The sequence below is a fragment of the Vigna unguiculata genome, chromosome 10, assembly GCF_004118075.2.
Source record: "Vigna unguiculata cultivar IT97K-499-35 chromosome 10, ASM411807v1, whole genome shotgun sequence".
Lineage (NCBI taxonomy): Eukaryota > Viridiplantae > Streptophyta > Magnoliopsida > Fabales > Fabaceae > Vigna > Vigna unguiculata.
In genome coordinates, this window is record NC_040288.1 from 1,357,681 (window position 1) to 1,429,769 (window position 72,089).

General features: G+C 30.1%; 4 protein-coding genes across 5 annotated transcripts; 2 read left to right on the plus strand and 2 right to left on the minus strand.

Annotated features, from left to right (window-relative positions):
* Positions 1 to 12,364: 12,364 nt before the first annotated feature.
* LOC114166570 (patatin-17-like) lies at positions 12,365 to 17,209 on the plus strand. Its single transcript, XM_028051319.1, has 7 exons — positions 12,365 to 12,572; positions 12,668 to 12,852; positions 14,536 to 14,689; positions 14,766 to 14,912; positions 15,657 to 15,905; positions 16,364 to 16,533; positions 16,961 to 17,209. Exons 1-7 carry the CDS (start codon positions 12,393 to 12,395, stop codon positions 17,091 to 17,093), a joined length of 1,218 nt encoding a protein of 405 aa, XP_027907120.1. The 5' UTR covers positions 12,365 to 12,392; the 3' UTR covers positions 17,094 to 17,209.
* Positions 17,210 to 27,366: 10,157 nt separating this feature from the next.
* LOC114166571 (patatin-2-Kuras 1-like) lies at positions 27,367 to 30,577 on the plus strand. Its single transcript, XM_028051320.1, has 7 exons — positions 27,367 to 27,673; positions 27,896 to 28,080; positions 28,334 to 28,487; positions 28,566 to 28,712; positions 29,241 to 29,489; positions 30,038 to 30,207; positions 30,327 to 30,577. The coding sequence occupies exons 1-7, from the start codon at positions 27,386 to 27,388 to the stop codon at positions 30,457 to 30,459; spliced, it is 1,326 nt and encodes a 441-aa protein (XP_027907121.1). The 5' UTR covers positions 27,367 to 27,385; the 3' UTR covers positions 30,460 to 30,577.
* Positions 30,578 to 35,823: 5,246 nt separating this feature from the next.
* Positions 35,824 to 48,001, minus strand: LOC114166591 (helicase-like transcription factor CHR28). 2 transcript variants are annotated; one of them, XM_028051338.1, is made up of 11 exons: positions 47,716 to 48,001; positions 44,423 to 44,615; positions 43,699 to 44,345; positions 42,992 to 43,063; positions 42,838 to 42,915; positions 41,849 to 42,746; positions 40,827 to 40,957; positions 39,471 to 39,692; positions 36,841 to 37,437; positions 36,414 to 36,623; positions 35,824 to 36,167 (listed from the first exon to the last, which is right to left on the minus strand). In XM_028051338.1, exons 2-11 carry the CDS (start codon positions 44,538 to 44,540, stop codon positions 36,063 to 36,065), a joined length of 3,078 nt encoding a protein of 1,025 aa, XP_027907139.1. In that variant the 5' UTR covers positions 44,541 to 44,615; positions 47,716 to 48,001; the 3' UTR covers positions 35,824 to 36,062. The 2 variants fall into 2 exon arrangements, with proteins under 2 accessions (XP_027907139.1, XP_027907140.1); XM_028051339.1 differs by having other exon boundaries at positions 35,880 to 36,167; positions 42,838 to 42,888.
* Positions 48,002 to 54,580: 6,579 nt separating this feature from the next.
* LOC114166318 (patatin-like protein 1) lies at positions 54,581 to 58,850 on the minus strand. The gene is made up of 7 exons (XM_028051032.1): positions 58,648 to 58,850; positions 57,215 to 57,399; positions 56,731 to 56,896; positions 56,504 to 56,650; positions 56,006 to 56,296; positions 54,988 to 55,163; positions 54,581 to 54,800 (listed from the first exon to the last, which is right to left on the minus strand). The coding sequence occupies exons 1-7, from the start codon at positions 58,822 to 58,824 to the stop codon at positions 54,689 to 54,691; spliced, it is 1,254 nt and encodes a 417-aa protein (XP_027906833.1). The 5' UTR covers positions 58,825 to 58,850; the 3' UTR covers positions 54,581 to 54,688.
* Between the last annotated feature and the right edge of the window lie 13,239 nt (positions 58,851 to 72,089).

Consider the following 72,089-nt stretch of genomic DNA (forward strand, 5'->3'; position numbering starts at 1 on the left):
CAGACCGGGTTGGAATTTTCAACTCGCCAACCGTTGTGGCTCAGCCTGCCTAGCCCATCCAACTGGAGGGTCAAAGGTGGGCCAGCCCATCCTAGTCCGCCAATCCATTTTTTTTTATGTTTAAAAAATTAAAAAATAATTAAAAATAAATAATTTTTTTATATTATATAAACAAATATATATATATATAATTTATAAACAAATTTTTTTAAAAATTAAAAAATTAAAAAAAAAGTGACAAATAAGCCCATCAACTTGAATTGTCCAATCCGTTTCTTAAAGGTGGGTCAGCCTAACTGGTCCGTTTTAACAGATCAAAGGCGGGGCGAGTCAAAACGGGCCTGACTGAACTGTTTTGCCGTTCCTTAGAAATTATAGATCCAAAAAAGGTCAATACATGACTAATTAACATAATATTTCATCTCCTAAACACAATTTTAAGCAAATTAGTCTTTAGACCTTAGCTCAGTAATATTGGACACAAGTTATAGAAGAAAATGCATGGACAGGTAACCATTATTATTTGTGACATAGTTTCATAATTTGTAGCAACTCTCACTTAAAGAAATAAAGAAAGATAGCAAGAAAAGGTTAAAAGTTTCTTAATGAATAGATCGTAATGACATGAATGACTTTAGAGATTCCAATTAGTAAGGAACTCTAAAAAAAGTAAACTTCTAAACCCAGAATAATACAAAAATAAAGAAAGAAGAAAAGGAGAATGAGAAAGAAAAGAATAAGTGTGAGTTGTCTTTTTTAAAGACCCATAAGTAATTGTTAATATGAGGTGTACGCATGCAAACTGTGTCCATCCCACTGCGATTGCTCTATTTTTCTTTCTTTTTTTTCATATAAAAACAAAAACATTTGATTTTCGATTCAGGCTACAGGATGCGTGGATTTAATTCAAGTATGCAATTCACACAATTAGGTTGGGGTAAAATTGCTGTAAATTTTATATCATTATTAAGTTATAATTTATTATAAGCAATAAATATTTCTCAATACAAATTTTAATTATGCTTAATTTTTTTAGAAAAAATCTTCCTAAAAATATCAACTAAAAATTTCTCTAAAATAATAAATTAAAATTTATATTTATATCTTATGACGGAGTTAGGTAAAAGTGTGTATGCAACATTGAATTAATAGAGTGATACAATTAATTATGCCTCATGTTCCTTCCAGAGTGGCACCATTACAACCATAGCCATTTGATATTTTGTTGTTGTTTCGATTCGGACAACGTGTCGGCGTGGAGGTAGGTGTTTAGAACTGGCACATTTTAAACATGTAAACTCATGTTATAATATTATCAATAAACTTATTTTAAGATTAATTCAATCTTTCTTTAATTCACATTCTTAAAATGCTTTAATATTGACAATCAAATAAGAGAAGTTAAAAAATTATTTTATTTTTAGTTTTTAAACAACTTGTGAATAAAAAAACATATTCATTTGATATTATATGCGACAATGAAAAGTATGATAATTAATTTTTATTGAATGTGTGGTCGCATTCCTGTTCTTTTTATGAAAATATTTTTATGAATCATGCTATTTTTATGGAATTTAATCTCTATATATTTAATATTATTTTTGTTTAATTTAAAAGGAAAGGTAAATCAATTTTCTTATAACATTCTAAACTACAACTCCTAAAATAATATATAACAACGTATTTATGTGTATACATAATTTTAAATCAAATAATAATATAAATAATTATGGTACCTAATCCATTATTAATATTTTTCACCAACCATCTTCACCTTTATTCATTCCTATCTCTGCATACAGTTGCTCATTCAATTATACAGTCTGCACTAACTAATAATGGAAGGCTATGTGTGGAGATTTTTACCATCACAAATTATTCTATGGCATTCAAACACTTTTTAATGTAGTTTAACATGGTTATGGGATCTTTGACTGTGTTTTTTTTTTTATTTCCTTCATTGATTTTGGAAGGTTAAAACAAATGTCACAAAATTTAGGATGATCAATGCAAATTAAAATTCTGAGAGATGAAAAAAATAAAGTATAATGTTATATATATATATATATATATATATATATATATATATATATATATATATATATATATATATATATAAGGACCATTCTCTCGATATATGCTATTGGAATTGATATAGGATATGAATTTATTGATATAAAACTTAAAATAGGGAGGTAAATAGGCTAATATGAATATGTTTTGCTACATTTTTGTTGTGAAATATATATATATATATATATATATATATATATATATATATATATATATATATATATATATATATATATATATTATTCTTCCATTTTACTCATTGGCTTGAACTCTAAGTGAATGAAATACACACCTAATATAGATCAAATATAATAAGATATAAATGTAAGACGCATATATTATTATATTATTGTTCATATTGGTTAGTTGCGAAACTTCTTAGTATAGCAAATCTTTTATTTCAGAAAAGTATATGGTGTCTTGTAGAATGATGGTAAGGTCACTACTAAGTATTTATAGAATGGAGTGATTGAGAAGTTGAAATTGTCATGTTTAAATTAGGTTAAATAATATGATATGGATATAAGGGTGAGAAGAAATATGTATTCGACCAAATTTGATCCAATTCAAAGTAGATTAGATAAATAAAATTAAGCAAAATGGATAGTTGTATACATATTTGAATAATGAGTTACAATCTACATCATTCGAATTTATATTTTAATATTTGTAAATTTTATTTTTAATATGATAGTATTATGTTAAAACTTAATTGTAAATAATATAAAATTATAATCTATTATAATAATCATAGTATGTTCTTTTTAGTTAAAGATTTATTATATTTATGTCATTTATAATATGATATTTGTTATAGTATTGAGGGAAACCTTGTACGGAGGTTTTTGTCCTTTAGCATCATCTGTTAGCAATTCAACAAAGCATTACAACTATCATTCTATAGTCTCTGGTAATTTTGTAATTTTAGATGCCTTTTTCTATAACTTTATGCCAAACAAGTTTTTTAGTATAAATACAACATAATGTCCACTCATTCTCTTAGAACAGTGAATGATGCAGTGCCACATAATATATATTAATAAATAAATAAATGACATATTAAGGATTAAACAACAAACATACAAATTTTAAAACCTCAAATTAAAAACATTAAATAAAACATGTCTACATGTCTGTCTCTGTTGATAGTGCCTTCTACTACTGTTCAAGTTTCTTTGTTTTAATGTCAGTCTTTTGGTTGGAAACACATAAACATTAAATAAAGCTTGGTTATGTGTTAAGACATTGAATTAATTATTTTTATATGGTTGGAATTATGTAAGAACATATTTAATTATACGTTTTATCTTCATTGAAATTTATTTTTCTCAGTTTACTTTATTAAAAAGATAATAATACTTTATTATTCTATATAATTGGTTGCATTATTGTTTTCATAGGTTATATTCGCATGTCGTGCCTTTTGATCCAATAATTTAAGCCATGTTTAAATGTTTTTGCTAGAATTTTATTTTTCCTTTTTAAGTTTCTAGTTTTATTAACTTGTAAGATTTGTACATTATATTTTATTACTTTTTTATTAGATTGTCACTGTCAAACATGTTGCAATATAAATTTTACTTCATGGTTATGGTTATTATAAAGTAAAATAAAAAAATTTAAAATTTATATATTTAACTATTATCACTAATATAATATAAATTAATATAATTATATTTATAAAACTATAAGAAAAATTATACATTTTCAATATTTTATATTTAAAGATGTTTTTTAGAATTATCTTCCAAAAAATAAATACAAAAATTTTCACATATAATTATTTTTTGAACTTTGAGAAATAGTGATTCCTTTAATTAAATAGTTGGTCCACATCTTTCGGAAAAATAACGAAGCAAGCCAGTTCAATCTGTTTTGTCTACAAAATATAGGTCGGGTTGGCTCGTCATGCACTTTAAAGATGAGTTTACTTTTCTGGTGGCTGACTTGCAAACCATCGAGTTGGTCCGAATTTGTTATAAGCTAATTTTTTTTTCATAATAATTTATATTTATCTTTTATCAAAATATTTCTAATTAGTTTAATTAATTAAAAACAAAAACCAATAACAGTGAAGATTATAATTAAAGTACAATAACATGTCATCTTACAAAATAGGTAACAATATATTTTTTTCCTATACATGTCATGCGAAAATATATATATATATATATATATATATATATATATATATATATATATATATATTATGACATAATCAAAGTTCATGTACAACTAAATTTACATTATAATCTAAATCTTATAGCAATCCTAATAAAATATATGCAGAAAATGAATCTTACATATGTATGTTGGAATAAACCATGATTCTTTAATCTTTTTCATTTTTCAGAATTATAATTTACATCTAGACTTTATTATGACATTCGTTTAAGCTTCCAAAAGATAATGCATCAATTAAAAAAAGAAAAAAAACACAAGTCAGGAATCTCATAACCATGTTGAACTTGGTGAAAGAGTGTTTGGATACCATAGAATAATTTGTGATGGAAAAGTCTCCTCACATACCATTATTTATAACTGGTGCAGGCTGTATAATTGAATGAGCAACAGTATAGGAATGAATAAAGGGGAAGATGATGGTTGGTGGAAAATATTATAAATAAATTAGGTATTATTAGTAATATTATTTTATTTTAAATTATGTATACAAATTAATATGTAGTTTAAAATGTTATAAGAAAACTGGTTTATTACATTTCCTTTAAATTAAACAAAAATAGCACTAAATTATGTAGAGATCAAATTCCACAAAAATAACATGATTAATACAATTTTTTTTTCTATACTATTATATAAAGATAGAGAACATCCAGTCTCTACATTCTTATCTAATTTTATCTGACCGTTTGTTATAAATGTAATCATTTTTCATTTACTTGGTTTTCTAAATTTAACCATTTTTTAAAATTAAACACTAAAAATAATTTACAAAATAAAATAAAAATTGTCTAGAATTAAATTGTAAAAATGGTTTATATTTATAATTTTATTATTTGTTACTATAAAAAAAAGTGAACACATATTGTTGTAATCCAATTCAATAAAAAAAGTTATCATCTTTTTATTGTTATGTGTAATATCAAATGAATTTATTTATTTTATTCCCAATTTATTTAAAAAATAAATATAAAATGAATTTTAACTTTACTTTTTTCCGATTCTCAATATTAAATCATTTTAATGTGGTGAATTAAAGAAATATTGAATTAATCTTAAAAAGAAATTTATAAATAATACTATAATTTTAGTTGACATCTTTAAAATGTGCTGGTTCCAAACACCTACGTTCACGCTGACACATTGTCCCCAGCGAAACAACAAACAAAATATCAAGTGACTGTGGCTATGGTTGTAGTGGTGCCACTCTGTAACTGGGGACATGCGACATAACTAATTCAATGTTGCATACACACTTCTACCTAACTCATTCATCAGATTAAATATAAATTTGAATTTGCTATTTTAGGGAAATTTTTAATTGATTTCTTTAGGAAGATTTTTCTAAAAAAAGTAAGTATAATTAAAATTTGAATTTTGAGAAATATTAATTGATCTATCAACCAACCTAAAATATTACCTTTAATTAATAAGCTTATAAAACTTCAAAGTGTAGATGATAGCTTGGTGAATTTGTATAAAGAAAAATAATTCAATGCATAAAGATAGAAATGTGAATAAGGTAGGAAGATGTGATGCTAATTTATTTTTATAGAAGAGTAAAAAGAAAGATTTGCAAGTATTCATTGACAGACATAATACTCACAATATTTAAAATTAAAAGAAAAAAAATTCTTGCACTTGGATTGATTAAGTCTATACTAATATAAATAAATATAAATAGTAAGAAGAAATAAAAGTATTAACTTTAATAAATATTAAAAATAAATTAAATTTACGTAATTTAAATAATAAAAAATTAAAGGTTTAATTAGTCAAATAGTACCAAATTTCGTTCGGAAGTTTCAGTTTGGTACTCGTCTTTAAAAAAGTTTCAATTTTGTCTCAACTTTTGAAAAAATGTTTCAATTTCTTCTCAACTTTTGAAAAAAAATGTTTCAATTAGGCCCTTTCAGAAAAAAATAATTAACGCTCTTAACGACATGTCACGTATCAGCTTCTGGTTTTCTTAATTTTTTTATTTTTTTTTACTTTTTTTACTTTTTTAAATTTTTAATTTTTTTTTAATTTAAAAAAAATTACCATGTGTCAGATCCTTCGTGTAACATGTGGCATTGTCAGTGCCACGTGGCAAGTTACTGCCACATGTTAGTGTCTCTACCAGGTGTTATTGTCTTGATTTCAATTTACTCTCTACATATATCTATTTGTTTCAATTTAGTCTCCACATATGTTTATTTATTTCAATCTAATCCTCATTCGATTTGTTTCAATTTTGTCCAAATATTTTTTTTTATAAAATAAAGAAATATTGTTTTTTTTCTTAAGACCAAATTTATTATTGTTCCTGCAGAGAACAAATAAGATGAGTTAGACACAAGTATTACCTTACCCATGGTCCGCCATTTCCTCAGTAGACTTCTTCCCAATTGACATATGTCGCTCGTATCTGCGTGGACCCGGGAGGGGTTACTTACAGAAGGGACTCCGAAGCTCAAGTTAGCGAGATCTCTCAGAAAAGTCAAATCTGATGATTAGGGAAGTAATGAATGCGTACCTTTAATTCGTGGAGTCCATGTATATTTATAGATCATTAGTTATGTCTGACCATTCCATGGGTCGGGCCCTGGCTTGGGCCATAGGTGGGCCTGGGCCTTAGCCCAAGCCCTTAGTCTGATTATTATGGGCTTACTGAATTTTAGGAGTGCTTTGATTTCGTCAAGTTTATTAAAGTGGTCGATGTAGACCGACTACCTTTTTAGCGGCTTATGTCGCTATTGTTCGCATATTGTCCTAGGCTGGCTATTCTTTTAGCGGTTTAGGCCGATTAGGCTTAGGTCAGCTTAGGCCGACTACTTGATTTATTTTGCGTATAAATATGGTGATCGTTTATTATTATTATTTGGTTGGATCGACCAGGTGTAGTACAATTATTTATATAAATTATAGAATATAAACATTTACTAATCGATTTTATCTAAAGATTTTACTAAATAAATTATCATGCATAAAATTAAACATTTCACAAGACAATTAATAAATTTAAAAGAATGTTACGTTTAATTTTTTCCAAGATTATGATTCACACTTTCTCTAATTTTAAAATAAAAATTTAGATATTTTTTAGATTTTAATCAGTTACATTTATTTTATTTATTACAAGACGCTTAATAAATTTTATTTTATTTATTTAAAAATAATATATTAAATAAAAAGTATATATTATTAAAAAGATACAAAATTATTATGACTTAAATTTATTAATATCTATAAAATAAATTTTAATATTTATTATAATAAAGCATTTTATATATTAATATATAAAAGTAATAGTTAGAAATATTAGTTAATCAACTAAAGTTTACATAATTAAAATATGTATTAACATAAATAGTTATAATAGAAAACAACACTTTAAATATAAGTAATTGAAATCATACTCCAACCTAAACGATCAAAAATATCCAAGTAACCTACCTCTTTGACATTTTGTTGTTGAAAAAATTAAAACTAAACTCCATTACAGTGGAGTTCTTGTGAATTGTGATTTTTTTTTTTCTTTTTGTCAGTGAGTTCTCTGATGATGAGTGAGCTAGGTTTGGGTGTGACTAAGTGATGTTGTGAAGGTGGTGAAGAATGCATTTGGAGAGGAAGAGAATTGGGGGGGGAAGATAATGAATGTTAGGGATTTTTTTTGTTGTTTCTGATGATAAGGAAAAAATTGGAAGAAAAAAAACGAGTGGAGTGAGGTGGAATGTGAGTGTTTTTATGAGTAGATGAGTGATGTGATTTCTAATCTTAATTAGCGCGGATTAGGCCAACACAAAGATATTAATTTTATATAAATGAGACTGTGTGATGTGGTACTTTGTTTGTCACGTCAATTAAAAAACTAACGCCGCTTAAGAATGATGACCAATTCGACGAGTTTTGAGTTTTGAAAGGTGAAGGACCTAGATAAAACAAAGTTTGAGAGATGGACGAAAATAAAAAATGCATAATTTTTTTATGAGCAACAAAAATTAAATAAATATAATAGGACATTTGGGATGTCCTAACGCTTTTACAAATTACAGAAACACTACATATTGGTTATTATTATGTTGTAACTCCATAATAGTCCACAAGACTAAAGACAATAATTAAGTAGCTGATTACATTGACATGAGCACTATAAATAATACCACCACGATGATGTTCAAATACATTTTAATAAATCACCTCATATCTATATTTAAAGAGCTCATCCATGTAATGACTTAAAACAATAGTCTTCAACCTTCGTATTCTCTACATTTTTTTTTATCGACAAAGTATAAGTATTTATATGTATAGTGGAGTACTTGGGGTACTCCAACCCATATACAAAAAATATATATAAAGTGTTCCCGGTCATTCTACCTTTATATATCAAGGTTAATGACATGTACATTTGGTATCAAAGATCCATACCAACCAAACAAATGAAGGTGTTTCTATCACATCTATAACTCGTAAAGCGATATAGATTTATGTGTGCATTGCTAGGGAAGCATATTCAAGAGAGCATACAAGAATTGTGTTGCTATACTCCCTACATCTTTCCACACCTATAATTTTTGTGGTTGGTTTACCACTCATCACTTTCTCTTAGCTATGATTCCAGGACTTTGATCAAATTATTCAACTGTCTTTGTTTCCATATAGAGGTTTCACAGGGTGCTCTTGGAAACACATTGCATATTTATTCCATCGCATCAATATCCCTCGTTCATTGCTTGTTGTTTTTCTGATTATGCCTTCGACATGTGTTCATCCCAATTATGAGTGTTTTAGCAATCACCCTTTGGCATTGTAATAGCATGCCTTCTCCTTGTTATGGGTAGTTTTTGATTGCCCATTCTTCCAGTCCCTTCTGCCCTTTATATCCACACCTATATCCAAACAAACCTGGAATATATTTGTTAAAATTCAACCCCTCCCCCTCCCTCCCACCTTCCATCTAACCACCCACCCCACAAATGATCTTACCTTTGTAGTCCAATATTTATATGGTTTGCTATGTTATAGATCTGATGCAGTGTATAGGACACATGCACCAATCCGAAAAAGAGAAGCTTACCTTAGTGCTTTTATGTTTCATCCATGCCCACACTCTTAGTTGAGCCATACAAAATATTTCTTCTGCATCAGATATGGCGTTGCTAAACACAACATTATTCCTATGTTTCCATATACTCCACATGATAGCCACCCATACCCCCTTCCAAATATCATTCCCTTTATGGTTGAGTTCTAATACATGGAAATGTAGAAAGCTTTCGTAAGGCTGATTATAGTGGACATTCAAGATCTTTACCCAATTGTTGCACATGTTCCAGACTTTAGAGGCAACTTTACAATCAAAGAACAAATGACTTACGCTTTCTTCTTGCTCTCCACAAAGGGCACAACCATAATTATTCAATAAAACTCTTCTACGTCTAAGGTTTACCTTTGTAGGTACTCCCTTTAACATAACACGCCATGCAAAAAAAAATCGCTGATGGAATAACTTTAACCCTCCATATGCTTTGAAAGACTAGAAGTTGTTCTCCATTGCAAATGCCTTGCATCTTTTCATATGCTGATTTAACTGTATATTCCTTACCTTCCCCATCCATCCACTGTAAACTATTAACTCGTCTACTATCAATATTTATCCTCTCTAGGTCTACCATAAAAGATTGAAATAAATTCTTTTCCCATTCAAACCATTCTCTCCTCCATCCAAGATTCCATTCCCATTTGTCATTTTCCCACTTCCCACATTCGCTTATGGTTCTTTCTTTTCTATTTGAAATTAAATATAGTCTAGGGTAAGAATCTCTAAGTGCTTTCTCCCCTACCCATACATCTTCCCAAAACTTTATTATAGTCCCTGAACCAACTCTCCAAGTCACACTTTCCTCAAACCAAGTTCTTTCTTCACCTGATCCACAAACCTTTCGGAGATCGTTCCACCAACGAGATTCTTTTTGTCCAAACTTTCTATCATCCAAGCTTCTCCATGATCCGTATTTTGAATCTAAAACGTCCTTCCATAATCCCTTTTCTTCTGTACATAACCTCCACTTCCACTTAGCCAAAAGTGCTGTATTGAAAATATTTAAATCCTTAATGTTAAGACCTCCCTCCCCCTTTGATTTACATATAGTTTTCCAATTAACACATGCTATTTTCCTCCCCTCTGCCCCCCAACCCCACAAAATTTCCTCTGTAATCTCATAATGTGTTCACTAACACAGGTTGGTAATTTAAAGAAAGACATATAGTAGAGTGGTATAGCGGTAAGAACAGATTTAATTAAACACACTCTACCCGCAAATGATAGAAATCTTCCTTTCCACCGAGATAATTTATTCTTAATCTTGTTCACTATTGGTTCCCAAAATTGTTTCTTCCTTGGGTTTCCTCCTACACATATTCCTAAGTACTTGAACGGTACCTTCATCACACCACAATTTAGGATAATAGAGCTTCTTTTTCACTTGTCTTCCGCTATTCCTATGCCTCCTAGCTCACTCTTATGGAAATTCACCTTAAGACCTGAAGCAATTTCATAGCACCTCAAGATACTCTTTATGGCCACTATGTTTTTTACTCCTGGTTTACAAAAGAACAAAGTGTCATCCGCAAACTGTAACATATTCACTTTTATCTGTTTTGTCCCTACTGATATTCCTTCAAGCAGTTGCTTCTTGTTGGCTTGTCTAACTATTCCATTTAACCCTTCCGCCACTATTAGAAACAAAAAAGGCGCCAAAGGGTCACCTTGTTTAAGACCTTTTGTTGGTATGAATTCTTGAGTTGGACTACCATTGACAAGGATAGATCTATATGACATTTTAAGACAATACGTTGTATAAATAATATAAATGAATTCATACGTTGTATAAGTGAATAATATGAAAAAAAATAAATTTGTTGACTTACTACATGAAAAAATGGAAAACCTATTAAGGGGACGTATTAAATTCAATGAGTTTGTTGATGAGACATGGCATGAGAAAAATATTATTAGACATGTCAATTATGTCACAAACAAAAAATGTTGATGAAGAGGTAATGTTAAAGAAGAATGTTTTTTAAGTGTGCATTTGTATAATTACTTGAAGTATGATTTAGAGTAGTTATAATATATGAGATTGTTATTGTAAAATTAATTCTGAAGAATTTATGCAGGAATTATGGAATTCAAAAAAAACAAATATGAAATTTAAATAAAGAAACATGCACTTATAATAATGAATGTTTAAGATGTTGTGGTTTCTACTTTGAATTATGGTTGTTTATAATAATTGTCGTTGTTTTTCGACTAATTTTTCCTTTTATTTTTTCCCTACTTTAAACGATAGTTCTCATTGATTGATGTTATTTTATACTTTAACAGCAGTTATGACAACTTGTCGTTTTGTTTAAACTTTTAACAACAATTGAAAGATCATTGTTAGAGACTTTTTCGACCATCATTAAAAGTCTAAAGTTTTTTTTATTCCATATTTGTCATTAACACCAGACATTTTTCTTTAATTAAAATTAGTTCCTCTTCACATTTTACACTTTTATTAGAAAATTTTTAAATTCAAATTTACTACCATTTTTTTTTTACATTTTTTATATTTATATAAAAAAATTCCAACCCGATTATGAAATCATTATTTCATTACTTTATATATATATATATATATATATATATATATATATATATTACTTAAAAATTTACTTCAAAATTATTCACTATTCAAAGTTATTTTATATACACATTTAATAAAATACCATCAATAATATATTAGTAATGCATTATATAATATAATTATTGAATATAAATGCATATATTGTTTTATATTCAAATTCAGTCACTGTGTTTTCATCCAATAATCAAAGAACCTAACTTTCTACAATTGTTTTCCTTTTCCATCTTTCTTTTCCCTTTTCACTACTACCCCAGTTGAAACAAACCATTAATATGTGGGTCAGATGGCAATAATGTAACCCTAATATAGTATATGCACTGCCATTTCCATGCATAAAATAATCCCAAATATAGTATATGCATGTATCCTCCAAAATATATCTATAAATACCCTTAACATTTATGAACATAAACACACAACACTCTCTGTACTACTTCTGTACTAAACCTTGGGAAGCCATTAATGGCTCATTTGGTTTTGTTTGTTCTGCTGTTTGCTGGGCAAGTGATTGGTGGATTCAGTGCCCAGAAGCTTCCTCCATCCAACAATGGAGAATTGACAACTATTCTGAGCATTGATGGAGGTGGTATCAAGGCCATTGTTCCAGCAAAAGTTCTTCAGTACTTAGATAAGGCTCTTAAGGTTCATTCTTATTGTTCATATACTCTGCATATGTATTGAAATGGCATGAATGAATGAATGTTTATGAGGTTAACTTGAATTTTGTTGAGTTGCAGGCTAAGGATCCAAATGCAGATTTAGCACATTACTTTGATGTGATAGGAGGAACCAGCACTGGTGCAATCACAGTAGCCATGTTAGCCACCCCAAGCCTTGATGATCCTACTCGTGCTGCTTATACTCCTGCACAAATTGTTGAGTTCTACAAACAAAATGGCCCTCGTATATTCAACGCATCTAGGTATAATAATATTTAATATTAGAGGTGCTAATGTTGATTAACTTGATTTAGTTTGTCTTAATTCCAAGTTAACGTGTCAAAACTGAGTCCAAATACTCTACAAAAAGTTTTAGGTGTTAATGTGTTCAACATTCAAAATATACTATGTTAATATACTTTAAAATTTATCTTAACAAATTATAAAAAATTAAAATCGGTGGTTATAAAATTATTTTAAAGACACATAAAAGAAGAATAAAAAAAAAACAAATTCGTAGTAAAATGTAAATAATAAAAAGTAGAATAATAATATTTTGATCTATTTTTAATTTATTATTTTAATCACTTTTTAATATATATTTTTTATTATTTTTAATAATATGATATAATATAAGAACGATTGAAATAGTAAATTAAAAATATCAAAATCGAATAACAATATTAATTTATTTTGTTAAAAAGATTGGCCTCTGGACTCGGTACGGACTAATTGGTTTGTAGATTAGTTTGCAATTTGTTTTTTTAATTTCTTTTTATTTTTATATTTTTATAATTATATATATTAAATTTTTATTTAAATGTACATATATTATTTTGAATTGATTAATTAATGTTATTAATAAAATAAACTAAAATAGTTAATATAATTAAGAATTAAAATTTGATATTTAAAAATATAACAATTGTGGTTGTTTTTAATTTAGTATCTCTATTTACAATTTTGATTTAATTTAATTTTCTAATTTTTAAAACAATCCAATTTTGTGCTCTTCAATTTTTGAGATCAAATTAGTAATAAGCTTAATATCAACTTAAATATACATATTAATGATTTTTTAGAATTTATACATCAAATTATTTCACTTAAATATTCAAATTATTTTATTTTTTACAAGTGTACAAAATTTCAAGGGTAAAAAATTACAAGTGAAAAAATTTAGAAATAATATAATATGAGTATTTAGGAAGTGATTTGATGTAAAAATAATAAAAAATTATTTAACATTAATATATTAGTTGTAATTAAGCTCAATTACTAATTTGGTCTCAAATTGGAGATGACAAGATTGGATCATTTTAAGAAATAGAGGGACTAAATTAAATCAAAATTATAAATATAGAGACTAAATTTTAAATATCGACACTTGACACGGAGTAAATCTTTTTTTAAATAAAAAATTTTAAAAATAAAAAAATTTACAAATTGACACGTGGCACGATCATAACCTGATACGTGACAGTTTATATTTTTTTTTTAAATTAAAAAAATAAAAATTCTATTAAATGACACTTGACATGTATAGATCAACTTAATCGAAATGACCAAATTAAACATTTTTACAAAAATTAGAGGTTGAACCACTAAGTAATACAAAAATTAAAATGAACTAAACCAATCAATTAGATGACTAAATCACTAATTAAATCTTTTATTAAATATGTACCGCTTTCAAGTAATATAATATAATATATAAAATTTAATTTCTTAAATTATGTTTTAGCTTTAAAGAAAAGGTGAAATGTGAGTTCGTCCTACTCTATATGATATGCAAATTTGACAAATTAAAGAAAGATAAGATAATTTGATGAAAAATGCAACTCAATCCCTCAAATGAGGCTATTGTCCTATTTAATGTTTTCACAACATCATTATTATTACTATTAATTACCAACAATTATTCGATGAAACATCCAAACATGCAGACCTGGAAACGGTCCCCAATTCGATGGGGAGGGTTTACATGATTCAGCTCGTGAAGCGTTGAAGGAAACACGAGTTGATCAAGCAATGACCAATCTTGTAATTCCAGCTTTCGATATCAAGAAACAAAAGCCATTTGTATTCTCAAGCTACAAGGTTATACACCATATCCATTTATTTCTTCGTACTTTAAAATCCAAACATGAATTAATGTAATGTTTTTGTGATGCAGCTTGAGAAGGTTCCATACTTAAATGCCTTGTTGTCGGATATATGCATATCCACTTCAACTGCACCCAGACTGTTACCACCCTACTTTTTTGGGAATGATGGTGTTGAGTTCAATTTGGTTGATGGTGGTGAAGCAGCTGTGAATCCGGTTTGTTAATTTTGTTATTTGATTATAAATCTGTTGAAAGTCTGATCTTGAATTAAGTTTAAAATTTAATTTTTAATATAATATTAAAGTTATTGATTAAAGTCTTTCATAACAAAATTTGTCTTTTGTTTAATCTATTCTTCTTCTGTTATTGGATAACACATTAAATGTCTAGTTTCTGCTCAAAATGTATATATCTTAACGTAAGAGATATTACTAAAAAAACTCATATTTTCTGTTAATTTTTTTTTTAAATTTTTTCGTAAGAAACACAAATTTTGTTGAGAAAAATAAATTGCAAGAAATTGTTACCAATTTTCTTGCAAAATATTTCGCATAAAACACTTTTCGCAACAAATTTCGTAGGAAATATTTACAAATTTTATAATTTTGTAAAAAATGATTACCAATGAAGGAATGATCTGCCAATTAAAATTCTTATAAAAAAATTGACAGAAAAAGGTCTTTTTTTGGAATTTTTTTAACAAATTTATAAGAAAAAATCTCATATAATATAAAAATTTCTAATAGTGAGACATGTTGAAAGTATCACTTTTACTAGAAATAAGAGCAATTAACCGTATATAATAAATATGTTCAAGTCTCATCTTACAAGCCGATTTTATAAGATTAAGTTAGAATTAAAATCTCCTATCGTAACAAAATTAATGAAATTGCATGTAAGTTATATTGCATTTGATGTATATGTATGAAGTTTAACAATGTTATGTTGAATTTGAGCAGACACTAATAGCGGTGAGTGAAGTGCTACAACAAAATGAGTATCCTGAAATTCTAGTGTTGTCTTTGGGAACTGGAGCAACAAAAATTGAGGAGACTTTTGATGCTCGCCTTGCCGGCACATGGCAGACACAAACATGGGATGTTATTGATACCAATTTTCTAAGTCGTGCTTATACAGCAATCACCGAATACTATCTTTCTTCAATCTTTTCAGGCTTTCAAGCTCGCAATACCTACCTTCGAGTTCAGGTAAACATTTCTTTTCATTATGAGAAAATTTTCATTCAAATGATTTTAGAGTAATGTGAGTGACACAATTCTTGCGCTAATAACCCTCAACTTTTACTTATTAACAGATTTTTTATTAATTCTAATGATTAGAAATTCAAGTGTGAATCTAAGTCTTGATTAAAAATTAGAAAGTATAAATATAAGAATAAAAACTCATAAATTTATTGTCTTAAGATTTTGAGTTGAAAGTGATGTCAATATCTTATATGATTGAACTCAGGTCTCATTGATGTTATATCTCTCCACTAAAACCTTCTCCACTACAAACCTAACCTACATACATGTTTTCTCATAGTAATTTACGCGTATTGTTTTCTTGTATGTTAGTCATATTATTATTTCTACTTAATGTAGAACTATAAATTTACTTTTTATTCCATATTCATAATGTTGATGAATGATGTAATGAATGGTAGGAATACGACTTGAATCCTGATTTGTCGGACCCTGTTAATGTTACAAAAGCAAGCTTGGACGGTCTTGAAGAGAGTGGAAAACAACTGTTACAGAAAAAAGTTGTGACGTTTAATTTGGATACTTTTGATTTAGAAGAAGGTGTGGGAACATATGCAGAAGCTCTTGACAGGTGAAAAAAAAAATGAGCTAAATTATTAATTTACTTCAATTATGCTGTCTTTTTCGATTCAATTATCATTAAAAAATTCATATTTTCTGTTAATTTTATTTTAAATTTTTTTAAGAATACTTATAAATTTTGTTATGAAAAAAAATTTACAGAAAATTGCTGTTAATTTTTTTACAAAATATTTTTTATAAAACACTTTTCGCAACAAATTATGTAAAAATACTTGCAAATTTTATAATTTTATAGAAAATAATTACGTCATCTGCCAAACAAAATTCTTAGAAAAAATAACAGAAAAAAGTCTTTTTTTACAAATTTTCTTAACAAATTTGTAAGAAAAATTTAATGTAATATGAAAATTTTTAGTAGTGTATATATATAAAATGGAATTATATTTTGAGGGGAATGGATTTATATTTTTGTGAAGGATTGCTGATATTTTGCATGGAGAAAGACAACGTCGTCTTCTGAGAAGCAAATCCATGGAAAAAGGAAGAAGACCAATTCTTGAAACTCTTGCTCAAGCAAATTGGGCATTCCAAAAGAACATGCATATTTAATGTCATTTATATGACCTTGTTGTAATATCTATTTAATAATAATAAACTATAACCATGAATAGTGTACCTACCATTTTCCTATTTACAAATAAAAAGATTCACTCTTCATGTTAGTTTTAAGAAGTTCTTTATTTATTTTTTTAGCTTTTGAAAACACAAACACTCACATAAATCACATTCTCAATTAAGATGAAAATGTGCATGAGAATTTATCACTTCAATGATCTATAATTACATAATATATGAAGATTGATTTTTTTTTAGCCAAATATATATGTTTATATATATTGAAACACTTAGGTGCTTCAACCTGCATACAAAAGGGTATGTACAATGTTTATTTTACATTGGGTGTGTGATAAACCTATAGATTTACATAAAAAATCTTTCTCTAATCCTTTTACACATGAAGATTGATAATTATATGTATGTTTTATTTTGTATGAGTTGAGATAATTCAATTATTTTCTTTTACATATTTTTTTTTTATAAAAAGAAATATAAAAATCTCACATTGACTACGGTGTAAGTCATTTATAAACTAAAATTATTAGTATTTAATATAATCTTTATTATTAATAAAATTATATAATTGATTTGTTAATTATGGTCTAATTGGTGTCTAACATTAAGTATTAAGGTTTTAATTACTTAATATTATAAAATGATGTCTAACTTAGTCCATACAATGAATAATTATTTTTTGTCTCTAAATTTAATTATATTTAATAATTTTGTTACCATGATAGTATTATAAGCTTAATCCTTTTTGTAAAATACAAGTTTGATATTTATAAAATTAATTAATTATAAATTCTCAATAATTTCCAGTAACTTTTATTCCTAAAAAGCTAGATTTTTAATCTCCAAAATCTTCTATTATGAACCTCAATAAAAGAGTTATGTCAATATTCAACCACAATAGCTTGGGAGTTAACAAAATCATGTTGGATTTGTAATATCCACCACTAATTAATTATATTTTGTCTTAGATTCTTCAAAATTCTCTATTTTGAGCAGTTTTATCAACAAAAGACATTATTTCAATACTCAACAAAAATAGTTTCACTGATAACATATTTTTATATTAGAAAAATCAAATATATCAAATAAGTATAATTATGTTGTTACAATTCATACACAAAGTAATATAAAAAAAAATGGAGTAACATAACTTTTACCTTGCATATGTGTATTCAAATAAAACATTATTCTTTATTTTTTTTATATTTCAGAATTATAATTTGTATCAATCATCCTAAAATTTTGGTGACATTTGTTTAATCCTTGGATAAAAATAATATGTATCAATGAAAAAATAACAGTCAAATATCTCATAATTAAAGTTGTCAATTTGGCTCAATTCATATGACTTTGTTCGTCCTAACCCATGTGGGCTGTGTTCAAGAACGCCCAAGAGTCAAAAAGCTCTCCATTAAACAAATTCACACAACAAAAAAGCTCACAAAAGCCTTATGGACGAGGATCAGTCATGGACTTTCTTTTTAAACATGAAAAATATATTATTATTTTTAAATATATTATGAAACTTTCGATTTAGGTCGACCTATCTCGACCTTCATCCAAATCACCCAGGATTGACCTTCAACTTTGGCAAACCTATCTCCTCCTTCGGCCTAGACCGACCCGTCTCAAACTTCAGCACGAATTGGCCCGTCTTGATCGTTGATCTAGGACAGTTCATTTCAACCGTCGGCCTGGGTCAACTCGTCTCGACCGTTGGCTCGGGCCAACCTGTCTTGGTTGTCGGCTCAAGGCAGACTGTCTCGAGTGTCGACCTATACTTGCCCATCTCGACCATTAATTCAAACCGACTAGTCACGACCGTTGGCTCGAGCCTACCCGTCTTTGCCTTTCGCATGCACCAACCTTTCTCGATCTTAGGCACGACTAGTCTCGACTTTCAACCCAGGTCAACCCGTCTCAACCTTACCTCAGTCTGGCCCGTTTCGGCTATCGGCATGGGCCAACCCATCTCGAACTTCAACATGGGCAAACCTGTTACAGTCCTCGGCTTGTACTGACCCGTCTTGAATGTTGATACGTCCCGAGATGGTTTAGCTTGATCTTTGACTTAGACTTAAAATTATTTTTAACAATTAGTTAAAATATTTTAGTGGGGTCAAACCTACCTTTACTTTGGTCCTAACTAAGTTAAGAGGGGATTTTGAGGTTGAAGCTTTTTTTTTTTTGTCCCCTTGTTTGGAAGCCCCTAAAATGAGGCTTAATGAAGGGTGAGCAAGAACTGGTATATGGATCATTGCCAAATTAACACCTTTATCCATAATTACCTTAACCTAGGGTAAAGAGTGATTGAATGTCATAGAATAATTTGTGGTGGTAAAGTCTCCACACATAGTCTTCCATTATTGTACATGAGGACGACTGTATAATTGAATGAGCAACCGTATGCAGAGATAGGAATGAAAAAAGGGGAAGATGATGGTAGGTCGAAAATATTAATAATACATAAGGTACCTTATATTATTAATAATATTATTTTATATAAAATTATGTATACAATTTAATGCGCAGTTAAAAATGTTATAAGAAAATTTGTTTACATTTCCTTTGAATTGAAAACAATAATATTAAATTATGTAGAGATCAAATTCCAAAAAAATAGCATGATTCATAAAAATATTTTTATAAAATAAAAGAGATGAGATCGCACCTTCAACAAAAGACAATTATAGACTTCTTATTGTTGTATATAATATTAAATGAATCTATCTTTTTATTCGCAATTTACTTAATTTCTAAATATAAAATAACTTTTAACTTTTCTTATTTGATTCTCAATAATAAATCATTTTAAGGATGTGAATTAAAGAAAGATTGAATTAATCTTAAAAGAAATTTAGAAATAAATATTTTAATATTAGTTGGCATGTTTAAGATGTGCTAGTTTTAGACCAACACAGTATTCAAATTTACGAGCTACCGATATTTAAATTTGTATCATATAAGTGTTTGATATTTTAATAATATTTATCAATAAAATATCTAAACTATAAAATAATAATAATTTTTTATTTTTATTTTAGTAATATTTAATTTATATAATTTTAATTTAAATATATTCAATAATGATCATATATTTATTATATTTTTTCAAAAAAGTTGTATATTTTTTAACATACATATAAAATTTATCATATTATATTATTTTCAGAATAAAGCATATTAGATATATATTGTATTGATATATTTATCATATTTTTGTTCATCATATGTCCCTATCGAAACAACAATAAAATATCAAATGGCTATGATCGTAATGGTGCCACTCTTTAAACATGCGACCTAACTAATTGTACCACTATTAATTCCATGTTGCATCCACACTTTTACCTAACTCCTTCATCAGATATAAATATAAATTTTAATTTATTATTTTAGGAAATTTTTCATTGATTTCTTTTGGAAGATTTTTCTAAAAAGTTTAGTATAATTAAAATTAGAACTGAGAAATATTTATCGCATATAATAATTTATAATTTAACAATGATATAAAATCTACCGCAATTTTAACGGAGCTGATTTGTGAGGAGCCATGTTAATATATCAACCAACCTAAAATAGTAGGTTGTATTAAGCTTACAAAACTTCAACTGTAGATGATAAATCGGTGAATTTGTATAACATTTTTATTCATTATACATTATCTATTGCATTCAATATTTAAATTTAGGCATGTGGATACTTGTTTCAAGTAGAGGAGACAAATAAATTCATAATAGAATTAAAAAAAAAGTTAAATATATTTTTGGTCCCTTAATTTTCAGTGAATTTTGGAATTAGTCCATTTCAAAACTTTGGACCAATTTAGTCATTCATCTTTCAAAATACATGGATTTAGTCGTTTTAATTAAATTTTATTTAGTTTATTTGACATTTTAAGCACGTTTCATGATAGTATTTGACTTAACATTAAAACGAAAATGTGTAAACAATATAAACAACTCAAATACAATCCTGAAATACGTACGAAACATTAAATAAACCTTCCAAAATTTGATTAAAAGGACTAAATCCACGTATTTCGAAAGATGAATGACACCAATTTAGTCATTCATCTTTCAAAATACGTGGATTTAATCCTTTTAATCAAATTTTGTTTAGTTTATTTGACATTTTAAGCACGTTTCATAATAGTATTTGACTTAACATTAAAACGAAAATGTGTAAACAATATAAACAACTCAAATACAATCCTGAAATGCGTACGAAACATTAAATAAACCTTCCAAAATTTGATTAAAAGGACTAAATCCACGTATTTTGAAAGATGAATGACTAAATTGTTTCAAAGTTTCAAAATGAAATAATTTCAAAATTCACTGAAAGTTAGAGGACCAAAAACATATTTAACCCTTAATACTAGTATGTGATTATGTAGACTCGTTGGGCAAGCTTGTTAAGTGATTGTCGAAATTGAGTTTGATAGAGAGTCAGGAGAGGCTTGCTTGTTGAGCGACAGTCAAATTCGAGTGTCGCAGAGTTAAAAGATGAGGCCTTGTTGGGAGTGTCTTCTATCACAGGGCAAATAAATCTGTATTTTTGTTTCAATGTTTAGTTTGTTGATCGAGACTATTTGTCATTGATTCTCTAGAAGAACTTTCTGAGCTAGTAATTGGTCTTACTAAGCAAAACTTGTCAGTTTCATGGTAAATTTTGGTGATCTTTAAATGAGAGAATCTTGTGGGAAAGCGGATTCATTGCATATAGAGTGGGTTTATAAGCAGGAATGAGACATGATGGAATAGAAATTGTGTATGATTTAATTTTATGATTTGGGAGTCTTGGCTTCTAAAGAAAAAGTGCAAGTCCTCACTAGTTTAATGTTATGCATTGATTAGAGATATGTGTTGGTCAGAAATTATTAAGTGATAAGAGTTGGGTTGAATAAAATTCAAAAGGAATCCTAACGGTTATTCAGGCTTTTTTGGCTGTGAAATTTTTTATAGGTAGTACATATGAATATATTATTGGAAACTACATATATTTTTCTTAGTATTTAAAATGTTTTATGTGTAAAGATTATGAGAGTTATATTGATTATAGAGATATTGATGTGTGTAGCTTATATATGATTATGCTCTTTTGGATCAAATTTTTTCTTCTCCATTTATTGTTCTTTAATCTTTTAGAAAGAGATGAAAAATGTATGGAATTTACTTTCTCAGTTCATCTTTCTGGTTTAAGCGGCAAATTTTGAGACTTAGCACCAACTTCATAATTTCCTTCATTTTACCGCTAAAACAACAAAAAATGTATTAAATTCCATTTTTTATATTTTCTCATCACCACATCCTGTAATAATATAAAATTAGGGCATTCATAATTATTTTAACAATAATTCAATGCAAGATAAGTGTCAAAATGATATACAATTTAGCTAATAATATACACTTATCATAGTGTATAAAATAAATTGCAAGAAAAAAAAATCGTAAGTGAGTCATTCTATTAACTCGTGATGGGTCGGACCAGGTTGTAAAATTTCTAGTTTACCAAAAGGTGAATTGGGTTGAGCTGACTCTTTTTCAGCTCAATCCGTATTGAGTCAATCTATGTGAGTTAAGTTGGCTTATTTTGACACTCCTAATGAACTGGTTAAGATGAATTAAAAAAAATTGTCAAAAAGAATAAATAATTCAATGTATAAGTGAAAAAGGTACGATGGTGTGGTCCTAATTTATCTTTATAGAAAAGTAAGAGGAAAGATTTGTACGTTTTCATTCAAAGACAACGTACTCACAATACTCAAATTTAGGCATGTGGTGGATATTAAAACTTGTTTCAAAGGAGACACATAAATTCATAATAAAATTAAAAAAGAAAAACATTCTAACTCACTACTTAAAATAGAGGAAGGAGTAACCAGAAGGGTTGGAATCAAAGTTGAGAAAGATCAAAATTCAGGGAGAGAACACAAATAAAGGTCAAGAATGATATTACCAATCAATATAACACTTCAAGGAAGAAAAATAACAACACTAAGATTGTAAATACATTAAATTGTAGTTTATTTAGTTTTGTTAAAGAATATGACAACAGTAAATAAATCTACTTTATTTAGTTCTGTCAAAGAATTTGACAACGTTAAATTTGTGATTTGATGGGAGGATAATTCATATTTATTTCAAAATTTTAAAATTCTTTATAATAAAATATTTGTTTGGATAATGTAATTAAAAAGAAATTTAAATTTAAAAAAAATTAAAAGTAATTTAAATGAATAAAATAGAAGAATTTCAAATATATTAAAAATATAAAAAAAATGAAATTGTATTACTTTTCACTTCGCACTTGAGCTGAGTGAGCTTAGGCTGAAAGCTTAGTGAGTCAACTAAGGTTGAAAACTCAGTCTAGTCAATTAGCTCGGACTGAAATTAGAATAGATTTAGACCGGACCAAAGTTCAATAAGAATTGGTACGAGTCGAAGGTTGAGACATGTCAACACGAGCCAAAGGTCGAGTCAAGTTGGCGCAAGCAAAGGGTCGAGATGAGTCAATATGGCTAAAGGTTGAGTCGACTTAGTCTAGCCGAGTCAGTTAAGGTTAAAGGTTGAGTCAGCATGAGTCGAAGATCGAGTAGGCGCAGGCCAAAGGTCGAGCTGACCTTGACTGAATGTCAAACCAAGTCGGTCTGAGTTGGAGGATAAGTTGAGTCGGTCCTAGTTGAAGGTCGAGTTGAATTAGACTTGGACTGAAAATCGAGTTGAATCAGATCTAGACGAAGATCAAACTAACTCAAACTAGAGTCGAAAGTCGAACCAAATCGAACTGGAGTCAAGGATCGGATGGAACCGAGCCAGAGATCGAAGGTTGAGCGGATTCGGACTCGACCAACGTTAATTTAGATATAATTTTTTTACTTAAAAAATTTACTTCAAAATTATTCATTATTCAAATTTATTTTATGTAACAATTAATAAAATACCATCAAGAATATATTAGTAATTGATGGGGAAAACAACAACAAACAATATACCAGAGAATGCAGCGGATATAATTTCTCCTAACTTGCAAGAATCTATGAGGAGCAATAATCAAGGAGCAGCAATAATAAATCACCAAAAGCACAAATAAAGGCACCAAGATTTTTAACGTGGAAAACCCCTCAAATCAAGAGTAAAAATCACGAGTCGTCCAGACCAAAGAAATAGCTTCACTATGATCAACAAGAGTACAAAAGAGTCTCAACCAATAGCACAAATTAGTGCCAACACCCAACCAAATAACAAAGCAACAAAGCTTTCAAATAGAGAAGAACAAGAGAGGAAAACCTCTACAAATCACTGCTGCAGTGCGAAATTAATATCTCCCAACTCAGACCTCGTATCAAAGATCCGACCGGTCAGAATGAAGAGCAATGAGTTCCGAACCTGCTGTAAAAATTTCAGCCCGATCCAACGGTGAACGAATCTGCAGCGCCGAATTTACTGCGACAGCTCTATGAAAAACGTGAACAGAATTTTCCCTCTACCTCTCCCTCTATGTGTTAGGGCTTCTCCCTCTATGTGTTAGGGCTTTCAGTGTATTCTGACTCTATTGTTCTGCCTCTCTCTTTATTTTATAGCCTCCTCTCCACTAGGTTTAGGGATGGCAACGGGGCGGGGCGGGCACGGGTTTCGCTATCCCATACCCATCCCCGTAAAAGAAATTCATCCCCATTCCCATACCCAAACCCAACGGGTATTAAACTTTTGACCCATCCCCATCCCCACCGGGTAACGGGTATAATCTCGTACCCACACCCATACCCATTTTCTTACTACTTCAATATTAATTTTAATTAATTTTTATAAAATAATAAAATTTTTATGATAAAGGAAACATAATATTATCAAATATTCAATATTAGAATGATGATTGTTTCTTCCATATCAAATACTTTAAAATAAATTATAATTGTTTACATTTTATATAATAATACCAAATAAAATTTCATTAGAACTAAAACAATTATTAAATTTGCAAATATTAATGAAACATAATTGATAAAATTTAAAAATATTTTTTTAAAAATATAAAAGAAAAACAAATATTCAAATTAAAATATATTTTAAATGTTTGTTTACTTCAATCTTTTAAATTCTAATAAATCTTTTTTTTATACACTAATAAAAGTTATAATACATCATTTGATCAAAATGATACAAAGAACATAATTGATATTTTAAATGTTTGTTTACTTCAATCTTTTAAATTCTAATAAATATCTTTTTTATACACTAATAAAAGTTATAATACATCATTTGATCAAAATGATACAAAGAACAAATAATAATCATAATAAAAGTTTAAAATAAATTATAATTGTTTACATTTTAGATTATAATACCAAATAAAGTTTCATGAGAACCAACACATTTATTAAATTTACAAACATTAATGAAACCTAGTTGATAATATTTAAAAATATTTTTTTAAAAGTATAAGCAAAAAACAAATATTCAAATTAAAATATATTTTAAATGTTTGTTTATTTCAATCTTTTAAATTCTAATGAATATCTTTTTTATATACTAATAAAATTTATAATACATCATTTGATCAAAATGATACAAAGAACAAATAATAATCATAATAAAAGTTTAAAATAAATTATAATTATTTACATTTTAGATTATAATACCATAAAAAATTTTATGAGAACCAACACATTTATTAAATTTGCAAACATTAATGAAACCTAGTTGATGAAATTTAAAAATACTTTTAAAAAAATATAAAAGGAAACAAATATTAAAATTAAAATATATTTTAAATGTTTGTTTACTTCAATATTTTAAATTCTAATGAATCTCTTTTTTATACACTAATAAAAGTTATAATACATTACTTAATCAAAATGATACAAAGAACAAATAATAATCATAATAATAAAATTTTAACATAGATCTTGTATCTTTTGAACTTCAATTATGTTGGATGGTGATAAAAAAATATTAATGACAATTACATTAAATTTTTATATTGTAGTAAATAAAAGTTATTTATATAATTATAGTGAAAAAATTACAGTATGATTGATAATGAGTTAAAAAAAATAATTAAATAAAATATATCGAAATAGTATTATACATAATGAAAATAAACAAGAAATAAAATATTAAAAAATTAAAAAATGTTTACAAACAATTTGAGAGACTATTGAAAGAAATCGCACAAAAGAAAACAAATGTATAATTAAGGGTATGATAAGCTGAAAAATATCTTAGAGATCTAAGAAAACTTTTCAAATATCAACATATATACTCGGTATTTTAGAAATAACAAAAAATGTTTTAGTGAAATAAAAAAGTTATTCAAATGAAACAAAAACTAATAATAAGAATAATAAGTAAATGATTTTTTTTTTATATTACCTAGTAAACGAAATGTTTGTGCTATTAAATACTTAAATTGAGAGTATTAAACATTTTCATGTGAAAGAAAAATATACATTAAATAAAAATATTAAAAAATAATAGAAATATTCAAATGTGAGACATAAAATTTTTCAATTACCATACATATTTTTGAACATAATTACATAAAGATTATGATAAGATGAAAAATATAATTGAAATGCAAAATTAGTTTAATGACAAACCAAATAATTAGAATAAATAAAAAATAATATATATATATATATATATATATATATGTGGTTATTTAATTAATTAGGAATATTTTAATAATTTAAACGGGGACGGGTAATATAGCGGGGATATGTACATCGCCATACCCATCCCCATACCCAATTGAAAAAGTCGGGGATTCCCCATACCCATACCCATACCCAGTCAATGCGGGGATTCCCCGTCAAAACGGGGACGGGTTCGGGCAATACCCACGGAGACGGGTTTATTTGCCATGGGCTTCTCAAATTTTGGGCCTTTTCTCCACATAGAAAGGGAGCCTAATACCCAACAGTAATTTATTGTATAATGTAATTATTGAATATAAATTTTTCACTGACATTTAACTAAAATTCACTCACTTTCCTTTCATCCAACAATTCAAAAGAACCTAACTTTCTCGTATTGTTTTTTGTCTTTTTCCATCTTTTTTCACTACTACATACCCTGTATTAAACAAAACATTAATATGTAGGTCAGATGGCAATAATGTTACCCTCAGTTTGATAGCAAAACATCGATCATGTCACCCCTCCCACCACCTACCCTCAAGCTGGACCAGGAGCTCTACCCTTTGCAGCACCATTTTCATGCGTAAAATAATTCAACAAGGTTTTTCTCAAACATAGTATATGCATGTATCCTCCAATTATATCTATAAATCCCCTTAACATTTCTGCAAAAAAACACACAACTCTCTCTCTCTCTCTGCTATACTCTATATTATACCTTGGGAAGCCATCAATGGCTTATTTCGTTCTGTTTGTTTTGCTGTTTGCTGGGCAAGTGATTGGTGGATTCAGTGCCCAAAAGCTCCCTCCACCCAACAATGGAAATTTGATAACTATTCTTGCCATTGATGGTGGTGGTATCAAGGCCATTATTCCAGCAACAATTCTTGATTACTTGGACAAGGCTCTTAAGGTTCATTCTTACGGTTAATTCTATGCATGTATCGAAATGGAATGAATGAATGAATAGTGTTTATGAGGTGTTGGAAGTAAAATTTCATACTACAAGCTAATTTAGAGGGTTAAGTTCAAAGTACATTTTTATAATATGGTATCAGAATAATAAGTTTGAGTTTATCATAATAAATTTGTAGAGTTGAGTTACCCTTTTAAGTTAAATTTGATTGAGTTGCAGGCTAAGGATCCAAATGCAGATTTAGCACATTACTTTGATGTCTTCGGAGGAACCAGCACTGGTGCAATCACAACAGCTATGTTAGCCACCCCAAGCCTTCATGATCCTACTCGTGCTGCCTTTACTCCTGCACAAATTGTAGAGTTCTACAAACAAAATGGCCCTCGTATATTCAACGCATCTAGGTATAATAATATTAATATTAGTGATGAAGTCTCAGATCAACTAGAGATAAAGCAATTTCATAATATATAAATGAAGTCTAAACCTCACCTTACAAACCGATTTTGTGGGTTGAATTAGACTTAAAACTCACTTCTAACATGTATCAGAATCAAGTTAAAGTCTATCCTATTAAACTTTTTTGGATATTTTGTTCCAGCTGTTAATTTAATTAGTTTGTCTTAATACGTTCTTGATGTGTCAAAAATAATGCAGACCTGGAAACGGTCCCCTGTTCGTTGGGGAGGGTTTACATGGCTCAACTCGTGAAGCGTTGAAGGAAACACGAGTTAGTCAAGCATTGACCGATGTTGTATTCCCAGCTTTCGATATCAAGAAACAAAAGCCATTTGTTTTCTCAAGCTACAAGGTTACCACCATATCCATATATTTCCTCATACATTAAAATCCAAACATGAATTAATGTAATAATGTTTTTGTGATGCAGCTTGAGAAGGTTCCATACTTAAATGCCTTGTTGTCGGATATATGCATATCCACTTCAACTGCACCCAGACAGTTACCACCTTACTTTTTTGAGAACGATGGTGTTGAGTTCAATCTAGTTGATGGTGGTGAAGCAGCTGTGAATCCGGTTTGTTAATTTAGTTATTGATTACAAATATGTTGCAAGTCCACATTTATGACGGATAATGTCGGTTTCTAGTATATAAATAGGTATAAAATTTACTTTACAAATAAATTTGGTAGAATTAAGTTATTTTTAAAGTTCACTTCTTAACATTAATCTGATATCAAAATTATTGGTTAGAGTTTATCATAATAAAATTTATTGTTTGTTAAGTCTATTGTTCCACGAGTCATCGGACTGCTTTCAGATCACCCATTAATATTGTTAAGAATCCAAGTGAGTCTAAGTCCCACATTGACTAGAAATGAAAAAGTAGAACATTATATAATAATAAAGACCCATAAACCTATTGCCTTAAAATTTTGAGTTGAAAGTCGTGTCAATGTCTTATGTGGTTAGGCTCAGGTTTCGGTACTCCTGAAATCTATGTTGAAATGACATGTAAGTTATGATTTATCATCCAAACATGCATATGCATATACTTTATGATATATGTATGAAGTTTAACAATGTTAAGTTTAATTTGAGCAGACACAAATAGCAGTGAGTGAAGTGCTACAGCAAAATAAAGATCCTGAAATTTTAGTGTTGTCTTTGGGGACCGGAGTATCAAAAATTGAGGAGATTTATGATGCTGAGGTGGCTGCCACATGGACAGAAGAGACATGGGCTGTTATTGATCCCACTTTTCAAAATCGTGGTTATACAGCCATCACTGAATACTATCTTGCTTCAATCTTCTCGGGCTTTCAATCTCAAAATAATTACCTTCGAGTTCAGGTATATATTTTTTCATTACAAGAAAATATTAAACTAATTTTTAGAAATTAACGACAATCAAATTATAATGTTATTAAAGTTTATTTATGAATAAGATTTTTCGTTCAAATGAATATAGAAATGAGATTCAAACCATATTCTCATTCTTATTTCCACTCAAGTAAAAATAGTATTACAATTTTGATAAAGACATTATATATATCTTGCTTTTATTTATATTAATAGAAATGTCATATATTTAATTTTCTTTTATTATTGTCAAATATTCAATTTTATTAAGTTCTACTCTTTCTTTTATATAATGGGACACAGTACTCTGTATATTAAACAAAAAGATTTTAATAAATTAATAAGGCAAGAAAGCTCTTTTTGAGTTGTTTTTCACCAAACTTTTCTTAGACATTTTTGTACGCATCATTTCTTCTTTCTCTCATAACTTATACATATGTAACAAATTTAACCTTAACTCACATTTTACTCCGATACTTTTTGTTCCATATTCATAAAATTTTGGATACTATGTTGATGAAAGATGGAATGAATGGCAGGAATACGACTTGAATCCTGATTTCAACGACCCTATTAATGTTACAAAAGCAAGCTTGGACGGTCTTGAAGAGAGTGGAAAACAACTGTTACAGAAAAAAGTTGTGACGTTTAATTTGGATACTTTTGATTTAGAAGAAGGTGTGGGAACATATGCAGAAGCTCTTGACAGGTGAAAAAAAAATGAACTAAATTATTAATTTACTTCAATTATGCTGTCTTTTTCGATTCAATTATATATATAAAATGGAATTCTATTTTTGAGGGGAATGGATTTATATTTTTGTGAAGGATTGCTGATATTTTGCATGGAGAAAGACAAAGTCGTCTTCTGAGAAGCAAATCCATGGAAAAAGGAAGAAGACCAATTCTTGAAACTCTTGCTCAAGCAAATTGGGCATTCCAAAAGAACTTACATATTTAATGTCAATGGAGGACCATGTTGTACTATCTATATAATAATAAACTAGAACCATGAATAGTGTACCTACCATTTTCCTATTTACAAATAAAAAGGTTCACTCTCTTCATGTTAGTTTTAAGAAGTTCTTTATTTATTTTTTCAGCTTTTGAAAACACAAACACTCACATAAATCACACTCTCAATTAAGATGAAAATGTGCATGATAATGATCACTTCAAAGATCCATCATTACATAATAATGGAGACTGATTATATATATATATATATATATATATATATATATATATATATATATATATAATTGAGACAATTCAATTCTCATATTTTATATATTGTTTTCACTGATAAGAAAAAAGAAGTTAAGTATGTTCTTAGTCGGTGAATTTTGACGTGAAATTGGAACTAGTCGCTATTCAAAAGTTTGATATATTTTAGTTCTCAAATTTTAAAAATGAATGGATATAGTTTTTTTAACTCAATTATGTTAAAAAAAAATTATGTTCCGAACATGTTTCGTGTTAGTATTAGAGTTGTTTATATCATTTGACACATAAAAAAATTAACGTAATTGGATTAAAATGACTATTTTTATTCATTTTTAAAATTTAGGAACCAAGATGTATCAAAGTTTCGAACATAGATGAATTACAATTTTGAATCAAAGTTCAAATACTAAAATCATACTAAAAAAGAATTGGAGATCTCATGTCACCTTAACGACTAACTTAATTGGTTATTGAAAAGTATATATATATATATATATATATATATATATATATATATATATATATATATATATCGGAAATTATACACTTGCATCGTAGTAAACCCCACATAGCCTTCCCTCTTAATAATATTATAGATAGGAAGCCATGTGACCATAAAGGGCAAGTTGAATTTTCAACTTGGTCCAATGTATGTCTATTTTGTAGGTACTTCTCCATTATATTGATTTTATGGTCATTTGGTTTTTCTGCATCAGTGGAAACTATTGTTTTATCTATGGCTATTAATATTTTTCAACAACTGTCAATTTTTTTGGTTTTTTGGTTTTTGTATTTGCTCCACTTTTGTCCTCTTCTTCATTTTCCACCACTACCTTATACTTTTCTTCTTTCACGTATTGTGTTGTACTAAAGGTTTGGAGATAACATGGAATATAAAGAGGAAAACGCAGTTGAATGTTTGATGGTAACAAGAATATAGAGTAAGTCATTTGTTTTTCATTAGCAAGTTGTGAATATTTTTTTCTCTTATGTTTTAAGCTTGGGACTTTAATTGGAGAGGTTCAACAAGACTTGGACAGTACGTAAAGCCTATTAATTTCTGACCAAATAGTTAAAGGGCTACCCCAATCTGTTAGGTCTAAGGTCAGCCCATGAGGTGTCCAAAACCATCTAAACCAACTCTAACACCCTCATTCTGCCAACTTTCAGAGAAAATTGTTCCTCTATTCACTTGTTGAAAACGTAGAGCTCTGCTAGGGCATCATCGGAGCAACCACTGTTTCACTCTAAAGTCTCCTTTGGGTAAGTTGAACTTAGACTTTACCCTTCACTTTCCATTCCAGTACCTTAGTCTCTATCTTGGGTCGAATCTAAAACCTTATGCTTGGTATTGTATGTCTACTTTCCAGTTTTACTGCACTGGTCTGAGTCGTCGTACTCCCCTCTTCTCAGTGGACTTCTGTGCTAGCATTGTTAGCCCCACCCGAGGTAAGGGAAGCTAGGATTTTTCACGTTCTTAGCATATTATTGGTTATTCTTCTGTTGTTTCATGATTCTTATACTTGTATGATGTTTGGATTCGTATGAAAATGGTTTGGACATTTTGTTGGTTTGGTGTGTTGCCATGTATGCGTGAACAGGGCGAGAACTGATATTTTCCCAAGCGAGCTCGTCTCGCCTAGGCGAGAATAGTAGAAACTCGTCCAGATTTCTGCTCGAGCACTCGCCCAAGCGAGGGGCTGTGTTTTTTAGCGACGAACTGTCTCGAGAGCTCTCGAAATCCCCAGGGTCATTGTCGCAGTCTTGCCTAAGCGAGAGTCTGCAGCTTGAGCGAGAGCACTCCTCTCGCTTGAGCAAGGGCTCACAGCTTGAACGAGACCTAGCTCAGGCTCTTGTTGTTTTTCTTACATGAATGTTGTTGGTTGTTTGATTGACTGGTTTGCTTGGTTTTAAACATAAAGGGAGTGGATATGCATGTACTACATATGTTATGGGTTGGAACTAATGAGTTGGTATTGAGCTTGCCATGAGATATGTTTGATGATTGGTTATTTATACAAAATGACATGTTATTGGTATGCATGGGAACTTCATGATTGGTTGGTAAGGAATGAATAAGGTTTGGGTAGGACGTAATCCCATGACCCTTGTAGTGGGAGCTCATGGTGGTGCCTCATCGTATGGACGTAATTCCATGGACCCTCTTAGGGGGAGTCCATGGTGGTGCCTCATTTATTGGACTTAATTTCATGAACCTCGGGGTGAGAGATCATGGTGGTGCCTCAATGTAAGGACATAATTCCACGAGGGTATCGCGGTGGTGCCTCAAGGCCAGGACGTAATTCCACGAAGGCCTCGTGGTGGTGTCTCACTGTTAGGACGTAATTCCACGGGTCCCTTGGTGGTGCCTCATTATACGTATCCGGATAGTCAAGTCTTAGAGTCTTAAATGGTTTGGTATCACATGTGTGGATAATTGTTATTTATGCTTGACTTTGAAATTGCATGTTGAGTGTTATGACATAAGAATCTTTTACACTGGCTTACCCTTCTGCTTGCCTGTATGTTTGTTTGTGGTTTTTCTCCTTTGCGATGATCATCAATTTTATTGGTGTGAGTAGATGTGAGAACCCTGACAGTGGTAATGATAATAGGGATGTTGCAACTTGATGGTTATGGACGGGTAGTGGGCTCACTATAGAGCCCACAGCTAAAGGAGTTTTATTAGTTTATGATTCTCTTGTCTTGGACAAGACCTTGTACTACTTTTGAACTATTATACGTTGTTTTAGGCAGTGTGATGCCTCTATTTTTGGTATGGATATGTTTGCTATGTTGTATACCTTCATATCCCAAACTCCGTACTCTCTGAATATTTATATATGCGACGTTTTATTAATTTAAGATTATCCAATTATTTAGGACGTTACATTTGTGCATGTGTGTGAGTGTGACATTATTTTTGGATTCAATTTAAAGCAAAAGGTAATAATTTATGAGGTTTAATTATTTTGGTCCTTATAATTTTTTTTACTTAATTGAATTAATATTTAAAAAGAAAAAAAAACCCAATTGAGTCTCTATGTTATAGAAAGGACTTAATATAGTCTTTTATGTTAAATTAAAGTTAACGCAATTTAAAAGTGTCATGTGTTAAAATTTGGGTTTATTATGTGTTAAAATCTTATCATTTTTTTTACATTTAATTTCCTCTAATTTTGACACGTGACACCTTCACCTTGTGTTTGGATGAAGGATTTCAACAATGTCGAGAAATTGACATGTTTTGTATTTGAATTGTTTGTAATTAAATTTTCTTCATTTTCTAAATAACTTGTTTGGATAAAGAAATTAAAATACCTTATATTTCAATTTCTTGTTTTGATAAAACAATTAAATTTTTTGTGAGATTAAATTTCATTTTAACAATATTTATTTTAGGTTTAATTATGTTTTGAGTTCATGAAAAATTCAGAAACGAGCTCGACAACCCAAACGGGTCGGGTCAACTCGACGATCTAGACGGGTTGGGCCGGCCCGACGATCTAGACAGGCCTGACAAGCCCGACAACCCATACGAGTCGATCGTGCTTGTCAAGTTTGTAAACCCGATCCTTTTGGTTCATTAGCCTGTTATCGCTTGCAATGATCACCTGACTGGTGTGAGCAATTGAAGATTTTGCAGCTGGTTCAGTACGAAGAAAATGAGGGAAAGTTGCATAATAGAATTCTTTAGAATTCTAGAGCTTTTGTATAGATTTGTGTTCTTTTTGAAAAACTCTAGTGTAGTTGTATATATAAATTATATAACAGTTTATCTAGTCATGTGGAATGATCCTAATATACTATTTATATATTTGGGTTCTATGTTGTGAACTATAAGATATACAAACTATAAGATATGCAATATTTTATTTGTTGATTTAGAGTGTTAAATGGGATGTTACATCAATTCAAATGAATATTTAAAAAAGTTATACTAACTAAAATATTTATTAGATTTTAATTTAAAGCAAAATTTAAACAAATATGAAAGAAAATATGTTAACTGGATTTGAAAATTTGAATAACATATATTAAATTATATTAAATCTAATTAATATGTATTAAATTATTAAAATTATTTGTTAAATTTTATTTAAATTTTTAATAAATTAAAATTATCGAAATAAAATAAATTTTACTTTTATGTTTATTCAAATGAATATTTAAAAAATATATTTGTTAAATTTTAATTTAAAACAAAATTTAAACAAATATGTTAACTGCATTTTGGATTCTGGATAACATATAATAAAATATATTAAAATATTAAATTAAAGTAATTAAAATATTTAATAAATTTTAATTTAAAACAAAATTTAAACAAATATGTTGACCGGATTTTAAAATCGTATTAACATTTATTAAATTATATTAAAACATTAAAATTAAACTAAATAAGTTATTTAATAAATTTTACCAAGTTTTAAAATTGTATTAACATTTATTAAATTATATTAAAACATTAAAATTAAACTAAATAAGTTATTTAATAAATTTTACCCAGTTTTAAAATTTGGATAAGTCCTTAACTGAATTTCAAAATCTGATACATGTTGAATATTATAAAAATAAATGCTACACGTTATTGGAGTTGCTTGTGAAAATGACATGAAGGTGCACGATCAGTAAATTTAAAAATTTTCGTCACTAGATACGATATTGTTTACCTAATTAATTTAACATTTTATTTATATTTTTGGTATGGACATATAGTAAACTTTGGAGGTGCAAGAAGAGAAAATGTGGAACGCGAAGCAGTGTTCGTGGGTTCCCTGATCCACAATGCACGGGCTCAAACAATTTACTATGTTGAGCTTTTGGGCCTGGGCTCAAACAACCCCTAATCCCAATGTCTCTTTGCTCCTTTCGTAAAAGGAACTTCAAAACATCATTAGTTTTTATACCATCGTTGTTACCTCAATGTTATGTCTCGCTTATAATAACAATGAAAAATAATTTTGCTCTAATTTATGATAATAAAAACTATAATTTTGTTTTTACTAGTTATTTTTAAAATCTGATATGGCATTTATATTAATACGCTCGTAAAGAATAATGAATCATTTTACTTGTAGCAAAGAGTTTTTTCATATTTTCATAAAGCATATTATAATTTAATAAGAATATTTACAGACAGGCTTCAGCTATATAACAGCATGGAGGACAAAATTGCCCTTGTGGGCTTCAGAACAGATGAAATTAGCACTTGGATGAAACCAAGCCTCTCCTACCAAAAAAGGTCATTCCCCTCCTTCAGAAAAACCATTCCAACTCCATGCCAAATCGCCCAAAAAACAAAACAACTTCAAATTGTCCATCCATCATATCAGTCTACACCATGAACAGATATTTCAGATCATCCACTGTAAGTCGAGTTCCAGACCCACCAGCATGGTCTTCCCCGAAAGCAGATGCAACCATTTTTCTCTTCTCATCCTGACAAATGGTACAACACAACAACACACTCAAAATTTATTTCACAGATACATTCTATCTTCATCTCAATTCAACCATAATACAACTTCTGTTAATTTCGCAACTCCAATTTTGTTTAATGAATAACAAAAGTAAGCAATATTAAAAAGGAGAGGTTAAAGGTTAAAGGTGAAAGCGAAAACAAGTAAGAACTTGTATGAACTAATTTTGGCACATACAAGAAAATTAAACTCACGGATGTTGTACCTGAAGAGACAGTATCCGATCTTCAACTGTATCTTTTATAGTAATCCTTGTCACGGTAACAGGACGAGTTTGTCCAATTCTATGAGCTCGATCAATAGCTTGATCTTCAGTTGTTGGATTCCACCAAAGATCCAAAAGAATAACATGACAAGCAGCCACCATATTCAAACCAAGGTTTCCTGCCTTTAGTGACATCAGCATAACAGTTATCTGAAACAAATTTCAATTAGTCAGGCAATTGAGACACAAAACACAGTACATAATCGAAGTCCAAGTAGTAGCAAAATACAGGCAATTGATATAGCCATTAAGAGGATTAAATTTCATACCACTTCGTCTACTAACAATAGTTTCTCATATTGCTTTATGCCATTTATTGATTCGCATATAAAAATTACAGCTATAACAATGTTGGGAAGGGCCAAACCTCAGGTTCAGTATTGAAATCCCTAACAGCTTTGTCCCTTGCACCTAGAGTCATCCTACCATCAAGTCTCCTGTACAGTATACCAAATTGACACAATGATGACTCAACTAAATCCAACATGCTAGTCCACTGGGAAAAAACTATAGCCTTTATGGATCCTTCAGTTGTGGACTCTGAACCCTTTTTGGTGTGTTTTGCAATCTTAACCTCTGAATCACTGTCATCAACATCTAGATCAACAGAAGACGACGACGGCGAATCTCTACAACATCCAGAGTTCGGTAAGTCAGAATTAGATATTTTCACGTTACAATTTGACTGCAAAACGTCAAGAACAGCTTGGATTTTAGATGAAATGTAATCATCCCGCTGAACTTGCGTATAATCACTAAGATGTGAATTTGAAGAGCTAGAAGTGCCTCCATCATCAGAGATACAACTCCTCAAAGTAACTTTGGAGAAAACAAGATCATCACCGATTGTTTCTTTACAATTAACAGCAGGGCACGTATTATCATCACCAGACAAATATTCCTGTACACATTCATAACAGAAGACATGGCCACACATTGTAATAACAGCGCGATCAGGGGTATCCTGTTGAAATCATAGAGCATATCAGCCAGAGCCATTATTGACATCAAATCACTACTTACCACCCATTATAACAGGTTAAATGAGTAATCAAAATCTAAAACTTACTTGAAGTACGTAGGGAAATAAAGAATTGTTAGTGATACCAATCACACAAATTAAATTCTCATCACCTCCATTTTGTAATTATTAAACTCTCTAAAAAAAGAAATACAAATATGCTGAAATGAATAAACATATTTTGAAGATATATTTTCCTAATCAGTATGGAGATGTTGATGATATTTTTATCCTAATAATCTGTTTTTTACATTACTCTCTCAAGTCGGTAAATAAACATCCATCGTTTCCAACTTATTTACAAGATCCTAGAATCTATCCTGAAGTAGCTCATTAATGAAAGTGTCTTCTATTTGTTATGTGTGGTGCATATATTTTGTATATCCTCAAATTTTGGGGCTAATGATTTAGTTCAATCCACAACCCATTCAAAGTTCTATGATATTCCAATGCAGAGAGGGAAACACGTTTAGCATCAAATACCCTACTCGCGCAATCTCATAGCATGCAACAAAATCCTTCTTCAAAGAAAAAGTATTATTCAAGTCATCACATATCCCTTTAGCAAAGAAATAAAGTGTATAGTTTCAACTTATCTCAAAAACCATGTAATGCTACATTCACGCCATGATCAGTGAATCTTGATTATCCAAATCAAAAAATTAGAGACATTGGACATCAATCCTCCACCATTGTATAATCTCGACTGTCCCTTGAGAATTCTCTAAATGTACCGGAATGGGATGAATTTTACAAGAAACAGTGAGAGAACAGATGACAAAGAAGACTTGTTTGACACAACAAAAAAACTCATATTTACTCTGCATCAGGGCCAAAAGGGAAGCCAGTACCCCGTGGAATAGGCTCAGGACCAAGGGGGTGAGTAGCCATCAACAAAACAAGGGGCTTGGGCTACACATGCCAGTACTAGTAGGCATGTGACAACATTTGGCAACTCTGTCAGCTAAACAATTGTCTACATTGTGATCGCCAACACGAGTTGCACCTTTCTAGGCTGCCATTAACCTCAGCAACGGCAGAGGCAGGGCAGACACCAGCTGGGTCAATGGGTTACGTGAGAGCGGAAACAGAAATCACAATATGGGGAGCCCTAATACCAACTTGAACTGTGTAGGGAAATAGAGAATTACTTTACTGAAAACAATCGAACAAATTACATTTTCATCACCTTTATTTGTAACAATCAAACTTAAACCAAGGAAACAAAAATAAGCTTAAATGAATAAGAATATTCTAGAGACTTCTTATCCTAATCAATATGGAGATAATCAAGGTATTTTTATCCTAATAATTGGCTACTAAGCAATAAAATATAGTACCATTATGATAAATGTCGCATAGATACAACAATCAATAAATAAAATATAGTACCATTAAAAAGAGGATAATGTTCTTGTATACTATTCCTTCATCTCAATGAACTTATCTTTTATCAACAAAAATATCAGTTGCATGAAAAAAATAATATTAAGACACGGATAACAACAATAAGCTTAAGATTAAATTAAAAACAATTAGGTGTGAAATGCATTGAGATGCAATTGACAGTTTGCACTCTTTAAATAGAAAAGCATTCCCCTAAAACTATTTCTTATTAGTTTGGGATAATAAACATGTCTATTTTTGAAAAACCAACATTTTTTGCTAAACTCAACTATATTCACATTACTTAAATAAAACACAGGTGTTCAACTTAACCCAATTTAGTAAACAAGCCACGTCCATGGGGAGTGCAAAATACACTATATTCCTACAAGAATACCCATACAAACTTCAGTTAAAAGTCCGTTCATTATTTTTCAAACCATAGTTCACTTCCAAATGTTAAAAATCGCACAATATAGGAAGAAAACACCATAACTTATATAAGATATAACCAAAAGGATCTACAGTACCATAACATTCATGACAAATGATACAAATACCAAAAAATATAGCATCTGAACTTAACTCACATTGCAAACATGACAGATAGTAAAGGTTGCATCCAAACAATTAAACAGATTAATCAGCAATTCCCTTGGAAGAGTTTTTGCCATTTCAACAGAATCCTTCCCAACAGGATCAGAATCGATATCTTTAACAAGACGTGGATGATCACAAGCCTGTCGGAGACGTAAGAGCATTAAAAGAATATTAGCATAGTTTTGATTGACTGTCCCAGCAGCAGCATATGCCTGCAAAGCACGAGCTTTTAATGTCAGATCCACAATACTTCAGAAATATAAAGATCAAATGAAAAAAAAACTATGATTTACTCAAGTGTATGCTACATTTTAATGAATTAGATACAAAGAATGAGATAGGAAGTTTAAAAACTCCACCACCCCAGCACTTCTTTTATTAAGTATATGACAACCCATAACTGATTCACCCATGCAACAAGGTGGGAATCTGACAGAAATGCACTTATCAGGCTTTTAGTAAGTACAAAATTGAAGCTTCTGCATGTTTATGGAAGTAAGAAACAATTTACTAATCATGAATGAAATTATATTGATTGTATAATCATATGCACTTCAGAACTAGTTATTAAAAGACTCAAACGCTATATTAATTTAAAATTTTACAATCAGAAATATCCTATACCTGAGTGCTCTAAACTACATGATCGAACAGTTATGTAATGTGTGATCTCCAAGGTATTTGTGTTATGTTCTAGTTTCTTATTAAATAGAATGTGTGATGGACTTGATTCATTCTATTAGTTTGTTAGAATTTCGAGAATATACACACACAAACATACCTATACACACATATAAATACACACAAAATACCAAATGTACTGGAATATCTTAATATTATTTTAGAATATCTATAAGAAATAATCTGACATCAATTCTGTTAAACTCCACGGAAGAGAGAAACATTGAGATGAAACTGTGTTTCTAAGACAGCACAAAGCACCACAATTGAGAAAAGATATACAATAAATAAAGAGTTGATATCCTTTAATAACAAATATACATATACATACATACATACATACATATATATATATATATATATATATATATATATATATATATATATATATTATTGACAAATGTTAATTATTAGTATTTTGTTAGTGGAGGGAGTTGATCGCACAACCTCTCTCATCCTCTTCCAAATCCTTCAAACCAACTCTAATAACAAATATATTAATATAGGATACGAAATAAATTAAAATGTTCTTAATGATACATATATAATCTAGATATTCAAGTTGGAGCATATAAGCCATTTATAGATGTTGCACTTAAAAGAAACAAAAAAGTATAATTACAAAATGTCTTTGGCATTAATGTAAACCAATTTGAAGAACTAACCTTAAATTTAATGCGTGAGTCTGATTCCAACTTAGTATAGAAGGCTCGCTCCTCAACGGAGAAATCCACTTTATTGAGATCAATTGTTTTAGGAGGCAAATTGACTATTGGCTTCCCATCAAGCAAAGTTCCTGGACAAATGCAAGAAATTGATGTTATAAAACAGAAAAGACCAATACTCATACCATATTTGACTATAAATCGAAGGGAAATTCACCTCAAATACACAAATCAAAACCTAGATGGCTAAAATGTTCAGTCCACACCCTTAAACAAATAATATTACATTTATAATCAAACATAAAGAAAAAATAGTAAGTTATTACATTCTACACAGTGGGAATGGTAATAGAAATTGGGATGAGTTCGGTAAATAAAAGGAATAATTCCAACATATAAAAACATCTGAAAATCTTTCCAAAAAAAGTAAACAGACCGATAATGTAATATTATGCACAGACTATACTTTCACTGTAAATAAATTAAATTCACTAATCCAGCAGCAATGAAGGAAAAATATCCTAGCAGATCTGTTTTTATGTTATGGTCTTCAATTAAATCGCTGTGTGGTCCTGCATTGGCAGGTCATCCGAAAACTACCCAATATAAGCCCAAGTAGCTACCTTACAGTGGAGCAAGTTAAGAGAAAAAAAGATTTTACAAAAAACAGTGTTTTAATATGCTATAGAAGGGCTTGCAACACAACACCAAAGTGGATACCTTTCTTGACATCTAATGAAATGGTATTATACCCAGTTTGCCCATCTCCCATAGTGGTGTTTATGGACATTTTCCAAACCTAACATGCTTGATGCAGGAATAAGTGGTCCCCTTATCAGATGAACGTGAGAAACCAAACCTGACATGCTACCTGCTTAGACTTAAGATTATTGAAATAACGACTAGACTTAAGCAGAGATCAATGAGAATTTAGCAATGAGACTGAAAACCCATACCACCAGCAAAAAGGTTACAATCTATCATCAATTGGTGCATGCGAAATCAAAATATAGTAAATTCACCTTTTGTACGACGTAGCATTATGGCCCTTAAAACTGCTTGAAGTTTCTTGTAACCTTGCTCGGAATTTCGGGATATAGGAACCTTTATGGTGTTGTAGAATGATTTATATGCAGCATAAGGATCATACTTCAGGAATCTAAAGTAGCTATACAAATCATCAATAGTATTTTGAATAGGCGTTCCAGATAAGCACCACCTTCTTTTGGCTCTAAGGCTGCAGCAAGCTCGAGCCACCTGAGTTCTATGATTTTTTATTGTTTGAGCCTCATCTAGAATAACCCTAAACCAACCTACTCTTGCAAGAGGACCAGAACCACATTCCGAAGAACTGTCAATTCCTTTTCTACCTTTTTTACCCTTCTTATTTCCGTTAAATGGTTTTTTCCGTTTTCTGACAGAAAACTCAGGAGATAACCCAAATCTTTCCCCATTTTTGTCCTCAATATCATCATCCTCAACTAATGGTAGCTTAGGAACTTCATTAGTCACAATAGAGTATGTTGTTAGAACCACATCAAACTTTGCAAGTTCTACATGACTCTTAGTCCTACTGCCCCCATGATAAACTAAAACAGAAAGCTTTTCATCTCCAACTTTTTCATCAAGTTCCCTGGCCCATTGCCGCATAACACTAGCAGGGCAGACAACTAAGGTACCAGCAGCTGGCCTTTTTCTACCAGGTGCCTGTGTTGAACTGCTAGGTTCTCTACTAGGAAACAAATCATTAGCTTCCACACTATTTTTATGCTTTTCCACATTTATACCACCGTTGTCATCATCGTCATCCAAATTCAAAGCTTCAGTTTTATGATTGCGCACATCATCTGTTTTTGATTTTGACTGTAATGACCTCAATGCCAGAATGAGGGAAATCATTGATACTGTCTTTCCAAGACCCTGCTTGAACAAGGTTTTCATATTCAGGTAAAAATAATCAGAATTAAAGATAAAGTGCTGTAGCTTAAAAAAATTATCACCAAAGATTGACCTGATCATCAGCCAAAATCCCCCCCAAGCAATGCAAACTCTTGGTTTCCCTCTGAAGCATCCAAGCCAATGCAATTTTCTGAAATATAAAGTACTCAGAAATAAATGGTCCAGAGCAGAAATAATAAAAGAAATTGAATAGACAATCCAGATACCTGATGTCTCAGAAGAGAGACTGACAATACACCAGAAGGTAAGTCATATTCTGTTTTAGGTTGACTGATATCCTGTGATAACCAAATTCACAATTGACAATTATGATTCTCTATGAGTATATAACACATACTGATGCGAGCACTGAAAAAGATATTTTGAAGCAGCTTCCACAAATCACATTGATGCAGGACAAACATCAATAAAGCATAAGATTAAACACTAAATCAAGTGAAACTCAACATGTGGCTTAACTGTTTTACTTTAGAACTAATTGTCAGTTTCCATGCACTAACTATTGTTGTGGGGTGTTACTTCATTTAGAGTACGTTTGGTAGAGGTGAGAGAAAAAGATAAGATAGAAATAAGCAGGTAGAGTGGAAATAGATGAGAAATAAAGTGAGCCTTAGAGGTGTTTGTTTGAAGAAAAATAGAAAGAGATTAGGAGAGGGAATGAGAGATGGGTAGAAATAGGTGAGAAATAGTGGATCCCACGAATTTCCCAATCAGTCTACTTTGACAACCCATCACATATATGTCCTAAACACAGATTCAAACTCAAGTAAATATTTTTCATTAAACTTACAAGATAAAATATGTCAACTAGATGATTTCTGCTCAAACTTAACAGAGGGAATATCTTCTTCATACAACTTTAAGAATTTAAGGAGTTATATATACAAACATAATAATAAACAGCATGTAATACCTGTAATGCTGCCTCATAAATAAGTCTCTCGTCATTTTCGGCAGACCTTTCATCACCTATTCCAGAACGATATGCAGATTCACTAGAAATTGCAAAGTGTGGAGTTATGGCCTTTCCAAGCACCAAAGATGGTGGAAGAATCCTGTTCCCGCCATTTTGATACAATAAATGACCTTCGTCACCACCCCTGAAAAAACTATCATGAATGTAGCCCCTATCACCGGATATGCTAGACCCTACTCCCGGGCGACGATTCTTATATGTATCATGAAGATGACTATTGTCTGTGCTATCTTTTAAGTTGCTTAATCGGATGTCTGACGCAAATAAAGGAGAAGGAAGAGCCCTTGTTGCAGAAGGCTGAAGAGTTGAAGGAAGGGTCCTCTTGAAAGCTTGCTGAGATGACATTTTCTCATAATCTGCACTATGAGACTTTGAAATTCTGGAATTAACTGTTTGTTGCTGACCTGTGTTTCCATTCTGAGCATGGTAGGAAGGTTCATCTCTTCGTGCAATTCTGTGGTTTAGTGCATTGGAACTGGAAACAGGTAGTGTAAGAGGTTTGGTTTGTGAATGATTATACACACTAGAAGAACTTAGGTTTGAACTATTAGCCCCTGTTGAAGAATTACCCCGCCTACCATAATCTGCACATATTATTGCAGGTATGATGATTACTACAAATTATATATATCACAAGGGAGCTTTACTAAAGATCACGCACCTGAACTCCTTTCAGTAGTTGTGGCCCATTCCGGAAGAGTTCTCTTTCGAACATCTATCTCCTCCAACTCATCATCATCATCATCTGACGAACTAATAATATATATACACTCATCCATGAAATTGAAATAACAATATATCTTCCCTCAGCAACCCTAGAATCTACAAACAGAACCATACAAAGTTGTGCCAACCTGTAGTCATAAAGTATCATGAATATCCAACTCCACATGACAACACAAGATAAAGCCATAGGTACCAGTTACCAGATACCGGTGGGTAGATAAATAACTCTCTAAAATCAATATAACAGGAAGCACACTGACCACTAATTTGAATATACTGCAAACTAAAATGTGTACTACTCCATGCACATATAAATACTAAAAAAATGAAAACAACATTAAAGAAACTCAAGCTAAATAAGTCACGGTTTGCAGACAATCACAATCAACGTAGGAGCACTAAGAACATATTAATGAAGTAAAAAAGAAAATTAGGAAAATGAATAGAAAAAAGAAGATGACAAATTAGATGGAAAAAATAGAAAAACGTGAACTGTAAATCTAAAGGAAGAAAAAAATAACTCAGTATAAAAGTAGTCCTCAAAGGTGGGAAGGAATAGAATCAGAAAAGAGGTAGGTTATGAAGAATACTTTTCCAAAAAATACCCAAACAAATTTCAGGTCGTATAAATGGAATTATGGAGTCAAAATATATCATGATAGAGCCACAACACAGTGCGAAAAGACACTTTTGTGGCCACTAATGCAGCCATTACGACTACTGTTAGAAACCACTCCATCAATTGACCACTATAGATAAGCCTTCCCAAAATGAAAACCCCTTCACTCAGATACTCAACTGTTCTATACACCTTTGATATTAAAGCAAATACTCAACTGCCCATAAGCATTTATTTTGTAGCAACCCACACAAGGGTACACCTTGAGTTCTATACAATTTCTACTTTTTTACAACAAACAAATGCAATTAAGATGTTATAAAAATGTGGTAACAATCTCATTATTCCTTTTGCATGTAAATCCAACCAGTAAAGGGGAGCGGTAAGAAAAAGAAAGTATAACATGACATAAATATCACTATATTATAAGGGCAACCTGTGAAATAAGTGTTGAAGCAAATGAGTTCCACTAACAAAACTCTCTTACAGATAAAAATCATGATAATTTTTATTGGCAGAAGATAACATATATCGCAAAATAGTTAACAATATTATTACTTAGATTAAAGGACAAAATATCCAGCGCAACTTCCCTCTATTTTCAGTGAATGAGTAAAACAATGCACCCAATAAAGTATTAACAGCTCCACTTCAAATGAAGTATGAACTAAGAAGTATCAATGAGGATAAGCACATGGTTACATTCTTTTGAGTGAAGAGATTACTAAAGATGATTAAAATAACTTTTGCTAATTCATAGACCTACGCAACTCTTTGGTCCAAATTGTATGTTACCTTCATTTTATCTCATCATTCCATCCTCCTTAAAAGATCTTTCCAACCAACAACCAATTAAATTCACAAATAGAGTTCAAATTCAAACAATCACTGAAATACCTAAAAAAAATTCCCTCCAGGTAAATAACAAAATTAAGTAATACCAAAATCAAATCATTTTTCTTCCTTTTATCTATTAGTGTTTCACCCTATCATTAATCAATTCTAGCAAAAGTACATCACACAATGAAATCCATATAATAAACCAAAACTAAAAGAAAATTGTCAGTACCATACACACTGCCATTTTGTATAAACAATCAAACAGAACTGCTTTCTCACATTAAAAAGACGACGTTCATGTATTTCCACTATTTAAGAAATCCATGCTCCAAACGACAGCAATAATTGTAAAAGAAGACCAACGAAAATAAACATCCAAAGCAGATCAACCACGTTGTACAGGGAAGAGCGGAACCAAAATTCAAAGCATGCAAAACCACTAAAACCTCGACCATTGGGGAAAAGGAAAAGGTAAAAATATAAAATTGCGAGAGACTAATTGAGGGTTGCCTTTTGAGTTGAGAAATGTGTGAAAAAGAAACTCTTTCGAGAAGAAATTGAAGAACACAGCAGTAGAGCATTCACAGAGACTAGGGTTCATGACTCAGACTTGTGCCCCAGTCCTACTACGTTCAGGTTCCAATTCTTTCCCTCTTTCAAAGTATCTGTATACTTCAACTTTGACCTTTACTACGATAATATCATTTGTAAGTTAAGTTGTTTTGTTGTGATTTACTTCATCGCTAATTAATATATATTAATTTATAATTAAATGAAAAAAATTATTAAATAACTTTTTGTTTATACATTTATTTTTGTTATAATACTATATTCATCCCAATATTTATCAAATTTTGCCACCATCTTTTCAGTCATATTTCTTATAACTTAATCTCCATCTTTTACACCTTCCATTAAAAGGCATTGAATTTTCCAAACTTGTAAAAAGTACAAGTTGGATGTAGGATAACATGAACCAGAAATCAAATTTGTAATTTAATAAAATGGCAACATGAAAACAGTGATTTCTTCTGCTCTTTTCCATGCCTCCTCCGATGGGTAGTTCTTGTAATTCTCATCAACTAGGCATAAACTTGCAAAAACCCGTTCTTATTTAAGAGCTTTAAATGAGAAGTCCCATATTCTGCACCACCAATTATATAATTTTGGTTATAGCCATTACACTCTACCCTCTCTTTTCCATCTTCACAAACCCCAATCTTAGTAAAAAATTTCCAAAAATCAGATCAGAGGTTGATATCTTATTCTTTTTCATATCAGCTTCAACACTTTCGTAATCAAAAATATCTTCAGCCACATTCTCAGTTACATTAGTTGGCTTCTCAAGGACACCCCAGCAGCAGGTTTACTAATAGAATCATCCATTATTTTTATAATGTTCCTACTTCACAAAATGAAAACTGAAACATTGAAACTAAACTATAAATCAAATGGAAAGTAAAACTAAATGGAATTGAATCAACATACACTCAAGTTGAAACTAAAACGCAGAGTTGAAACCATATAGTAAAGGAAATTGCAAAAGTAGAAATTACAAAAACTGGAAAGTAAATCAAGAAACTGGAAACTAGAAACTAAACAAGGAATCAGAACCAATCGGTCCAATTCTCATGCATTCAATTTTTAATTAATCAAAAAACTGGAAACTAAAATGAAATGTCAAGAATGAGGATCAAATTGAAAGTTCAAATCAAACCTAGATTAACAAATTTGAGGATAAAATGCAATAACCAAAAAAAAAAAAAAACCTGGTGAAGTATAGGAAAGTGGGTGCGGGTGGAGTGCCCCAAAGATGGGGACCCAACAGTTACTTCAGCTACAGCTTCCTCGCCGTCCAGAACAAACCTTGTTTCGCCGTCCAGCACGAACCTACACTTCGCCGCCGAGAGAAAAGCCGCCGGCGCCGTCGATCCTACGTGGTGACCAAGGGTGGGTTTCGTCTCTCCTGGGTTTCTCTCTCGTGTGGGTTTCGTATATCGAACTCTGTTGTGTCAGTAAGACGAGAGAAAGAAGTGAAACAAACAAATCCAAAAAAAAAAAAAAACAGTGATACGCCACACGGGCCAGCCCTTTTTACTGAAGTTTGAATTTGTGTTGATTTTATGTTCTATATTAATTACATTGATTTTATTGTTTTGTGTTTATTTTTATTTTTAAAATAATTATCATTAATTTATTGTTTTTTAATTAAACTGCTTTTTTAAATTTAATTATTCTTTAATTATAAAAATTTTCACAAAATAAATAGAAACTATTTAGAATAAAATTATTTATTATTTATATTTAATATCATACTTATAACAATAACAATAATAAAAATATGTTTTCACTGGTTATATAAAAATATTTAAAAATATTAATATTTTAAAATATGACAAATGGACTTAAAATAGAGCGATGTAAAAATATAGTTGAGAAACCAATTTATTAAACAATTTTATTTGATATTACTTTCACACATTATATATTTATAATAAACTCAGATGGACATAAAATAGATAAGCAAATATGGGTTAATTATGAGCATATGACTCAACTCTTAAAATTGATATTTAAGAGAATCACATAATTAGCAGTTAGTTTATTTAAATATTAGTTTGTAATGTTTGAAATATTGTAATCTTTTATTTCTCACAATTTAATGTTTTAGCATAAATTATTTAAACAATTATTGAAACAGAACTTTTGTTAAACGTAAAATTTCATAATTAATTCATATGATCACCGCAATAATTAACATACCATTTTAAATATATAATTTTAGTTAAAATTGTATCATAATTATACATAATGTATAATCATTCAATCAGTGCATTAAAGTATCATGTAGTTATTACGTTTTATTTACAAACAAATAACGGCTTAAACATAAAAAATTTCTCTTGTGTAACTTATATAAAAATATTTAAAGATATTTCACTAACCTCGTAGTGAGAGCTTGTGTACTTAAACAAGGATTAACATTCCTTGAGTGGTAAACTAAAATAAAATACAAATTATTTTTTTGTTTCTTCCCATCGGAATTATAATGTTTTAAACAACATTGTTAGTAGCATCTTCTGGTTCACCAGAGTGTTAAATGTCAGATTGGGAGTTCGATACCCACTCACAACGAAGTGAAGGACCACATCCAGTAGATGTTATGTAATTGATAAAAAATAATTGGTTACTATGTGACAAATTTAGATATCAAATTATAAATAAAAGATTATTAGTAATTAATTTTAGAAACCAATTCACAAACTAATTATATTTTTTATTAGATTATTTTAGTGATCAATACATTTTATTTTATAAATTATTTAAATTGGTTACTATAGTGATTAATAATTTTTTTTTGTAAAATTATTGTTGTTTAGTTTTTTTAGTGTAAAGTGTTGAAATCTTATAAAATAATAAAAACTTACTAAGACATAATCAAATTATACTAGAAGTCAATCAATAACTAAAATAGTTGTAAATATAATACTTTAAAGTTAGCTGATTAATATTGAACTAAAATTCTATGTTAACAAATAATTAAAATACATTTTAAAAAATCTAAATTATATTTTATTTCAAATATAAACAACCTAGATTTGTGGGCTAATATATATAATGATAAGATATAACTTTAAAATAGTTTAATGAAGTTAGAAATCGGGAGGAAATGGTTCAAGGAATGAAGATAAGCATGATAGTCATTCCTATTTTTGAATTATCGTTTAAAAAACATTTACATGTGCTCAAGATTAGAGTCCTCGATTAAGGATCACTTAAACTAAGGGTGGACAATAAATAAACAAATTTTTGAGACTCGATCTATATTAAATTCAATTTTTTATTACTTTAAGTCCATTTAAATTAATTTATCCCAAATCCAAATTCACATTTTTAGATTTTAAATTCAACCCACTTAATTGGATTTCACTTACATTTATATAGGATTTTTGTTTTAAAAGTCCAAAATCAATGTGTGTTTAAGTAGAGTTAGGACAGTCGAGGACCTAGTTGAACAAAGTTTGCATAGGTCCATGGTCAAACATAATCAACTTAAGGCGAATGTTGAGTCGAGTTAATCTAAAAGCAAGGTTCAGTTTGTCTAAGCTGAAGCTCGAGCTGAGTCGGCTCAAGCTTAAAAGGTCAAGTTGAGTTAGTCGAGACCGATAGTCGAGACTTATCTAAGCCAAAGAATGAGACAAGTGGTTAAAGACGAAGTTCAAGCCATGATAAATGCATAATTTACTGATAATTCATATGTATTTTAGCATTTATCTTGTCTTATTTGTTGCATAAAAGAGATTTTGTACCTACTAATATTTAAGAATTCAGCAAAGACATTTGGATATGAATATGTGGCAAACTAGTGCAATTTCTTATGAATTTTAGTAATTTTAGAAGAAACCAAGCTTAGCAGCTTAAGCCCTAGAATCATAACTTGACACTGGCGTTTTCAAGATTATTCAAATTTTGCTTCTACAACCCAAGTAGAAAAGATGGTGTTTGAGCCACACAAAGAAAACTTCACTATCAAGTAATCTGAAGCACCCAGTTTGGAGGTCAACCAGAAAACTCATCATTGAAGCAAAACTTTTGGACTAAACATCAAGGAAAGGGTTTAGGCTACCCTCTATAGAAAGAAAGCTCTTATAAATGGCCACCATGTTTGAAGCTACAACGAATTTCTAAAAGTCTATAAATTAAAGGGTAAACCCCCTGTTTTGATATGCAGAATTCCATAGTTAGATTCATAGACTTATCTTTAGGGTCTCTCTCCTCACTTCACTTGTAAAATCTTTCAAAATAGAAGAGACATGAGGAGGTTAAAACATCCTAGGATTGAATGTTAGAATCAACATGAGTTGTTGAATCTCCTTATATATTGATATTGTTTTATTGTTTTATATAAGTGTTCTTTCATATGTTAGTGATCCAATTTGCATTTCACGTGTAATGAACTTATCAATCATCCATTGCATATATATAACTCGAGGTAGGAGAAAGCTAATTCGTCTTACATATCCAATTGAATCATCTAATGTTGTTAGGTGGCAAACATGCACATATGCTTTAGTTAGTTAAAGAGTCATAATATTAATGCAAAAGCCTCTTCACCAGGGCGTGGAGAATTCACCCTGAGTTCGAATGTTCTTAGGTCCTAGGCTACAGACATGGGTCTAGGGTTATATTAGTGTACTTCCATGAATAAATAATTACTGAGGAGTAAGAGTTATAGCTTGTTTCCAATATTCAATTGCTTGATTAAACCAAGACTTTTCAAATTCTGAGTCTCCTTGTCGAATGACTTGTTCTCCTCAGTCAAAATAGGTGAGTCAATTCCTTTCCTTAGAACCGTACTTGAGAAGTTCCTAACTCATACGACTCTATAATCAATTTTTTTTTGTTCTTATCTTGAAGTTCATTACACTTGTTAAATCAATGAAACAATATTTGTGCTTAAGTAAAGAGTTGTGAAACCCAATACACTTATCTTATTGAGTTCTAAAATCTTGATTGTGAAGTTCTGGATCGTTCTCTACTTTCCAACCAACATGTTTAATCACAAATCTGAATTGAAGCATAGTTTTGATAAGGAGTGGTCAAATTCCTTTGGATATGATACTTAAAGTACTACAATCCAACCAGCACCAGTGCACTGGTGTGATTAGGGATGTCAACAGGGCGGGTAGGGTACGGGTAGTAGCTCCCCCGTACCCTACCCACTGGATAAATATTTGTCCCGTACCCGTATCCATATCCGTCGGGTATCCGTTATGCGGGTATCCACCTATTTTTTTCATATTCGCGGGTATCCGTGGATACCCGCGGATATTTACAAAATTATTTAAAAAATAAATATTTAATCATAAATTTAAATAAAATAAAATACATCATTGTCATAAATTTTAAATAAAGTTCAAATAAACTCAAGTTCATGCAAGTTCAAATAATTATAAAAGTAAATATAAAATGACGTTCAACAAAATGAAAATTCTTTAATTAGTGTTTACATCAAAAAGTCCAATTTTTCCAATTGATTCCTAAAAAATAAACAAAATAAACAAATAATAAACCTCAATTACCACGTGCTAAGTATTCTTATTTTGATTTCATCATTTGACAACAAGCATACCATAAATGTCATTGTCCATTGTCTATATTGGATTTGATGTATATGCCACATTTCAAATAAAGGAAAGAGAAGAATGTCAAGGGTGTACTTGAAAGAAGACAACCTACCAATACTTAGAAAAATGAAGACAAAATACTTTTTACTAATATATATATATATATATATATATATATATATAAGGGTACTTTTGTGAATTAAAGTTTAGCGGGTACGGGTATCTACGGGTACGGATACTATGATACCCGTACTTGCCCCGTTAACATGCGGGTATCAAAAATATCCGTACCCGCGAGTAGCGGGTATCCATTTTTAATATCAATTTCCTATCCGTTGCAGGTTTTATCCGCGGATACCCGCGGATACGGATTTTTTTGACATCCATGATTGCCCTCCTCACATAAGGAGTCATCAAGTCATAATAGATGAAATACACTTTTCTTAAAAGATGAATCAAACTTAAAACCCTAATTGCAACAACATCTTATCACACAAAACACTCTCAAAGAAACTTAAAAGTCACTCTTTTGAAAACTAGGTTAAACCAAAATTTATACCAAACAATTTCAAATGAATCTATTTTTGTTTCTTTGAAACTCAATATCATGCTCAGTTTAAAAAGAAAAAAGAAAAAAAAAACTTGCTTTGGGTTCCAAATTAGGAAAAACCCATTTTTAAAAACGTTATGAGCAATTGATCATTACTTTAGAACTAATTGTTTAAGGTTACTTTAGATTTGTGAATAGTGTATGCTTGATCAAGACTTCTTGTTTTCCACTTTTGTTGTCAAGCATTGTAAGCAAGAATCTTAAAATCAAAACCATTGTTTCAATTTATCTGTCATTCTTGTTGAAGAAAAAGAGAAAAAACTTTGTTGATGTTGGATAAAGACTACACGTAAATAAATATATAAAATAATTATTATGATCCCATAGTGTTGTTATGCATGCAACTTTGTATATGAGAATGCTTGAGCTGTGCAAAAGAATGTAAATATCTCTTTATACTTACATGAAATATTTATATGCCAGAGTTTAATGCATGAATTACTTTTCGTTCTCTATATTTATTAGACTTTTTTTATTTGTTATTTTTATTGTTTTTTAATTCCTATTCTTTTTAACCGTGTAAATTATATACATAAAATATATTTTATAAAAATAAATAAAATAAATGATTAAATATATTATTTTTATGTTATTATATTCTGTTCATAAATTAAATTATAAAGTATTTACTTCATGAAAGTTATATAATTAGCAAATAGTGGTATATAAAGAAAAGTGTTTTCAATGTTGCAAATAAAATCTCATAATAAACTATAATTTAATTTCTTCGTATAATTTGTTAGAAAAAAATATTATTTCGTATTCTTTTTACAAAATATACAGAAAAAATATTTTATACATTAATTTAAAAATAAAAACACAATTATTTATAATAATTTACAAAACAAAACATCTGCAACAATATATATAGATGATACTCTCTTTTGTGTCCACATTTTGATATTCCCATTTTACCCTTAATTATTATTTTTAAAATTATTTTTTTTATAAATAATTTACTCTTAATCGTTATTTTAAAACATTTTTTGTCTTTAACACCGTAATTACTATTTGTACTGTGTGTTGTAAATAAAATAAACATGAACCTTTTTTTTGATTTGACCAAAAGACAAGGCTTCTGTATAGAGGTTGTTCTTTATCATAAGAGTCTATTTTGACAAATCAATAAAATATTGAATTGATTGAATTCTTCATTAAAAAAGAATTTTATTATTATTATGAATTATTGAATTCATTTAATGAATTCTAAAAGAAATGAGTTGAACTTCATTTTACTAAGAGTTCAATTTTGTAATATTTCTTTATGCATTACTATTTAAAAATGGATGTTCAAATTAACATTAACGACGAGATCTATTATCACTTTTCGCATGTCCTCGGAAGTTTAGAGTAGGTGAAAAATCTCCTAATTTATGGCTTACCATACGATCTGTTATATAAATAGGTATACATATTTTGATATGATGATGTTCAAAACTTCTTTTGTATACATATTTTATTTTTCAAATTTTACATTTAAAACTATTTTAATAATTAGTTATATATTTCTTATTCATCTTAACTCAAAATTTTACAAAAATTAAGAAAATATAAACACACAACGACAACGCCCGTGTGTTTACTGGTATTTCTTTTTACATATCTTTTTTTTAATTTTATATTTAACAACTATTTTAAAAATTATATATTCGTTATTGATCTTAACTTAAATTCTTTGAAAATTAAAAATTGCGAACACACAAGCGCGACAACGCCTGTGTATTCGCTAGTTTATATAATAAGAATTCATTTCTCATCTATCGCTCAGCTCAGTAACTCGGTACTTATTATTTTTTATGTCTTCTCCATCTATAGTTTTTTTTTTTTTTGTTTGTTTACCTTCCAATTGTGAATAAAATTACCAAAATACAAGAAAGAAACTAAGAAACAATTCCATAATGTCCTCAAAACATTCACCATCCATGATTTATTCATGTGTTTATTTTCCATAAGCATAGAACTCAAAAGTCTATGCATCTTTTAGTACATTGATTCATCATGCATCTAATAACTTGTTTGTCCAACAACATTTTCAATAAATGGTCGTCCCTTTTTCTCCATTGATTTCTTTCTCATTGTGCGAAGCCTTTTCTCTGTGTACAAAACCTCAGCCAACCTTCATAAAAAAAATTATATATGGAAAGAACAATTCTTATTAGGGTTTTTATTTATGAAAACTGAACATCATCATATCATAAAAAAAAAATCACAATAACTTATGCATATTACTTAAACATGTAGTTAGAATCATTTTGGAAACTTGATTTTATGTTAAGAAAGAAACAAGAACACAGTGTTCAAACCTTTCAAGAGCTTGAGCATTTGTTCCCCATTCTGGTTCTTCCTCTGGCACAAAAGTGTTCACATTCTTCCTGAAAACTGGTTCATTCAGCAGTTTATACCCAGCCTTTTCAAGATTCTTAATGTTCACAGCAGTGGCATTGTCAAGGGCATCCATGGATGGATCCAAGTTATATTCCTGCACATCAACATTCCACATGCACTTCAATATTCCCCAATGTTATAACATTTTTCCATTTTCAATTATTAAAATTAATCTTAATTATTGCTACATGATTATGTAAATGGTTTTGATATCTTTGTATTTTTAGAATCCTACCTAATTTCGTTAACCTAACCTTATTCATTAACATGACAGAAACACTCATGCATAACTGGTTCAAACCATGTCAAAGATTAGATCCAATGATCATATATATAGTTCCATCTCAAATCAAATCAATGGTATCTTTGATCCACCGAACAACTTTGAACAATTTAAGTTAGGAATTAGGTTTCAAACCCAACATTAAGATGGATTATGAATATGTTTAACTCATAAACTATTCCAAGGAAAAAATATAGTGCAAACTAATTTTTGTATCAGTAAAAGACTCTTTAAAATCTGATTTTGGACTCGTGTGACCTAATTCTAGTTTAGAAAAACTGGTTTTGTTTATCCATATACTACTTTTTTTTTCTCTTAGAAATGGTTACAAATAAAGTTTACTCAAAACAAACACTGAAAACACCTATATTTTCTTAAGACAACAAACTTTCTTTCTGTGAAAAAACTTGACTAGACTCTTGTTGTTGTGTTATTCATGCAATCAACTTATAGATCTGTAATTTTTTTATTGTTGCACTCAAAACAGACAAAAACAGTCATTTAAGTTTATAACAAAACCAGCATTTTTTTGTCAAAAACAAGTTTCAAAATCTGAGAGAAACTAGGTTTGATCAAATTTTTCAAGTATCAAAAACACACTTTTCCACTGTAATGAATGATCATTGTTTTAGAAATCGAAAGATGAAGCAGACCTGAATTCGAAGGTAGTAGTCTGAAGATTGGAGGCCAGGGTAGACAGTGGAAATGTAAAACTCAGTCATATCTTTGTTACCATAATCATAAGCACCAACTGCAAGGCCTGTTGCTGCCCATTGATTTGCTGAGAAGTGCTCTGCAACTTGAGCATCCACACCAACAGCTTTTGCAGTTCCACATCCTATAGACAGCAACAAGATTTTGTTTTTCTCCTTTGAATTCTTAGGAGTCATGTCAGGATTCTTCTCCTTCTGTTGCTTTATCACTTCTGTCAAAGCAGCCATAGCCTGCAAACAGTGTTCTTTTTTTCATCATTGTGCAAATAATTGAGTTTCCTTCATCAGGGTTTTGCATGGTGTGGGACCACACCGCACAATACTTTTTCATCATGGCCAAATGATTGAGTTTCCATTACATTTTCACACTGGGACCAGACATTATTAAACAAGTGAAATCATTCATATTAAGGTGAGTTTGAAAAGGAGATAGTTCACCGGATTAGTTGCTGCAACTCCACCATCAATCAAATTGAATTCAGTGTCACCATTTTTGAAGTAATAAGGTGGTAGATAAGTTGGTGCAGCTGAGGTTCCTATGCATATATCAGACAGTTTTGCATCAAAGCTAGGAACTGTCTTAAGCTGCATCATCAATCAGGAAAATTGTAAGAAAAATGCAGATAAAATAAGAACTGTTGTAGTATAACATAGATTGTACTAACCTGAAAGTTTGAGAAGACAACTGGGTGAAGTTTCTTAAGGTCGAAGGTTGGAATGACAACATTTGTCAGTGTTTCGCTGAGTCGTGTGTTTTGCAGTAACTCACCTGCTATGTTATGCAAGAACTTGCCATCATACTTGGGACCTGGGAATGAATTATTCCAAATTCTGCACATGTTTCAAACAAAACTAATCAAATGTTTGTAGTGGTTTTTATCCTAACCATACTTATTACAAGATTATAAGATATCATAACCTAACAATGTCTGCATGAGTCTTGACTAAACATACATATACACAAAGATTTTGCCTAAAAAAGTGCATGCTTACATATACATACACATTCACCGTATATATACATCACAAACAAACACCTAAAAACATTATAAGAAGGAAAGATCTGTTGTTGTGAAGTGCTGATATTGAATCAAATATTCTGCATGGTGATTTTATATAACTAAAATCAGAATCATAGATTTTAAATACCTATTTTCCTTGAAGATAGAAGGGCCATATTTTTGATAGAACTCTATGACTTGACTGGTACTGAGGAGAGGACGAGTAGGGTCCTGTGGGTTAGGTGCAGCTAGCAGAGCAGTCATGAGTCCTCCAGTGCTAGTTCCTGCTATCACATCAAAATAATCTGCTAGCAATGCGCTTTTATCCCATTTCTGCAACTCAACCAAACTAAAGTGTTACTTTCTTCTAGGGTTAAAGAGAAACAAGTATATATGGAGCATGAAACACTCAGATCATCACCATTGTCATTATACAGTGAAAGTTACAGATGAATCTTCACATTACTTGTTCTTTAAAGAAACCAATTAATACAAGCATTCCTAGGTGATTTGTTTGGCTGTTCTATGGTCCTGTGACTTGAAATCTTGAAACTGTGTGAGACTTCAAACTCTTTTTAGATCCTGGATTTGGTTGTTTAGTAGATGAAAAACTAGGTTTTCATACTCTGAGATTGGTCAAGGAGTCTTATATTAAAAAGATTGTAGGATAGATATGATCAAATAGTTGTTTCTTATCATTACATGCTGTTGGAAAATAAATGATGGTTGTATTCAGGTTTTATGACAGTGTATTTTGTAATTTTTTTCATTAGGGCAAAAGAATATATATATATATATATAGTCTCATCTTTATATAAACCATTCACTATAAAATGATAACATAATAATTGAATTTCAATTAAAGAGATAACTATATATGTGATTCACTTTCCTCCCACTTTTGACTTTTGTTCCAGTCTAGTTTGGTCCAATCTTTTTATGTGCTTGTAATTATTTGTTTGGACAACTTCTGTACAGGCACTTTTAGAAAAGTAAACCAAAATAAATTATTTTATTGGTTAAAATTAAATTATATATTCATAAAATCTTATGCAATTTCTTTAATTTCTTATTTTTAATAATATATAAACCAATTTTAATATATGTGTGTGTGTAATATATGATGATCCTGAAAAATGTATAGAAAAAGAGAAATGACGAGGAACTTAAGTGAGTCTTGTGTTAGTAATAAATTGTTGAGAAAACACCGTTTAAAAAGCTCATATTTCCTGTCAATTTTGTTTTGATATTTTTTTCGTAAAAAATACTTACAAATTTTGTTGAAAAAAAAAATTACAAGAAATTGTTACCAATTTTCTTACAAAATATTTTGTATAAAACACTTTTCACAATAAATTTTGTAATCAATACTTGTAAATTTTATAATTTTGTAGGAAATGATTACCCACGAATGAATTATCTACCAATTAAAATTTTTAGAAAAAATGACAGCAAAAAGTTTTTTCTTATAAATTATTTTAACAAATTTGCAAGAAAAATCTCATATAATATGAGAATTTCTAATAGTGAGAAAAAGTATATATATATATATATATATATATATATATATATTAAAATTACCTGAAGAGATTTTTCCAAGTGATTAACAACTACTGCAGGAATGAGACCCCTTATGCCACCTCCATCTATGCTGAGAATGGTTATAAGGTTTCCATAGGATGGAGATGGAAGTTTTGCATTCATTCCACCCATGAACTGAGAAGAAAACACCAGCAAAAGCAAAAGAAAAGGAGCCATTGTTTTTCTCTAAATGCTTCAAGGTTGTGTGTGTTGTTCTTTGCAAATCAGAACGCTATTTATAGACATTTGAAACCAATGGAAAAGCACCAACATTATTTAAGTAGCCACGTTTTTTTCACTCCTTGAAAATACTAATATATTTTTTTATATATATACTCAATTATCATTTTCAAAATAATCTTTTTAGATACCAGGAAAATCATTACAAATGATAAAGTTATGCATTTGAATATTCAACACAATTTTATATATATATATATATATATATATATATATATATATATATATATATATATAGAATTTGATAAATTTCTTAAATTGAATCAAGTCTGCATATTAGTTGGTTGTATGTTTGCTTAACGCATAAAAAAATATTAATACCGTTAAATTAAATGACTATATTAAATAAAGTTGAATCATCAAAATATATCAAAATTTTAAATAAAAACGAATTTAAATTTTGCTTTCAAATCTATAAACTAAAAATATATTTAATCCTAAAATTATATACGAATTAAAGGATAGTTAGAAGATCAAAATATTCTTTTAATTAAAATAATTAAATTACCAGTGATATCAGAACTCATAATTAGTTTTGGTGATCTTTTCATATAAGAATAATATAGTTTCTACATCGAAAATCTAAAGATTATATAATTAAAAGTTTGATGTAAAATTCTAAATTCATGGTAGAAGTTTTTGTAATTAAACGTCTTGTACATTGTGCTGTTTTTTTTGTGCTTTTTGCTAAATTGATATACGAGAATAAATTATGAAATTATGCATAAGACTTATAGTTTCATGTTAGTTGTAAACTCAAAGTATAAAAAGAACATTATGCAAAGAAAGATGCTTTGTAAATTCTATATGATTAGCAGTTAGGCAATTAAACATGCAAATGTCTAATTATATAAAAGGTAGGCTGCAGATTTCTTAAATGGGTAACATGATTAGTAGTTCCAAAGTTATACATTAAAGTTTATCTTAGCAAAATTTGTTGTTTGCTAGGTTTATTATTTCACCTGCTATCTGATCATCCATAAATATATAGTCCCATATATGAGATATATTTACTTCGACGTGAAAAAGTGTGTTAGAAGTCTTATATCGACTGAAGATAAAACAAGTTCATAGTGTATAAGTGGATGCATACTTCATCTTACAAATTAATTTTATAGGATTGAATTAGGACGAAAGTTCACTCCTTAACAAAATCCATGTGTTTAATCCATGGTATTGAACTGATTTACTTTGTTTTTTAGGATTGAAGTTTTAAAAAAATGTTGAATTTGTTCATTACATGGAATTTCACTGCCTTGATATCATGACAATAATTGTTTTCAAATCTCCATTATTAACATTGTTTCTATTTCTTTGTTTCATCCACGGTTCTTTGATACCCATGTTTAGAATAACATTCATTCATCCGCAAAATGATTCATCTTGTGACATTCTTTGTTTTCCACTTTTGTTGTCTTGCATTGTTAGCAAGAATCTTAAAATCAGAACATTGTTTCCATTTAGTTGTAGTTTTTGTTGAAGAATAAAAGAAATAACTTTCTCCACCATTGATATTCATTATCTTTTTCAAACATGTCGAGCATCTACTTGTACCAAAATCTAGAGAGTTTAATTTGGTGGGCAACAACAAAGATATCTGGATTAAAATTATTCTTGATGATTTTTTTTCTCTTTTTTTTCTTACTTTATAATATACTTGTTGTTATTAATAAAAAAAAATGCAAGAGTTTAATGCATAACTTACTTTTCCTTTTGTATATTTATTAAACTTTTTTATATCATTTTCGTTTTCTACTCTTTTTGTTTATTTTATTTAACCTTGAATAAGGCGTAAATTCTATATAAAAATATTTTAAAACACATAAAATAAAAATATGTTAAATATATTTTTGTCATCAAACAAATCATTATATTTCGTTTCGTTTCTAAACTAAATCATAAAATATTTAATTCTTATATTTTATGACAATTCCATAATGTCCTGAAAACATTCACCATCCATGATTTATTCATGTGTTTATTTTCCACAATCATAGACCTATGCACCTTTTAGTACATTGTCCAACAACATTTCAGTAAATGGTCGTCCCATTTTCTCCATTGATTTCTTTCTCATTGTGCGGAGCTTTTTCTCTGTAAGACCTCAGCCAGCCTTCATAAAATATTATGAAAAGAAAAATTCTTATTAGGGTTTTTATTTATGAAAATTGACTTATGTTAACAAACAAAAACACAGTTATTAGGGATCACTAGCAATTGCTAGTAATTCTTTCTTAACCGTCTTTTATGATTCTTTTGTATTTATTACAGTCTCTTATGATTCTTTTGTGTTCATTACGCAAGTCAACTAAAACTTTGCAACTAAAAGTATATTATAAGCATAAGTTTTTTTATTAATTTATTTGTTGTGTTATATAATTTAATTTTACTAAATTTCATATTAGGCATAATTTTAATGTACATTAACTTTTAGAGAGGCTTTTTGAGGTTGAAGGGAACATAGATCGTTTTTAGAAAAAAATTGTAGTTCATGGAACCAATTGTAAGTAATTAATCTTCATACTATTGAAATACAATTATTGAGTTTGTGATATTCTATGAATTTTACTTGTAGTGCTTGCGTCAACTGGGAAACTATAAGTGTGGATATTATGTGATGAGGCACATGCATAAAATCATATCTGCAAACATTGTTAACTCATGTGATATGGTAAGATGATCACATCTTAAGTATTTATCATTAAAAGTTGTTTACTCAAATTATTCTATGTAGATTTTTGGTGACACATTTCCATTAGAGCAATAAGAAGTCTTAAAGGAAGTTCCTGAAGAGTGAGCTTTTGTTTCTTTTGAGTGTTTGTAGAAGATTATGTTAGGTATTTTATAAGTTTTTCATGTAAATATAATATGTATATTATTTGATGAGGTTAGGATGTATAGTCATTATTAGATTAATGGATGTATAATCATTTCTTGAAGTTTGGCTTTTATTATATTTGATGTAAATATTATAACTTTGAATGAAAATATACGTTGGCCAACTATTATGGATTGAAAATGTATATTAACAAATGTAAATAAGTTAAATTAACACATTTTGTCAACCTAAAAAAAAGAAAGTGTTTATAAATTATTAAATTCTTAATATTTAAATAAAGTTTGAAATTTTATAATTTAAAATATTAAATTGGATTAATTGTATAAGTAAAGGTAAAGTCAGAAAATTTATTGAATGGCACAAATACATGCATGGATATGAATATAATATAAACTATCCAACATAACATTTTATCTTCTATAATGATTGGTACCAATGCCAGTTCAATGCCTAAAGTCACTAACAAGTCTGTTTCTTTCCTTGGAGTTAATCCAAAGTATTTATACCTTATAGATAACATAAAAGTGTTATTCTAGCATATAGGGATAATGACTGTAACAAATTCAACCTTTCTCAACTTTAATTTATAAGATGAGCACCACAATAGAGAAGTGGATGATGTGTTCTTAAATGAAAATATTTGTAAATATCTAGGTTTTGTATATGGTAAGGAGCACATACAAACCTATTATTTGATAAAAATACTTTTTATATCAGTTTTGGCACTAATCGATTTAGAAAGTGATTTTTTATACTGGTTAAGAACGCAATTAGTATATAAAATGACACTTGGTTGAAATCTTAAGTGGCATAAAAGGTGGAACATTCTATATTGGTTGAAGGAAAAAAAAAAGTGTAAAAAATCACTTCCGTATATAATATTTTTTTCCAAGTGGACTTTCATTCTCGGTTTTAGAATTGGTTATAAAAGTTTACTTTCAATCGATTTTGAAATTAGTATAGAAAATTCAATATTTTCTATACTTCCAGTTTTTATATCCATATCGATTTGAGAATTAATATAAAATGTCATATTTAATCAATATGAAAAATCTTTTCTGCATTAGTGATATATTAGTTGGGAGATAATATGCATCTTTTAAAGTACTTGTATACAATATACATTTATAAAATTATGAAAAGAACATATAAAATTATTTTTTGCAATTGATTTCTCTATTTTCCCTTGAGCATAACTAGACTTCAAATAAGCTATAAACCTAAATCCTAATTTTTAAACACGAAAGAAATCATGGGTTCTAATGAGGTTTAGAAATCTAATTAAAAACATGTAAGCTAAATTAAGGAGAAGTCCTAGTAATCCATATTCTATTTCGAAGTCCTTGATGTATAAAATCTAATGCAACTAAAATTAAGCAAAAGTGATGTCAATAAAAAAAATTATGACTAAAATAGCAAGCAAATGGCGCGAGTTAAAAATACAAAATTAAATATATTATTACTAATGAATCTAATTTATTACTAATAAAAAAATTATTTAAAAAATTAAAATAAGACAAATGAAAAATACAATCACCGTATGATAAAGTTATAAATATGTTTATAAAATATTAACTTACTAATGGAGAATACTCCGGCAAAGTACATGTACATATGCAAAATGTTTCCATCTATCATACCCTAATTCTCCTTGTTTCGAGAAATTCACAGTGAGAAACAACAATCACGCATGAAAAAATGTTCAAACCCACGCCTACAATAAACACCACAAAATAAAGAATAAAATATTTAGAAGTTCATTGAACAAATTCAAGAGAAATGAAAAATCAAATAAAGCAAAAATAAGGGAAATAAAATTAACTCATTTTGTAAAGAAGGGGAACGTAGAGATAGGAGGGAAGATAGTATAATTGATGTATAAGAAAATAATGAGAGAAAAGAGGAAATAGAAAAAGAGAAGGAATGTTCACTAAAGAGAAACAAAATGTGGTTGTTTATGTAATAAGTGGTGGATTATGAAGGAAGATGGAAGAGAGCCTTGTTGGTTCATGTGTTCCTACTATTAGGGTTCTTTTAATTTGAGAATTAGGGTATTTCAATTTTTGTTGGCAGTTCTGTTAGGAACAAGGCAATAAAGGAAAGAATAAAGGAGAGAAAAATAGACACAGAGAATTTAACGTGGTTCGGCTACAATGTGTATGCCTACGTCCACGACTACACTAGGAAGTATTTGTATTTTTGGTGTATCTTAAAGCTTTACATAGAGTCTCTTATATAGTAAAATAGAGAACCACAACTCACTATTCTAAGCGATGTGGGACTAAATCAAGCACCATAATTCTAACAATTCTCCCACTTGGGGTTTGATTTACATTACCACCTAGTGTAGTGCCTTCATCATCAATCTTCTCGAAGGCCAGTTGAGGCAATGCAAAGCCTCAACTTAGTTGTTGTGACAGTTTTGGTTAACATATCAGCTGGATTCTCTGCACCTGGAATCTTCAACAAAATCAAATCTCCATCATTTATCAAGTTTCTGATAAAATGATACTTCAATTCAATGTGTTTGCATCTGGAGTGAAGAATTGGATTTTTAGCAAGACAAATGGCACTTTGACTGTCACTGAACAATGAAGGTTCATCTTGTCCTTTTCCTAATTCTTTTAGAAGATTCTTCAACCATATCATCTCTTTTGCTGTTTCTGAGATAGCTATATATTCAGCTTCAGTGGTTGAAAGGGAGACTCTTCCTTGAAGTTTGGACTTCCAACTGATAGTTGTGCCACCCAACGTAAAAATATAACCTGTTGTGCTCTTTCTACCATCCAAATCACCTCCCAAATCTGCATCAGAAAACCCCTGTAAAGTGAGATTACTTCTTTTAAAGGACAAATGCATCTTTGAAGTGCCCTTCAAATATCTCAATATCCACTTCACTCCTTCCCAATGCTCCTTTCCGGGATTGGATAGAAACCTGCTCACAACTCCCACTGCATGTGCTATATCAGGTCTGGTGCAAACCATAGCATACATCAAGCTCCCTACTGCAGATGCATATGGCACTTTAGACATGTGATTTTCTTCTTCCTCTGTCTGAGAAGATTGCCTTTTTGAGAACTTTAAGTGAGTTCCCAAAGGTGTATTCCTGGTTTTAGCATTTCCAACATTGAACCTGCTAAGCAATTTTTCAATATATTTTTCCTGAGATAAATTTAGAATACCTTTAGATCTATCCCTGGAAATTCTCATACCAAGAATTTGCTTGGCTGGACCAAGATCCTTCATTTCAAAATTTTCTGACAATTATTTCTTCAACCTGTCAATTTCTGCCATATTAGCACCAGCAATCAACATGTCATCAACATACAAGGCAAGAATGATATAACTATCAATATATTTCTTCACATAACAACAATGATCTTCTTCACATCTGTGAAATCCTGAGTTTCTCATAAACTCATTAAACTTCTTATACCATTGTCGCGGTGCTTGTTTCAACCCATACAAACTTTTATGAAGCTTGCATACAAGATTCTCTTTGCCTTGTACTTCAAAACCTTTTGGTTGTGCCATAAAGATTTCTTCCTCAAGATCTCCATGTAGTAATGCAGTTTTCACATCTAACTGCTCCAGATGAAGATTTTCTGCAGCTACTATACTCAAGATAACTCTGATGGTAGTCATCTTGACAACAGGAGAGAAAATTTCTGTGAAGTCAATTCCTTGTCTCTGTTGGAACCCTTTCACTACGAGTCTGGCCTTATATCGTTTGCTGCCATCTGGTTCTTCTTTTAACCGATAGACCCACCTGTTTTGCAAAACCTTCTTTCCTTCTGGAAGCTTGGTTAAAGACCATGTCTTATTCTTCTGAAGAGACTTTATCTCATCTTCCATTGCTAGCTCCCACTTAATAGATTCACCTCCCTGCATAGCCTCAACAAAATGCTCTGGCTCACCAGCATCAGTCAACAACAAGTAATGCAATGAAGGGGAGTACCTTTGTGGTGCTACAATGGTTCTGCTAGACCTTCTAGTCGGTAATTCAGGAGTTACTGACTCTACTATCTGTTCAGGTTCTGACCCAAACTCTGACTCGGGCTCTGACTCAGGCTCTACATCTGTATTCTGCCTTCTGTTGGCTACATCATTTTCTGAAACTTCTTCTAATGATACCTGCTCTGGCTTTTTATTTGCATTTGCAAATTCTGCAGTCCTGTCCTTATAGAACATGTTTTCATTAAAAGTAACATTTCTACTTCTGATAATTTTCTTGTTTTGGTCATCCCAAAACCTGTAGCTATACATGTCAGATCCATAGCCAATGAAATAGCATCGCTTTGCCTTAGGGTCCAATTTATCTCTATTATTAGAGTTCAACAAAATATATGAAGCACAACCAAAAACTTTCAGATGTGAAAGGTTTACCTCATTTCCAGACCATACTTCTTCAGGTAACTGATAGCCTAAAGGAACTGATGGTCCTCTGCTTATGAGATAGGCTGCTGTGCTTATTGCATCTGCCCAAAATACCTTGGGTAATCCTGACTGGATTCTCATACATCTTGCTCTCTCATTCAAGGTTCTGTTCATTCTTTCTGCCACATCGTTTTGTTCTGGTGTTCCTGGAATCGTCTTGATCATTCTGATCCCATTCTCTGAACAAAACTCCTTGAATTGATTACTGTCATATTCTCCACCATTATCAGACTTCAAACATTTAATCTTTAAACCTGTTTGAGTCTCAACCTCCTGTTTCCACCTTTTAAACACAGAAAACACATCAGATTTATTTTTAAGAAAATAAACCCATACCTTTCTTGTAGAGTCATCAATGAAGGTTACGTAATACTGTGAACCTCCAAGAGATTTCACTGGAGCTGGCCCCCAAACATCTGTATGCACTAGTGCTAGTCTTTCAACTTTAGACGATTTACTTGTTTTGGAGAAGCTAACCTTTTTCTGCTTTCCAAAGATACAATGTTCGCAAGGTCCAACGTCAACATGCTTCAAGTTAGGTATTTTACCTTTAGAGACCATGAGCTTCATTCCTTTCTCACTCATATGCCCAAGTCTCTGATGCCACAAAGAGGAACTGTTGCCAACTTCTGCAACTGATATCATATCCTCATCTGCAATCATGTAAAGAGATCCTTGCTTCTTCCCACGAGCAACAACAAGATTACCTTTCATTACTTTCCAGTGTCCATCTCCAAAGGTGGTGTAATGCCCCTCATCATCCAACTGCCCTATAGATATTAAGTTTATCTTTAAGGCTGGAATATGTCTGACATTCTTCAAAGTCCACACACTTCCATTAGAGGTTCTGATATTGATATCACCTCTTCCTATAATATCAAGAGATTTCCCATCTGCAAGGTAGACCTTCCCAAACTTTCCTGGAACATAGTTAGATAATAGTTCTAAAGAAGGTGTAGTATGAAATGACGCACCTGAGTCCATAATCCATGAATCAATAGAACAATCTAGACTACATAATAGTGCATCTTCAATTTCATCAGTTGCTGCATTTGTTGATTGATCACTATCTTGCCTCTTGTTGTTGTTGTTCTTCCTTGGAGCCCTACATTGATTTGTAAAGTGACCCCTTTTCTGACAATTCCAACAAGTGATATCATTCCGGAATTTTGGTTTTGATTTCTCTCTAGACTTTGATCTGCCTCGGCCTTGATTACGACCTTTATGGCTACTTCTTCCTCTAGTTTCAGTACTCAATGCTGAACCGGAACTAGAACTGGAAGATTCCCCTGAACTTTTCCTGCGAACATCTTCGCTTAAGATCAAGTCACGGATGTTATCAAGCTTCAACTTACTATTACTTGCAGAATTACTAACTGCAGTAACAGTTGCACTCCAACTTTCCGGAAGAGATGATAATAAAATTAATGCTTTCACCTCATCATCAAATGTTATCTGCACTGATGTCAACTGCGCAATAATTGTATTGAATTCACTAATATGATTAGTAATCGAGTTACCTTCACCCATTTTTAGGTTGACTAGTCTGCGAATCAAATACACTTTATTGGCTGCAGATGGCTTCTCATACATATTTGACAATGCCTTCATCAAATCTACGGTTGTGTTCTCGTTCATGATGTTGAACGCAACATTCTTGGCTAATGTCAATCGGATCACACCGAGTGTCTGCCGATCTAACAAATCCCATTCCGCCTGCTCCATGTCAGTTGGCTTCTGCCCTGTTAAGGGTAGATACAACTTCTTCTGATACAGGTAGTCCTCTATCTGCATCTTCCAGAACCCGAAGTCACTGCCATCAAACTTCTCAATCTTCACCTTCCCTTCTTCCAATGCCATTGCTCTTGCTGCTTTGATGAAAGCTCCTGCTGCTTTTGACCAAAGCTCCTGCTGCGGCTTTTGACCAAAGCTCCTGCTGCCTTTGACCAAAGCTCCTGCTGCCTTTGACCAAAGCTTCTGCTGCCTTTGACCAAAGCTTCTGCTGCCTTTGACCAAAGCTTCTGTTGCCTTTGACCAAAGCTCCCACTACTTCTCTAAACTGAGATCCCCAAGAAGAAAAAAATAGAAACCAAATCTTTTCTGATGTGGAAGATTAGACAATGCTGCAACCACAGAGCATACTAAGAAAAATGGCTCTTGATACCAATTGTTAGGAACAAGGCAATAAAGGAAAGAATAAAGGAGAGAAAAATAGACACAGAGAATTTAACGTGGTTCGGCTACAATGTGTATGCCTACGTCCACGACTACACTAGGAAGTATTTGTATTTTTGGTGTATCTTAAAGCTTTACATAGAGTCTCTTATATAGTAAAATAGAGAACCACAACTCACTATTCTAAGCGATGTGGGACTAAATCAAGCACCATAATTCTAACAAGTTCCACATCGAATAGAGATAAGGCGAATTCAATATAAGTAGGTGCAATCCTCACCTTACAAGTCGGTTTTGTGGGGTTAAGTTAGGTTTAAAACTCACTTCTAACATGGTATCAAAGCCTATCCTAACGAACTTTTTTGAACATTCTGTCCATCCGCTATCTCGGGCCGTTAACGGATCACCCACTAATTTCTTGTCCCACGCACGGCGTATAAATGGGTGCAATTATCGCCTTACAAACCGGTTTTGTGGAATTGAGTTAGACTTAAAATCCACTTCTAACAGTTTTGGTTTAAAAACTTTATTTACCGATGACATATTCATTCGTAAATAGCAAAATAAATATGAAACTGAAAAATTTACTAGTAAAGTCTCGATGACTTAGATATTATCAGTAAAAATATTAGTTTATAGTATAACATAAACGAATTCTCTATAAGTATTATTAGTGAAAATATTCGTCGTTAATATCAAAATTACTTATAACCATATAACTTTAATAGATATCAGTTATTAATATTAAAATTATGTATGACAACTTATTCGTCACTAATAAATCATATTTTCCAATGAATTTTATTTTGTAATACAAATTCATAAATACTACTATATTTTCTTATGCGAAATTGTATTTTGAGTAAGGATGATTTGAAAAAGAATATAAATGAAAATTCAAAATTATGATTAATATATATCAATTATAATTTTATTTATTCAATTTCATTTATAAAAGGTTACAATCTCTCTAAACTTCTTTTAATGTTAACTAACATCTAAGTTTGAGAAAGTAATTTTACAATGGAATAAGTTTAAATGCAAGTTTTAATGAAAAATGGGACTTATTTAGGGTATTGTATGTTAAAAAGATTGGTCAATATATATCTTATTGGGACACAATTTTTTACAATGTTGCATGATTTCTATTTTATAGTATTATTTTCAAGAGATGGATTTTTGGTCAAGTACGAGAGAGGCAATAGTCATGTGATTTTTAGCTTAAGTGAAAATCTTTAGCTCAAATCAAAATTCTAACAAGTTAAATCTCATTCTTTTTTTAGTATAATTTTAGGTTAAACAAAAAAAATTATGATGAAACATTAGCTAATTTATGTTGTGCTACTCATTATTCAAGTGACATTTTTTATGCTTGAGCCACATACATGATGATGACATGTATATAAATGAAGTGATAATTTTGTATTTCAACATGACTATGATAATAACATGGATAACGTTAAGATGTATTTGTAATTGTTAATTGTGATGATGTGAATGATATATTGAATATTGTGAGATGTGTACGAATAAATACACAATGTTGTATGTTATTTTTGTTGCCCTTTATAGATGTTATTTTCTTTTTTCTTTTTTATACTTCCCTGTATATTCTAAATAATATATTGTCGTGTATGTTGAAGGTAAAAAAAAACATCAGTAGACTAACATTTGATGGCGATGATATTTTGTTTGAAAATTATTTGAATGTTTGAAACTTATGCTATTTGAATTTTGTTATCATTATATATAATTGTTTGAATTTTGATTAATTGACAATGGTTTTAGAATATTTTGAATCGAAAATTCTTGTAGAAAAATTTATTTGGTGACTAGATTGTCCATGTTAAGGTATATATAGTTATTAAAGTAAGCTTTAAACATGTTTTTTTATCTGTATAGTTAATTCCTTTTTTTTTCTTATTTTACTTTGAGTTTGATTTGGATGAAATATATATATATATATATATATATATGAAGTTTGAATGATTGGGATTGAATTAAAACAAGTGAAGAATGTTATTTGAGTAGATTTTGGATTCGTACCTGTTGCTGATAGTATCAATTATTTCGTGCTAAATAAATGGACCGAGTCACAATCAAATTGTAGTGTTTGGGCTTGTGTTACATTCTTAAGTAAAAAGAGTTGTGCTCTGATTAATAGTTATAGCTTTAGTCAAGTGTTAAGCGTTTTATCTTAACAATTAGTCTTAAAGTCAATTCCAAAAATTGTTGCATTGTTGCAGTTGGCATCAAGTAGGCCGAGTCACAATCCAATCTTTGAGCAAATTTTGGATTCCTATCAATTATTTTGAATATTTTTTTAGAGTTGTTTTTGTTAAACTAGTTTAAGTAAAATATTTCAAAATTGTTTGGATATGTTACATGAGGCTAATTTTTTGATATGTTTGGTTAAATGAAGTGTTTAATGCCAAAATAGAGCATAGATTAATACCATACTATTGGTTCTAGTTTTGCTCAATCGAAAATAGAACTCAAAATCAACCTTGTTTTTTCGTCTTATTTTCACTCAAACAAAGAAGTTTTTCTAAGCAAAAATAACATTGTAACTTGATCCTTAATTTGACCAGATTTTCACTCTGGAAAGAAAAAATCCTCAACCAAACCCATTTTCACTCTTCCTAATTTCTTTTTCTTTTTCTTTTTTTTCATAGGTGTTATTTGAATGTTTATTACAATGTAAAATGAATACTAGTTTGTATATATAATTGATTTGTGATTTTGTTTTAGTAAATTATTTTGTACGGAAATGATTACTGAAAATAGTAAAACTTATATGAATTTATGGTTATACATCTAAGTTGATGTCTGGATTGTTGTTTTGTCTCATATTAGATGTTAATATTTGATAGTATATATTCAATAATAACCTTTCAGAAGGCATTGCTGAATATTCTATTTAATTAATATCTTTATGTATAGATTTGCATGGTCTTTTTGAATTTGAATTTTTCATATAAGTGCCACAATGGAATTGAATCGTTTCTAGTTTGTTATGTTGAAAGGGGGAGTTTGCTGAACTCCAACGAAGATAATTTTGATGATGTCCAAAGCTATGCATCATGTACATCATTGGTTTAGGCCTAGTCCTAATTTTCTATCTTTTGCATTAGGTGTTGTGGATCTAGACTTACATGTAAAACAAGCTTGCATTGAATTGTATCAGCAATCAAACTCTTGAATGTGACCAAAAGCAGAACTCGTAAATAGATTAGCTACTTAACTAATAGATTAGTTGAGGGCACTGCACTGATGCAGTAAAAATACACTCACGATAATCTATTAGGTAAATTCCTAATCCATTAATTACTGCAGCAGAACTCTGGTATAAAAACAGTTTTGAAATCAGTTTTAAAACAGAGAGAAATAACTGAATTACTGAGAAACGAGACTTCTTTTCTGAGATCTATAGAGTTCTTGTGCTTTCTTGGAAGATCATTCAAGTGAACCTTCAAGAAGATTGATGGTGGATTCAACCTTGGTGGATCAAGCTTGGATCTAGGATCAAGTGACAAATCTACACATCCACTAGGTGTATTCATTCCTTGTTTCTTTTCTATTGCATTGCATCTAGGGAGAGTTCTTGATTTATAGATCAAGCTCCTTAGTCCTTAGGATCTTGAATTATATAGATGTTCTTGTAATTCTTGTATCTCAATTGATTTAGTGGAATCCTCCTAAATGGGTTGCTTAGGAGAATACTGGACGTAGATTCATATTGAATCAAACC

Coding starts and splice junctions, on each gene's coding strand:
- LOC114166570 (XM_028051319.1), top strand. CDS start 12,393: ATGGCTCATTTGGTTTTGTTTGTTCTGCTGTTTGCTGGGCAAGTGATT. Junction 12,853..14,535: donor CGTATATTCAACGCATCTAG/GTATAATAATAT, acceptor CCAAACATGCAG/ACCTGGAAACGGTCCCCAAT. Junction 14,913..15,656: donor GTGAAGCAGCTGTGAATCCG/GTTTGTTAATTT, acceptor GAATTTGAGCAG/ACACTAATAGCGGTGAGTGA.
- LOC114166571 (XM_028051320.1), top strand. CDS start 27,386: ATGTATCCTCCAATTATATCTATAAATCCCCTTAACATTTCTGCAAAA. Junction 27,674..27,895: donor ACTTGGACAAGGCTCTTAAG/GTTCATTCTTAC, acceptor ATTGAGTTGCAG/GCTAAGGATCCAAATGCAGA. Junction 28,488..28,565: donor TTGTTTTCTCAAGCTACAAG/GTTACCACCATA, acceptor TTTGTGATGCAG/CTTGAGAAGGTTCCATACTT.
- LOC114166591 (XM_028051338.1), bottom strand. CDS start 44,540: ATGGATGAGTGTATATATATTATTAGTTCGTCAGATGATGATGATGAT. Junction 43,064..43,698: donor TTTATGAGGCAGCATTACAG/GTATTACATGCT, acceptor TGGTTATCACAG/GATATCAGTCAACCTAAAAC. Junction 40,958..41,848: donor AATGCTACGTCGTACAAAAG/GTGAATTTACTA, acceptor GCATTTGTCCAG/GAACTTTGCTTGATGGGAAG.
- LOC114166318 (XM_028051032.1), bottom strand. CDS start 58,824: ATGGCTCCTTTTCTTTTGCTTTTGCTGGTGTTTTCTTCTCAGTTCATG. Junction 55,164..56,005: donor ACTACTACCTTCGAATTCAG/GTCTGCTTCATC, acceptor GTTGATGTGCAG/GAATATAACTTGGATCCATC. Junction 54,801..54,987: donor AATGCTCAAGCTCTTGAAAG/GTTTGAACACTG, acceptor TTTTTTATGAAG/GTTGGCTGAGGTTTTGTACA.